The 60948-nt window shown below is 37.4% G+C and overlaps 2 protein-coding genes across 2 annotated transcripts; both read left to right on the top strand.

Moving 5' to 3' along the window:
- The first annotated feature begins 2454 nt into the window (after positions 1–2454).
- On the top strand, positions 2455–3366 carry LOC123564982 (uncharacterized protein F54H12.2-like). Its single transcript, XM_045358950.1, has one exon. It carries the CDS (start codon positions 2455–2457, stop codon positions 3364–3366), a length of 912 nt encoding a protein of 303 aa, XP_045214885.1.
- A 12724-nt stretch (positions 3367–16090) lies between these two features.
- Positions 16091–33449, top strand: LOC128555403 (uncharacterized). Its single transcript, XM_053537682.1, has 2 exons — positions 16091–16547; positions 33391–33449. The coding sequence occupies exons 1-2, from the start codon at positions 16091–16093 to the stop codon at positions 33447–33449; spliced, it is 516 nt and encodes a 171-aa protein (XP_053393657.1).
- Positions 33450–60948: the final 27499 nt, after the last annotated feature.

Raw genomic sequence — 60948 nt, 5'->3', positions numbered from 1 at the left:
CACGTTGCATAAACCTATTCGTCGAAAATTTAAAGACGTCAAACAAAGGTGGGAGGTATTGATCATCAGTGGCAGGCAGATTTAGCAGATTTACAGACGTTAATGAAAGACAAAGATCAGTTTCGTTATTTGTTGTGTGTCATTGACGTGTTTTCAAAATACGCTTGGGTTGTTCCAATTTATAATAAAACAGGTCAAACTTTGATTCAAGCGTTTGAGTCTATTTTGAAAACTTTAGGTCGATCCCCAAAGTCCTGGCAAACTGACAAAGGGTCTGAATTCAAAAATAAGACTTTCAGAAATTTCTGAAGTCAAAACATATTCATTTGTTTCACTACAGAAAATCCTGAAACTAAAGCAAGCATTGCTGAAAGAATTCAAAGAAGTTTGAAAACTCGCACGTGGAAGTATTTCACACATGAAAAAGGGCTACGTTACATTGATATTTTAGACGATATGGTTCATGTCTACAATCATAGTTTCCATCGGAGAATTCAAACAACACCCGCATCGGTCACTGAAAAAACAGAACCTGAAGTATCACAACACTTGTATGGATCAAAAACAAAATCAACACCAATCTCGATCAAAGTGGGTGATTTAGTTCGCATCAACAAAACAGAGCCAACTTTTGACAAAGTGTATCTCCCATACTGACCAAAGAATTATTCAAGGTCATTCACATTCGCCGTTCTTTGCCACCAACTGTTCAGTTAGAAGATTGTTGTGGGAATAAATTGAAGGATCCTTTTATTTGCCTGAAATTCAGACGATAAAAGACAAAGATATTTACAAAATTAAATCAGTCATTGCTCGTCGCACAAGGAAAGTTGGTGGGAAAAAGATCAAAGAAATTAAAGTTTACTGGGAAGGTTATCCAAAGAAATTTGACAGTTGAATTCCAGAAAGTCATTTGGTATAAAAGACTCTACATTTTGACAGGATGTCTCAGTCAGATTCGACTAGCGTGGAGATGGCAGACAATACTACGACGCTTTGTAAAACTCGTGAGCCAAAAAATCGTCTCATTTACATGTCACAGATTTTTGCCATTTATTTTGTGTTGGTGGTTTCTATCATTCAATTCTGTCTGAAATCTGAAGGTTGGATTTGGTTAATTCTTCTCAGTAGCACACTTGGTTACATTTTACCCACCTCAGGTTTAAAATTCATAAAACAGCCTACGTTGCAAAATCTAGCTGTTGGTCACCAGCTATGAATTAGTTTTACATAACGGTGCTCAGTGACAGCTCTATGGGTATGTTTTCTAACAATACCCGGAGTGAATTCAGGACAAAATTACCCAAACCCATTCATGTCAATAAAGATGATTATGAAATGGCTTTGGTCGAACTCATCATTCCTTCTCAAATTGTCAATGTGACAGAGGAGGAATCTCAATTTCAAGTTGTTACAACAAATGCCAAACTAGGCAAGGAATTTAGTAAATTACCTTCCGCTAAGTGTAGGAAAATCATTGATCAGTACACCTTTCATTGCTGCATCAATTCTGGAGTATATTCTTCCCCAGAGCATCTCATTACTGGAATTGACAATGCTATTAAAAAAGAACTTGATGACATTCTCCATAAATTGTCCATGGTGTTATAGGTAATTTCCAACCAAGGAGACGTATCAAATTCTATTCCAATACACAGCATGTGGGCATACATTTTCATCCTAGTGTATTACTTAAGCTAGGGGAAAAAAGTCAACATTCGGGAGATGTTTATCCAGGGGATGCAACTCATTTTCCTTACGGTGTGGATTTGAATGTTGGCACTACTCATTTATTGATTTATCCTGATCTGGCAGATTTTACTTTTCTGGGAGATATTGAGGCACCAATCCTTCGTGTGGTTCCATTTGAACCGAGCAAGAGAGATTTAAATCATGTTCACGAAGAATTTGTCAATTTGCATTATGTCCCCATCTTCAAATCCAGTTTTGATGAAATAGGTATAAATATAAGGGGCGACACTGGACAAACCGTTGAGTTTGTAGGTGGCAAGTCTATGGTGAAGTTGCATTTTCGAAAGAAATCACGACTTAACTTATTGTGGTGTTCCTCGCAAATATTGTCATGGACATGGGTCCATCTTTAAATCAGCTATCAAAACAACACATTCTGTTGTGAAACCCATGTTTAAATCAGCAATTAGGGCCCTCAACATGAAGGCCTGGGTGCAGTCAAGGATATCATGTTAGGAAGAAATCCAAAACAGGTTTTAAAGTCTCGTGGAAAAAGGGCGCTGACGTTTGTTGGAAAAGCAACAGCCTTATCCTTGGGAGAATCTTTGATCAAAACTATAAAAAGGTTCAAAACCAAGGCCTCGTCGTCAGTACTCATTCAGACATCGTGGAAGAAGGGTGGTGGTGATACCACAACGTGGTCGTGGGAAAAAACGTTCACAAAGAAAATCTAGACCTCTTGATATTTTCGACTGAAAAAATATGATGCAACACGGTTCTTGCGAGTGTAGCAAAACAGAACTTGATGTTTCTGCTGTGCCTGCAACCATGTCAGCCATGCAAGATGGACAATGGACGGAACATTACCCGATTTCGGCTTTGAATACTTCAGCGCCCATCGAATTCATTATTCCTCCACAAACGGAAAAATGGACAGATTTGAATCGGTTCTATTTGTACATCAAATTCAAATTGCTGAAGGCTGATGGAACAGACCTGGGGGCTGAAACCTCTGTGGTCAATAACTTTTTCCACAGTATGTTCAGTAGCATTGATCTGTATTTGAACAATAAACTGATTTCGAGCAACACACATACCTATCCGTACAGAGTCTACATTGAAAATCTTCTGTCCTCAAACAAAGAATGTAAAGACACACAACTGCGGGCTTTTGGACTCTGGGATAAAGATACAGGCACTCATATGCAGGATAATATACGAACTGCAGCTAATGATGGATGGAAACGTCACAGAACTCGTATTGCCGAAAGCAAATCCTGTGAACTCAATGGAAGATTACATCTGGATTTATTCCTACAAGAGAAATATCTCCCCAATGGAATTGAAATACGCCTCAAGTTGAACAGAGTCTCCACCAACGTCTGTCTCATTGGCACAGCCGAAGGTAAAGTTGATATCCAGCGAGTGGGATTCAGCGTGAGAACGGTTGACTTGCTTCCTGTGGTGGCCAACGATTTGAATCAGGCCATTAGTCAGCATAACATGAATATCCCGATACGACGCGCTGTTGTGAAAACATTTACGATCCCCGATGGACAGAGATCTAAAATTGATGATCACTTATTTCTTGGACAACTTCCAAAACGACTCATCATTGGTATGGTGACAATTGCAAGTTCTACGCAGATATATTCTGTGATAAACAAAGGTTGACATTCGGATCAGTAAGCGAGCATTATGGCGTGAAGTTGCCACATGACATTCAGTTCTTTTCTGCTTGGATAAATGAGCATACTATTCATCATATTTTAATTGAACATATATACATGAATCAATCGTTGCCTTCTTGTGGTCTGTCTTCTAATTTACCACGGCTCCCCTTTCAGATGCTTAGATGATAAACCACTCGGGCTAAAAAATTTAAGCATCTGAACTCAGAACCGCGTTAAATTAGACTAAAACTTACGAAGGCCTTTGTCGACGTAGCCCAGTCGGCATACATTTATTTGGTAGAGTGGGTTCAATATGTCAATGCCAGATAGACAACTGAAACAAGTATAAATATCCTAAATATTTATTATAGGTGCAAAGTATATAATGTTACCTCAGTAACATGTAACTAAATCACTACAATGACCAGGTATTATGTGTAATGAAACATTATGATCTTAATAAATGTACAATGATAGTAAAATGTAAACATAAATTATGTATCAAACGAGGTCAAAGTTCATATATACATGTATCTATTCAGACTAACAATCTATTACTCGAGATTTCAGTGCAACTGTATACTTTATATAAAGCTAAGTTATGTTTCTATGAATTATTATAAGTGATGTACTTTACTTTATCAAATAGGAAAAATGTACTAACCTGAAACAAGTATAAATATCCTAAATATTTATTATAGATGCAAAGTATATAATGTTACCTCAGTAACATGTAACTAAATCACTACAATGACCAGGTATTATGTGTAATGAAGCGTTACACATAGTATCCGAGCATTGGAGATTTAGTTACGGGTGACAGGTTAGTAATTGTTAATGATGAATAGGAGACCAAAGAGCAAGGTTTTGAGAAAATAATGGACCGACATATAGGGCAAGTATAGGATTTAAACTGTTATTCATGATTTTAGACTATTGGTTTATCATTGGTGATTACACGTTGATATAGAACGCAGATAATAACAAAATATCAGTTAAGTGGGTGTACTGTTAAAATGGCGTCCTATGACATACTCCCCCTTGCACGAGAAAAAGTCTCCTGACTTTTTGCTTTTCGTCATCTGAATAGAAAATGAATAATTTAAAAACAGATGATAACATTAAAACTATACTGAAAAGAAAGTAGTACTACATATATGTACACACTGGCTGGGCTACACAACTCTCTACTGTGCACAATACCATAGGTAAGTATGTTATTACCTGTAAAGATATGCAAATGATCAAAGATCTCAATAAGCAATAAACCGTACGCCTCATTGACGAAAGCCGACGGTACCAATCGTTACACATCCTGAAAGGTAAGTATAATCAACATAAACTCAGGTAAGTATTTATGTTCATACTCCGGATCCATCTGGAAAGTACCGTAAGTATAATTAACATCAACTAAGTTAAGCTTTATGTCCTTACTAAGGATCCATCTGCAAATCAAGGTAAGTTCAGGTAAGTATGCTATACAAAGTTTTACCACTGTAAAGCTCAAAAGTTCAAAGGTTCCTGTCAAAATAAGCAGTTCCGAGACAAATACAAAGTTAATATGTCTAGGAAATAATTTGATATATCCAGTGCGTATAAACAATATGATATATTCAATAATCAAAGTCACTGACATCCACACATCAAATAAAATGATATTAGCTGCTAAAATAATAAAACAATCACATTATTTTCACTGTGTCCAATTCTATCCTAGCTGCCAATCACCAGACGACAACCATTTTGGAGGTTGTCGACTTCTCTTTGGGCCTGATGGACGTCGCAGTCCTGGTTCGCCAGGTTTCCTTCTCATAGGAATGACATATGGCTGACTGTGTTCTGAAGTATCCGTTTCAGTGGCTGACTCTACGTCGTCATCATCTGAGTGGTTGAACTCTTCAATGACACGATTGTCTTCTGAATTGTCGTCTAAGTTGTCCTCAGCATCTGCTGCATCGTCTTTGTCTGTGATGGTCATAAACGGAAGGAGCAGGTTCCGATGTAAAGTCCTTGACTTTTTATATCGTGACCCCTCCCGTTTGACCTCATAGACAGGCGTATCTTCCAAGGGCTGTCTAAGGACAATATATGGATGCGGTTCCCACTTGTCAGCAAGTTTTTGTTTGCCACGGATTGAGACATTCCGAACCAGCACCCGATCACCTGGACGGAGTACAGAACTTCTTGCCTTCTGGTCGTAGTTGATCTTGTTGGTAGAAGACGTCTTAGAGGCAATCTGGCGTGCCTTGGCATATGCGGAACGAAGACGGTCTCGAAGTTTCAACACGTACTCCGACTGTATGCTTGACGATAAATCGCCTTTTTGGTAACCCTAGAAAAGCATCAATTGCCAGTCTAGGATGTCTACCAAACATCAGAAAGTACGGCGAAAAACCAGTACTTTCGTGACGAGTGGCGTTATATGCATGAACTAGACTAGGAACATGAGCTTTCCAATCGGACTTTTGATGCTCCTCTAGAGTACCAAGCATTTTGAGTAATGTTTGGTTGAATCGTTCGACCATTCCGTTCCCCATAGCATGGTAAGGCGTGGTCCTTGTCTTCTCAACACAAGCCAAGCTGCAGAGCTCTTTGATGAGGTTGGATTCAAAATTCTGGCCTTGGTCGCTATGGATCCTGGCTGGGAATCCATAATGGACGACGAAGTTGTCGAACAGAATCCTAGCAGTAGTTTTAGCAGTCTGGTTTCGAGTGGGATACGCCTGTGCGTATCTGCTAAAATGATCCTTCAAAACCAGAATGTTCTCGAATCCTCCCTTTGAGCGTTCTAGCGAAAGATAGTCTACGCATACAACTTCCATGGTTGCAGTAGACTCAATTGGTGTCAGTTCTGCTCTGGTGGCCGCAGTCTTCCGGCGAATGCATCTGTCACACGTACGGACTTTCTCTGCAATAAAACTGTCCATTCCTGGCCAATAAAAACGTTCCTTGAACAAAGCTGTCGTCCGATCACGACCTTGATGACCGAGCTCATTGTGCAGGTCCCTAAAGATCTCGTCTCGTAGTGCCTCGGGGAGAACCAGTTGTAGGTATTCCTCTCCGGAGATAGTCATCATCCACAATAATGTCCAGCTGTGGCATTGGCAGGTCAGGATCATGAACAATATCCTGAAGTGGAGTTGTTTCTGCAGTTCCTGCAAGAGAAACAGCTTCAACTATCTCGCGAGGGACAATTCTACTGAGACCGTCTGCATCTGAATGACTTTTGCCTTTCCTGTACTTGATGGAATAGTTGTAATTAGAAAGTGCGGCAAGCCATCTGTGTCCTGTAGCATCCAGTTTGGCGGTCGTGTTGACGTATGTGAGAGGGTTATTATCCGTCACAACCAAGAATTTCGAGCCGTACAAGTACTCATGGTACTTTTCAGTTACCGCCCACTTGAGAGCAAGAAATTCGAGCTTGTGAGCAGGATAATTCCTCTCACTCGGCTTTAAACTACGACTTGCGTAAGCAATGACACGATCGTTATCGTCCTGCTTCTGATACAGTACCGCGCCAAGTCCAATTGAAGAAGCGTCCACATGAAGCGTAAAGGGCTTTGTGTAGTCAGCAAATCCAAGAATTGGTGGATTGGTGAGCTGTTCCTTTATGCTGTCAAAAGCTATTTGTTGTTTCTCCGTCCATACGAATGGAGTGCGCTTCACTTTATTTGGAGTTTTTCGTTTCTGCTTCTTTGTTGGGTGTCCTATTAACAAATCAGAAAGGGGCCTGGCTATAGATGCGAATCCCTTAATGAATCGTCGATAGTAACCGGCGAATCCTAGGAACTGTCTGACCTCTTTCACGGACTTTGGAGTGGGCCAATTCTTCACTGTCTCTGACTTCTTAGGGTCAGTCTTTATCCCCTCTTCTGAAACGATGTGTCCGAGATATGAAGTCTCTTTCTGTAGAAATTCACACTTGGATGGCTTGATCTTAAGCTGGTATTCTGCCAAACGTTGGAAAACCTTGTCGAGGCGATCAAGGTGGGAGTCGATATCTTTACTGAAAATGATGATATCGTCAAGGTATATGAGACAGTCTCTCAGGTTGAGGTCACCCATGCAGCGCTCCATTAGTCGCTGAAAGGTGGCTGGTGCGTTGCATAGGCCAAAAGGCATCCGGTTACATTGGTAAAATCCGAGTCCTCCAACCTGAAATGCTGTCTTTTCCTTGTCGGACTCCTCTAACTCCACTTGCCAATACCCAGACTTAAGATCCAACTTGGAAAAATATTTAGCACCAGAGAGCATGTGAAGAGTGTCTTCTACCCGTGGGATGCTATACGCGTCTTTCTTCGTCCTAGAATTCAATTTTCTGAAGTCGATACAGAATCTAATCGTGCCGTCTTTCTTCCGAACGATCACGACGTTGGAACACCATGGACTTTTTGATTCGCTGATTGCACCAATATCGATCATTTCCTGTAGATGGTGTTTCACTTCATTGAAGATTGATGGGGGAATTCTCCGATAAGGTTCTTTAAATGGTTCATTGTTGGTGAGTTCAATTTTATGTCTGATTACATTGGTATGGCCAAGATCTAATGATGTTTTTGGAAAAATCGATTCATATTTTTCAAATAGTTTCAGAACTCTATCTTGTTGTTCTTTGGTTAATTCCGAATCCTTTAAATCAACTCCATATTTACTTTTCATTCTTGTTGAAAAATTCCTGCCTTCGTTCATAGTTTCCATTTCTATTTCAGGTTCAGATGTAGCAGACTGTTGGTTGATAACAGGACCTTCAGAGGTAAGTATCTCATCATCTTCATGAAACTCATCGGTAAGTATACTTTCTTTTTCAGGTGATTCATTGGTAAGTGTAGTTTCTCTTTCAGAAGAATCTTCAAACAAGGATGCTTGTCTTAAAACATCAACTTGTTGTAACTGGCAAATAGCAGACTTTGCTTGAACAGTTATTGTCTTTGCTGACAAATTAGCAACTTTTACTGGAATTCTTGCTGTTTTTCCAGGGTTGTCAAGTGTAACAACACGTGGACATACAGATGGTTTACTTGGACCAGCATTCTCAACATCTTCAGTAACTGCTGAAGCTACATTATACTGTTTACGAATCAACCCAATTACAGTCTTGACTTCCATTGGTTTCATCGTAAACGACTTTGTTGCCTTTACTACGCCAGCACATGACCTTGTTATTGCGTCAAACGCAGTCTTCCATTCCAAAGATATCTGATCAGTATCAACCGACGGATTTTCATGCAATCTTGCAAACTCTCTAATAATATTTGTGCCAACTATAACAGGAACGTGTTCACTATAAGCTGTAGTTTTAACAACCAGAAGGGGAAAAACAATTCCATCTGTACTAATGTCTGGTAAGTTAACCTTTGCCTCTATGTACCCCTTGTATGGCAATTCATTTCCATCAGCGCACGTGATATTTAGATCAAAATCTTTCAAGTCCAGTATCTCTGGTCCGTTTTCTAGCTTCGAATAAAATTCCTCAGATACGGTGCTTACCATCGATCCCGTGTCAACCAAAGCTTTAACTTCTTTTCCTTCAATGATTATTTTACTTTCATTTGCTTTTCCTATTAGCCTCTGCTTTAGATCTGTTTTAGGGCCTTTTACTTTCGAGCTTCCATCGGGCCCTCCGATGGAAGCTTGTCCCCATTTAAATTCTGCTTGTCAGATTTGTTCTTTCCTATCTGTAGATTGTTCCTTATCATCGTGTTTGCCTTTGTTTTCTCTATTTCTATCATTGGTTTGATCTCCATTTGAACGGCGATCTCTGTATTCAAATCTTCTACCTCTGTATCCTCCTCTAAATGGCCTCCTTTGATAACCCCTTCCTTGGTTACTTTGATTTCTATATTGGTTCTGGTGTTTAAGCTTTCCTATATCTGACTCCATTGTCTTCATCCGTTCAAGGAGTTCTTGAAGAATACCTAATTTTTCATCGATTTTCTTCTCCCGCAGAGCGTTGATCTTTATCTGTTCTGACCTCTCTCTGTCTAAGTCTTTACTATCTTCCTCTTCCTCTAGTCGAGTTTTCCTACGTAACTTTTCAAATGAATCTGTCGATTCATAAGATACTCTTGTAGCAAATTTCAATTTCTCGGACTTTAGTCCTCTCCAAAACCTTTCCTTTAGCTTTTTATCTCTTTTCCTTTCTTCTATTTCTCCTTTATCTACAGCTTTCTGAAACAATGTCTCAACTCTAACTCCCCAAGCAGATATTGTTTCACCTTGCTTTTGCCTTGCTGAATAAAAATCTTGGACTACTTTGTCCTCCGTTTTGATATCTCCATATATTTCACTGAGCTTATCCATTATTTCTCTGCTTGTTGCTGTGGCTTTCAATGTCAGCAAAACTTGTCGTGTTTCATCCTTCAGAGAATTTCTAATTGCCTGTAAAATGGCATAATCTGGATACATCTTTGTTTGAAGGAGACAGTTTACTTCCTTTTTTCAGTTCTCGAAATGAGTCCCATCGAATGAAGGTATCTTTGGTGAACCCAGTTTAAAAGCTGGATATTCATCTTTTCTTTCTCTGTCTACTTTTATTATCTGTCTTTCGACCTTTTTCATTGCATCCTTATCTTTCACCTGTGTCTCAGCTTTTTGTATTCGAAAACGTACAAAGTAACTCGACGTCTCGAGTTGAACGTTCCTAGGAAAACGTAACGTAAGATGGACCGGTCCGGTAAGGTAAGAATGTAAACACGTGTTTATGTTTATAAACAGTTATGATGGCGGATATAATATCCAATCAACAGGTGTGACCTCCAAGGTCAGGTAAGTCATATGACATGTGACATCCAATCAGTAGTGTACACTATGGCGGGAAGAAAGATTCATTGGTAATATGCAAATGCCGCACTGCGATTAACCAATCAGATTCACTGCAACACTACATGTATGTTGTAAACATCCAAAAAAAATTTCTACGTAATATACGTGTAGAATTCCATGTTTGTAATAATCAAAGATGACTATCTAGTGGCATCTCTGGAAACTGGTGTCTTCAAGACGACTTAGTTCCTCACAGATTAACCATGTTGGGCGCCAATGTCGACGTAGCCCAGTCGGCATACATTTATTTGGTAGAGTGGGTTCAATATGTCAATGCCAGATAGACAACTGAAACAAGTATAAATATCCTAAATATTTATTATAGATGCAAAGTATATAATGTTACCTCAGTAACATGTAACTAAATCACTACAATGACCAGGTATTATGTGTAATGAAACATTATGATCTTAATAAATGTACAATGATAGTAAAATGTAAACATAAATTATGTATCAAACGAGGTCAAAGTTCATATATGCATGTATCTATTCAGACTAACAATCTATTACTCGAGATTTCAGTGCAACTGTATACTTTATATAAAGCTAAGTTATGTTTCTATGAATTATTATAAGTGATGTACTTTACTTTATCAAATAGGAAAAATGTACTAACCTGAAACAAGTATAAATATCCTAAATATTTATTATAGATGCAAAGTATATAATGTTACCTCAGTAACATGTAACTAAATCACTACAATGACCAGGTATTATGTGTAATGAAGCGTTACACATAGTATCCGAGCATTGGAGATTTAGTTACGGGTGACAGGTTAGTAATTGTTAATGATGAATAGGAGACCAAAGAGCAAGGTTTTGAGAAAATAATGGACCGACATATAGGGCAAGTATAGGATTTAAACTGTTATTCATGATTTTAGACTATTGGTTTATCATTGGTGATTACACGTTGATATAGAACGCAGATAATAACAAAATATCAGTTAAGTGGGTGTACTGTTAAAATGGCGTCCTATGACACCTTGATAATTCTTTAAAAAGGAGGTTAGTGTCTCACGGATCTGGATCTTGAAACCAATGAATCTCAAGCTTTTACGCACCTCATGTGTATTTTTCACCAGGTCAAAGACCGTAACTCTGTTGTGATCCAAGTCCAAGAGCACCTGGTGCAAAACTACATAAAGATATATATATATATATATATATATAACAATCCTCAAACGTCTGATGGTTCAAATACTATTTAGATATATGCGAGGCACAATTGCGTGCCTTAAAAACACATTTTTAATTTTGTACGAGATAGTGACACGATCTCAAGAATTTTAAAGAAGTGGCGCGAAAACCCTTGCGCGTCGTTAAATAAACTACTCCGACCAATAGGATTTCATGTCTTAAATAAAACCAATGTATATAGCCGACAGATAAGTACAGGACAGGTAAAGAAATTTACGAATCAAATAAATTGGAAATGCTGTCGTCGTCAATTAAATATTTTAATAAATATCAAAATAGTTATTTTACTTAATCAAGGGATATAACCTTTGACTGACTGACAGAAAATCCCGAACGAAACCTCAGGTGTACAATTTCACGTCCACTTCTTGATTAATGTTTCGTTGCATTTTCTCTTCGGGTTCGGGTTTAACGTCTTTTCAACAATTTTTCCGTCATATAAACGACGGTGTCTACTTGTAGCAGTGAGCACAATGCCCATCTTTATAGTGCGGCCTCACTGGAATATCACGCCGTAGACACGTGACATGATAACCCACCCAGTCACATTATACTGACACCGGGCTGGCCAGTCCTAGCACTACCCGCTTAATGCTGAGCGCCAAGCGAGGAAGCTACTAGTACCATTTTTACGTCTTTGGTATGACGCGGCCGGGGATCGAACCCACGACCTCCCGCACTCGAAGCGGACGCTCTACCACTAGGCTATCACGTTTAAATATTTGTTCCTTTTATAGATATTAGTAGATCAAATTTAGTTGCGTTCTTAATCAGTGAGTGTTTTGTGGTTTACTATTTTCAACTGGTTGTTTTGTCTGTCTTGTATTGTCTGTTGCGTATATTTTCTTGTTCGTTGTAAGCGTTTTTCCTCCGCCCCACTCCCCCTATTACCCTCTCCTTTTCCTTGCATTTACGCTACTTTTTGCATCCCCTGCCCCTTTACTTTTATTTCGTTTTCGTGGCTCCCTTTTTTATTTTTGGCAGCCGAATCCCAAGACGGTACTTGATTGTTTTTTCCTACTTGTGTGGGTGCGTTTGTATGCTTGTGAGCCTATAACTGTGCCCTACTGTTTTCTTATGTGTTGCTTGTTCGTTTTTCTATGTTATTCAGTTGATCGTAAGTGTGTGTTTATCTTTGGTACATGAGTGTTTGCGCTAGTGTGGTTTACGTTGTGGTGCGACTGTTTTTAAAGTACATTGCATTCCCTTGTATATTCGTCCATGTTCAACTTTCACCTTCGAATTCCTCCCCCACCCCTTACCATTTCCTTCCCCCTTATCAATATTTAGCATAAATTAATATGTACTTGTTGGATGTTTGAAGCAACCCGTCTGAAATATTTTTTCCATTACAGCTTCTTTTTGTTATGGGCCTACTATGTAAATGCGTGGCTCTGGGGCTATGTTTTTGATGCTCTGTGCTTCCGAGAAATCTACCCATACCTATTATCTTTTTAATGCCAGACATGTCAATGTAATGTCAAATGGCTGTGTTTCAATGAAAATGTTCATCTATGATATTCTTTTTTAGATTTTAACATTAGATCATTTGCACTTTTGTATATGTTTTATCTCTATAATTCAGTGTCTATATGTGACCTGTTTATGTCACACACTTGCAATGAAATAAAGGTATGTTAAAGAGATCTTGCTTATTCGCAATATTCTTTAAAAAAAAAAGAATGCCCATGTAAATGATTATCTGAACAGTATTAAACTTAAAAAACAGCATGAACGTTTACTTACTGCTTTTGGATGTTACCAATAATTACTGTGGATATCTCATTGATATTCATAAAAATCTATTCCAGGGTCCCTGGGTCAGGGGAAAGTTAGGGGTTTATTTTCAAGGTCAGGAAAAAGTCTAGGAATTTAGTGATTGGTCAGTGGTATTTCGAACCAGAGTAGAAACATCAATTTGTAACAAAAGCAAAAACAAAAATGAAAATAAAAATATAAAGCAGAGACAAACTCCAAAACTAACCAAAAAATCTTTATTTAACATCTGAAGATTACAGATAACCTGTCATTTAGTCTGTTTAACAAAAGTATTTTAAACCTTCAGCAGAATTAAAGATGTAAGAGGGTTTTCGTTTAGGATACCTGCCATTTTGAAAAGAAAATCAAGCATGCCCACGGGCAGAATGTCGAGCCCGCCGGCTGTCAAGTGTGACCTTAACCTTGGACCTAGGGACCTTGTTCTTGCGCATGCCACTCCGTCTCATAAAGGTGAACATTCATGCCAAGTTACATCAAAATCCTACCATGCATGAAGAAGAAATGCTCCGGTCAAACTTCAATTTGACTATTGACCAACTGTGACCTTGACCTTTGGGATAGGAACATGGGGTTTGCGCATGACACGCCTTCTCATTGAGATAAACATTCATGCCAGATATAAAGAATATTGGTCTATGCATGTCAGAGTTATAGTTCGGATAAAATCGGACGGACGCAAGGACGGACGTTCTAACGAAACGGTCTTTATGTGACTCCCCCATTGTTCTCTCTATTGTTCTAACAGTCACATAAACAGAACGGAATGAATGACATAATAGAGAGAAAGTACCGTTATGCAGTCACTTAACTATCATTTCGCGGGCACGGACAGACAGACGCACGCACACACATTCACCGAAAGTGGCGATTTATCGAGCTCACCGCAAGCGGGCTCGATTAAAAGAACTGATTCTTTGAATATTTATTTCTTACACACTTTAATGCTGAAAATAAAATGAAAATATGGATAAAAAGGTTTCAAAGAGTCTGCTTGTGGCCAAAGTTAAAAATCCACCTTTATATTTAGCCGGTAGTTGCCTTTACCTGAAGCATAACGCATAATAGGGTAAGGATTAGGTAATTTCAGATATCTATACCAGGTTTGGTTCTGATATTTAAGGTATTAAACCCATAAAGTAATGTTTAAAAAAATGGCATTAGCTTGGTATATTCTTGACTTTGTTTCACACTGTGTTGCAATTACTGTGCCAGTTTTGTATAATTTATGATATTTTCTCAATCTCAAGTAGAGACAAGTTGCAAAGTGAATGCCGCTGTCCAAAATATTTGCAAAAAATCATTATACCATTAAGTTTGATAAAAGAAACGTCAAACTATTAGTAAACTATTATCAAACACAACATAAAACTGTCAATATATTTTTTTCTAGGTTGCCTCAAGTAAAAACGATTTAATGAGACAGACTTATAACTCCAACATTGAAAAATTAAGGTTGAGTCCTGTTAGACTGTTTTATATTTTACTGACTTCATTCAAAAGAAAAGTTTTGGGCAGAAGTAAAACCTACCTACATTTCCTCCATGTAGTCTAAAGAGTACAAGCCCCTTGCAGGCGGGGGGATAGAAAATGCCGGCTGTATCTCCATGCAGAGGGGTAAGACTCCCCCGAAAATGGAGCCACCAGTTTGCCGTGGGTGGCGGCCCGTAAGCCGGAGAGGAGGGTCCTGGATGTTGAGGTGCCCCATAGCGCCCTGGGGAGGTGATGCATATTTGTTTACATGTGTGTATCACCTTTTCGTTGTGTGGGTGTCAATACACATCTTTGGCCTCTAATTCGGTGTAGACGTTTTGGCGGTCGTATTGGCCCGATACGATCAATCGGCTAGTCATGCCAAGCCCTAGGAAATCTCACATTTACGTTTACATTTTTTTCTATTGTTTATTTCAAACTGCATCCTAATGTTTTCATTTTTATATTTTCACAAACAATTTTGAAACAAAATACCTTACACAAAATCTAATTTTACTCTGCTCTACTGTCACATTTTACTGCGTTTAGCAAACTTCATATTACGTTCACAAATTTAGTTAACAATATATTTTCATATATACTTCAATCTATGTTTCCTAGAAGGCGGTGGCTTAGGGCCAATCGGGTGGGTAGAGTAACAATCCCTTGAGTCCCATGATTGCTTTTCTGCAATACAGCTGGTGATATAAACAAGATTGTAAAATACCTGGCCGAGTATATCACTACAGTATCCCTAACATGCATGAGCTGGATATCCGCTCTGTTTACATGTTCCCTTGTTGCACTCCGCGGCGGGTGGGGGATTCGAGTGACGAATACCAATCATTTAACATGGATAAACAAAACAAAAATAAAAGCCCGCATACCGAAACAGACTCCGATGGCACGGAAGGTGAGAATTATTCTCACCGACCTTTCAATTCAAACATTCCATTTCCGCGATTCCTTCTCATTCAGTCAACAGTCGAAAACTTTAGGATGACAAGCATCTCACCTTTTGTAACAGAGAAAACTCTGGAAAGTATAGCTGGTGTACCAAAATCTGTCAAAAAGCTAAAAGGGATCTTCTCGTTGAAGTTGATAAAGCGGCACATGCTCAAAATCTACTTGGTACAACATCATTTTTCGGCCATCCTTGCAAGTGCATTGCGCACCGTACTCTGAACTCCTCAAGAGGGGTCATTCGTTGCCCTGATCTTGCGGGGGTATCGGAGACGGAAATTGTGCATGGTCTTGCTGATCAACATGTTACTGCAGCTAGACGGGTCAAAAATTAAACGAGACGGAAAGAATTTTTTACAAACACTATAATACTTACTTTTGGCATACTATTTCTCCCGTCTTTGGTAAGAGTAGGCTATCTCCAAACAAAGGTCACCAGTATATACCGAATCCCCTTCAATGCTACAACTGTATTCAAATTTGGTCATAATGAGCCCAAACTGCAAAGGAGATCACATCTGTCATAAATGTAAACAGGATGGTTATTCTCATGAGCCTGACAGGTGTAATAGACCATTGTGCTGTGTGAATTGCGGCGAGGAACATTCAGCTAGGTCTCGCGACTGCAAGACATGGAAGATCACAAAGCAGGTCCTCCATGTCAGGTTCACACAGGGCATTGGGTTCCCTGAAGCCAGACGAATCGCGAATACTAAATTCATGTCTCCATCTTCCACAACATCATATTCTGCAATCACAAAATCAAATACTAACAAATCAATAACTTATTTTGACGCATCTACGCAAACTGACTCTGTACCTGCCAAAGATATACCAAGTGAAAAGCCTAAAGTACCAGCAAAACCTTCGCAGACATCTCAAGTTCAAAAGGCAGCTGCAAACCCAACACTGCCACCAGCTATACAAAATGTCCCTAAGTATTCAAGTACGCCGTCGTCACGACAAAACGTTTCATCAAACTCTAATCAACGTGGGGTGAGTCAAACACCCAGACTTGAAAACTGATGGGCTTGGAAAGGGATCAAATGATCACATACAAACCCATAACCGGTTCCATCTTGATTTGAACCGGTTGACAGGGGAGGATGATGACGATCCGCCATTGTCTGCTCCGTCCAGTTTAGCAAGCACAAAGGAGGTGAAGATCAAAAGGGTCCCACCTCCTGAGTCAATGCAGCACTAATCTATCGTTTAAATTTCCAGTCGTCCAATTTTTGTTTACCATTTTAAACAAATATTAGAATGTAAATGTAAAGTAAAATTATCCAGTGGAATTGCCGTGGACTTAAAGCAAATTATAATGAAATTCTCCTTCTCTTATCGAAATATAATACTTCACTTATGTGTCTTAGTGAAACATTTTTGAAGGAAACGGACAAAATAGCTTTCAAAAATTATTCAGTGTATAACTTCATTAATACTAACACTGACAGAGCTTCTGGTGGTACATCTATTATTATTAATAATGCAGGTCCGCACAGACAAATTGTTCTAAATACAAATATTCAGTCAGTTGCAATAAACGTTACATCGCATCGCCCAATTACTATCTGATCGATTTATATACCTCCCAAGTTTAAACTAAATCTTGAAGATCTTATAAAACAATTACCACACCCAATTTTGCTTATGGGAGACTTTAATGGTCACCATGAATTTTGGGGCTGTTCTGACAGCAACACTAGAGGTCAAATTATTGAAACTTTTATTGAAAGAAATGCCCTCTGTTTATTAAATGATAAATCCAAAACGTATCTTCATCCTGCAACAGGTAACTTTTCTTCGCTTGATTTGACAATTTGTCAACCCAACATCTTTCTTGATTTTGAATGGAAAGTACTTGTTTGACTTGCATGGCAGTGACCATTTTCCAATTATTATTTCAAATACTTCTAATCTGCCTTCAGACCACCCTTCATATTTCAAATTTAATAAAGCTGATTGGAAGCAATTTCAAACGTTATGTAAAAATGATTTTACTTTGGAGAATTTTACCAATTTTTATGATCCTATTGATCGGTTTTTGGTGCTTTTGTCCGATATTGCTGACAAGTCCATTCCTAAATCTTCAAGAAATGGTAAACATAAAAATAAGCCTTGGTATGATGGTGATTGTAAGACCGCTGTTCGAAAACGTAGAGCGGCCATTACAAAATTCAATATACGGCCGACAAAAGACAATCTCCAATCAGTTAAGATTCTGAGAGTGAAAGCTCGCAGAACTATAAAACAAGCAAAGAAAAGATCATGGCATTCATACGTTTCCAAACTTAATTCTAGGTCATCGGTTAAAAAAGTCTGGGAAATGATTCGTAAGATAAGTGGAAAAGGAAAAACTTCAAATGTTACCCATCTTACAAAATCAGACCAGTCTATTGCATCTACCAACGAGGACATTGCCAATACACTTGGTGAAACTTTTTCAAAACAACTCTTCATCAAACAATTATGATAAAAGGTTTCAAAACATTAAATCAACTAAAGAAAGTAAACCTTTAAATTTTGATTCAAATAATGATGAAGATTATAATAAACCTTTTTCGCTCACAGAATTGCTTGACTTTTTAGACAAATGTCACGAGACTGTAGCTGGCCCAGACCAAATTCATTATCAACTTTTAAAACATTTACCACAAGAATCATTAGACCTCCTACTTGAAATTTATAATATTACATGGAAAACTGGCATTTTTCCAGATTCCTTGAGAGAAGCTATACTTTTTCCAATACCCGGGAAAGATAGCACGAACCCCAGTAATTATAGACCGATTGCCCTTACTAGTTGTTTATGTAACTTTAGAACGTATGATCAATTCTATACTAGTTTGGTATCTTGAATCTCAAGGCCTAATTACTAACTTTCAAAGTGGTTTTCGCAAGCAGCGCAGCACAACTGATCATCTTGTTCGATTGGAATATTTTATTCGTGATGCATTTGTTAAAAAGAGCATCTGGTGTCTGTCTTTTTCGATTTGGAAAAAGCTTATGACACTACATGGAAGTATGGTATTATGAATGATCTTAACGACTTAGGTTTTAAAAGGTCTCTTCCAACATTTATATCACAATTTTATCCGATCGCAATTTTTAAAATACGTGTTGGTTCAACCCTGTCTGACTCTTTTGAGCAAACACAGGGAGTTCCACAAGGTTCTATTTTATCTGTTACACTTTTTAGCATCACAATTAACAGTATAGTGAAATGTTTGTTACCAGGGACAGATTGTTCATTATATGTTGATGATTTTCTGATATGTTATCGTTCAAAAAATATGCGTACGATTGAACGCCAATTACAGCAGTGTTTGAATAAAGTTCAAACTTGGGCCATGGCAAATGGTTTTAAATTTTCCCAATCAAAAACTCAGTGTGTCTACTTTTGTCAGTTACGGAAACAACATTGTGACCCTGAGCTTTTTCTAAATGGTACAAAAATACCCGTTGTTGAGGAAGCAAAATTTCTTGGTGTTATTTTTGATAAAAAAAAACTTAACTTTCTTTTATACCACACATAAAATACTTGAAAACCAAATGTTTGAAATCGTTGAACCTTGTAAAGGTAATTTCAAATACTGATTGGGGAGCAGATCGCAAGGTTTTGTTAAGACTTTATAGAGCTTTGATTAGATCCAAGCTAGATTACGGTTGTGTTGTTTATGGATCTGCCAGGAAATCGCATTTACAAATGTTGGATACTATCAATAATCAAGGTCTTCGTATTGCTCTTGGCTCATTTAGAACATCGCCTGTTGAAAGTTTGTATGTTGAAGCAAACGAACCCTCCCTTTACACGAGACGTGAAAAACTGTCATTGCAATATGCTTTGAAGGTAGCTGCCAACAAATCCAATCCTGCTCATAAAATCATATTTAAACCCAAATACCACGATTCGTATGACAGAAAACCAAAACAAATTAAACCTTTTGGATTTCGCATTAATAATTCTATGAAGGACAATGATTTTGAATTTGATGCTATAAAAGAAAACTTAGTTCTGAATACACCACCATGGACTCTTAATTCTCCAACAGTTCTTTTTGATATGAAAACCGCCTTGAAAAAGTCTGAAACAAACTCTGAAATATTCAAGTCCAAATATAACGAAATCAAGTCGACTTACAAAGATCATTTTCCAATTTATACAGATGGATCAAAAGATGATTCAAAGGTTGGATGTGCCGCCGTTAGCCATTTACATCAATCACAATTACGTTTGCCAAATAACGCTACAATTTTTTCAGCCGAGGCAAAAGCTATTGATTTGGCCCTTAATTTTATTTCAGAATATAATGAAGAAAAATTTATCATCTTTTCCGACTCACTTTCTGTTTTACAATCAATATACAACCGTAATACAGAAAATCCTCTCATTCAAAATATTCTTCTCAGGGTTCATGAACTATCTTTTAAAAAGTCCATCATATTCTGTTGGATTCCTAGTCATGTTGGTATTTACGGAAATGAGGATGCGGATACCGCAGCAAAGAAATCACTTTCATTAAATCAATCTAAATTGAAATTACCATATACTAATTTTAGGTCAAATATCAACAAATACATTTTAACTAAATGGCAGTCTTCATGGAACAATGCTTCGTTCAATAAACTACGTGAAATTAAACCTACATTAGGTGAATGACACCAAGGAAATAGATCTGTTCGCAGGGAGGAAGTTGCTCTTTCTCGTTGTCGAATAGGTCATACTCGGTTGACTCATTCGTATCTTCTGAACAATGTAGACCAACCTGAATGTGTACCATGTCAAACACCGCTTACTATTAAACATATTTTAATCGACTGTGTTGACTTCGATCCACAGCGCAATTCATACTATAATGTTGAGTCGCTGAAAGAGTTGTTTGAACAGGTTCATGCCGACAGGATTTTGCAATTTTTGAAACAAATAGGCATATATTATAAGGTCTGAACCTTATTTGATTTTTATTCACAGCTTTTACTTTTAGTGTTTGCAACTGATTTTTTCCACTATATATGTATTTGCTTTTTTACTTTAATAGTTTTATATATGCTTTACAATTAACATAATTCATATGACTTTTTCTCGGCGATATATGACCTTTTTGTGTCGATTCGCCGTAAAACCCAACTCATTCATTCATTCATTCTAAAGAGTACAAGCGAAATAGGAAACTGTACCGCGTGTAACTCTGTATTTTCAAAGATGTCTAATACTGCTACTTTCAGTTGCAGAGGTAAATTCACTTTGTGCGGCCTGTAATCACATCAAATGAAAGAAGGTCCATTGTGTACAATAAATCGATAACAATGTTTGCGAAAAAAATAAATAACTTACAAAAAAAAGGAATATAAGGGGACAAATATTGGTCCCAGTGGCGCTTAAACCTATGCCCACCTGAAAAAGGTATGTTAAAGTAGGTTTATGGTATGAATCGAATACTCTTCAAGAAGAGAACGCCAATGTTTTGGTCAGGAAAAAAGTAGAATTTGGTCAGGGATTTTTATTTTCTCTACTTTGTTGGAACCCTGAATTCACTCCTTAGAAATTTGTTTCACAACATGTTTCAAGGGTTACTAAAAGTGTAGTGACGTAAAATAATTTTCTGTCTCAAAACACGATAGTTGCGTTTAATGAATCAAATCAAATTAAGTAATTTGTCAATATCTGGTAACTGACCATCTACAGCTTTAGTACTTAGTACTGTCTTACTCTAGTTATTTCTGCTTAAACACTGCTGTTATTTACCTGACCCTATAGATATCTAGACTGGTGTATTATTTAAGTGTAGACATCTGGCACAGTTTTGTTTTGTTAAGGTAAATGATTCTAGTAATGGATATGGTTTCCAACCCTTTAACTGCACCAGAGAACTTCTTCATAACAATAAAAACATCATCCTACGCACCATTATTATATCTCCTGGAACAAGTATAAGTTTGCCTTGCGTGTATTCCAGGATGTTCAGTTGACATCAGTTTCCCAAATATTTTGGTACGAGAATAAAACAAGCAGCCATTGAATTCCGTTACTCGAAGCCTGGACACATACACCTAAACATTGAGCTAAAAAAATGATTTCTAATCTAAATAGTTAAGTCTGTGGCGAAAATTGTTCAGTGTTGACAATACAGAAAACGAAGTTTTACATGAAATTCCAAGACATTGCAGACAATATACTGACTTGGTACTATGGAAAAAGGGACCTTTTATAAATAAACAGTTTACCAAAATGTAATTGTTATTTGATTTGGCCAATTTCACTTAGCAGTCTGTATTGTGACTGTAGCACTTGCCATTTGGTTTCAGCATCCGGATACCTTCTGTAGTTAAATAAATCTTCTTAACATTTTAACAAAGTGACCACCGCAGCATATTACAGCTGACTATATCTCTAACCATCCTTGAATGAAGTTATGTTTTGTGTATGACGTCACTTGTGACGTCGAAGACATGTGTCGTCGACAACACTGCACATACGTATATTTACATTCTGGAGGGGAAATAAGAAATGGAAGATAGTTTTGACAAAGTCGTACTCCAAGATACCTCACGGTGACGTATGACTGAGATAGGCTAAACATTTAGTTGAGGAGAAGCGGTCTGCAACTCGCTTAAACAACCTTTGTCCTGAGTTCCAAGCGTATTCCGCTACAAAAGCTGTTCATTTCTGAGATCAATTTTGTCTAATACACAAGGACTAGCTCTATGTAGCATAATGTACGTCATATCAAATTCACGCAGCAAGATTATGCCCACAGTACAAACTTCTGTAAAGAAGCGAATAAACAAAGGTTTACTTACTTTACTTTAAGCCTGTCATTATCCTTTCTTGACTGCATATCAATATATACTGCACTAATGTTATATTTGTAAGACTTCAAGTAGATGTCAACGTTGGTTAATTCCATATCATACGGATCTCGCAAATTTTGAAGGATTATGGGTACTATTTGATTTATGCAATTGAAACAATAGCTACATTTTCAGTACTTTTCAAATGAATAATTCAACAAATACCTGTACAAATTCAAGATTTTATTACCGCCAACGAAACTGTCAGTTTTCCTATCCTAATGACAATTACACACAAATTCTGTCACAAAATTTATTATAACGTCACTAGAAATGCCTTTTAATATAACCGAAAAAGAACGAATGTAAAATTAAAAATGTCTCGGTCGGTATATAGTCAGCCCTAGGAAAACATTGGTAAATTTCAGGACAAATACTAATTTAACACACAATAATAAAATAAAACATGTTTTCAATGATTGCCGTAGACTGTTTAGGCACGTGCCAACACAATTTCTTAAAACTGAATAATGCTGAAAATAATTTAAAAATTGTGGGAAATGGTTTAGAGGTGTATATGGAAAAAAAATGATTAAAAGGTCTGGAAATAGCTAAATTCGGGATAAGCCATACAAGCCTTCCTTTGGTGAATCGAATAAAGTGGAAAGTACTGGAAGAAGAATCTGATTGAAATAATTTTGTTTATATCAATGTTGGAATTTCCTTCAGCCGATCTGATAGGGAGTTATTCGTAGAAATCATTAGCCACGTCATATAATAAATAATTTTTAGCATTGGCCTCTATAATGAACTCATGAGCATTATAAGCTTCTCACAGAGTGATATTTTTCTCAATGCTGTCTAAAATATCATTATTCCATTATTGAAAGTAAATTGTTTCTGTTAGAACGTCTTCTTAAAAAAATAATACTGATCAGTCTTTTTCTGGTAGATTCTGCCGTACATTCTGTTACAATAGAGAAACTGTAAAACTTTTATTGTACCGAAAATAATTTCACTTAAATATGAATTTCCGATCCGCTTACCTTACATTGAACCGACTTTGCGTCATTCTTTTTAATATGTAACATGGGTCCTAGGATTTATCTGAAGGTTTTAACGGCCTTACTATGTACATTTTTCCTTGAGAATTCTTCCGTCAAAGTAGAGACTGCTCTAAAAAAACAATACCACTATTTTAGAGAAAAAATAAATCTCAAAAACTATAAACTTATGCCGAATTCATTTTTAATATGAAATTTCCTAAGACTTTCCGTACAATTTACATTGAATGTAAATAATAACTTTGTAATTTAGAGAAAAAAAGTGTATACTTTTCGGGATAAACTTTATAACGCTTCTTGGCTTGTCAAAAAAGCATCAACCAACAGTTTCAGAGCAAATTTTAAAGCAGTGGAGATTTTTGAGAGAACTGACAAAAGGCACTTTTTATTTTTGTTTTTAAAAATCCTGATTTTTCAAAATATGCTTAATTCATATCTATATCTATTAATGTTGACAGTTTTATATGCTTAAATATTATTGACTATTTTGCACACACTATACAAGGTGTTGTCCGTTTATGCCTAATTTTTGTGTAAAGTAGTCATATTCTTTGATTCTATACTATAATTAAATTTACATACACAAGTAACTGACCATCTCTCCACTTAATACAGTCCCTGAGGGGGTGTCTGTGTGCACGAGAGGTCCAGAGAAAATTTCTGTAGAAATGATTAGAGGAACATCTAAGATGTAAGAAAATTGAGGGTGATGGTGTCGCATCATGGTGCGGTCCGAGAAAATCCAAGATGGCCGCCAAGATGGCCGCCAAAAATAAAAAACTTCCCTTCTTTATTCGATGTGTCTATTCTAAGTGTATTTAATAACTAACTTTTGATTTAAATCTGGAAAATTATTCAAAACGCAAGTCTCAATACAAACATACCCTCTTTTTCATAATAATTTCAGCAATTTCGAATATTTGGGATTTTTAGTAAGACAAAATACCTAAAAATAGCTTATTTTTTCAAAATATTCTTTTCCGTGTGTTATAGATCTTTAGTGTATAGTCAAAACATCCATAAATGTTTGTTATGCTATGGAAACACTCACATAGAAACAAATATAAGCTTATTAACAATTTCTGGATTGATATTTGTAACATGCACAGCTCTGAAAGTGGGTGGGGTAAATCAACCCCGGAAATCAGCAAATTTGGAATTCACATAAATCGAATGATTTTCATTCAAATTTCATTTTTACTGTGCCAAGTATTAAATATTTGTTATCTATGGAATACATATACTTATAATTGGCCCTGTAAACATCATAATTAGTAAACTTTTGAGTTGGTGGGGTAAATTTATGAAAATTTTGGTCACTTTCTTTAGATTATATATTTGACCAGTTTTCTTAATTTCTTTTATCATGGGCGCTTTTAACTGATTCCAGTTATTGATAAGTGGAACATGCAAGGTTAAAGAAGATCGAAAAGGGACGCTGTTGCATCATTGTACAGTATAAAAATTGCAAGATGGCCGTCAAAACTGAGAAAAAGTCTAAAAATTATCTTAATTTGTTATAAAATGATAGAAATTTTGTATGTAATGTTTGGTTTATGTTACGTGATATTTTAATATAAATCTAATAGACCTTTGATATAGATCAATAGACTTTTAATATAGATCTTAACTGGAGCGGTGGTCTAGTGGGTAAGATGTTGGACGCTCAGTCCGTGGGTCATGGATTCGAGTCCCGATGGAGTCATGACCATGACTTCTCATAATTATGACAGCAGTACTGGTCTTTCCAGGAAGCGGACTCGAGAGTGATTCAGACAAGCTTAAAGCTTTCATTAAAATCGAGCGAAAATAAATTAGTATAAACTACACTAATTTATTATAAGCATGATATTTAATGACATCTTAAACATAATTACTGAGAAAATACTAAGAAAAATGATGAAAAATAAAAATAAATCATTAAATACTTGTAATTCAGTTCTAGGTTTTATTGTATTTTCATTAATATCAATGTTATTATTTCATTTCGATGTTCTTAACTTTGATCCAAAATTTATTTAAAACAACCAAAACAAATGCTTGCACTAAAAATTTAAATTTTAACAGCTTCTTAGCGGTTGGCAGCTTGGTATCTTTAAAAATAACGTTTTCTTTCCCATCTGCTTTTGGCTGTGACTAAATACAGAGTTGGCGCGCCTGTGATATATTACAGACTACGGTATATACCAGATTTGAACGAAAATATCTTAAATGTATATATTTTGTAACCATGGTGATACCCTAACCTTTAGTCAGTATATTATGCATACTATACACTAAATGCCTGCGGACATGCAAAAAATAATGAGTAATTTTGGGTGCGTTGCAATGGATAATAATTCCGGGCATGCGCAGAAACGGCTGCACCAACTCTGCAATGAGAAACATTCTGTGCTTTTACTCAGATGTTTCTGTCTTCGATTTAGTACGCAGAATATTGAGCGGAGAAAAAACACACAATAGCTATGTTGAAATTTTATGCAACTCTACTTATCTACTGCTCACTAGGTGATAAAAATGCTGTGCTGGTTGACTTTTTACGTGCTATGTGTATTTTTTAATCACTGGAAATGATTCACATACAAGATCGGCAAAATATAGAGATTTAAAAAAAAACTAGAGATGCTTTGAGAAAAGCGCATGTCTCCCACAACTACCTAATTATCTAAATAGTAAGTCAGTCTTTATATACTGTTTACTTAATCCACATGTGCATGCGCTTTCTTGACACCAAAAGGTTTCTTGCGCAGTTTTACCCCTAAACTAGTAGTATAGTACTTCATAATTCCGAAGTGCCTAGGCCGATTTGGCTAGTTATCGAACTTGGCCGAGCACTTATTGACAGACACATTTCGTTGAAGTTTGGTGAAAATCGGATGAGAAATGTTCGATTTAGAGTGCGGACAAGCTTTGTGACAAACAGACAGACACACACACAGACACACACACACAGACACACAGACTGGAGTAAATCAATATGTCTCCCACACCACTGTGTGGTGGGAGACATAACTATTAATGACAATTCCAATGAGTTCATAATTCCTTTTATGCATTATATGTGGCAACATAGTAACACTGTTGTGATACAGTACCGTCAAATCATCTTTAAAATGCTAATAAGATTTACAAGGTCAACTGAGAAGTTCTTAAACTATGTTAAGCCATGCAGAAACAAAAGTTCTTAAGACTTCTATTTGACTGGTTTGACCTAAGGGTCTTCCATATTCGAGTTAGAGTGAAATTGGATTTAAAAGGTCCTTGATCTGCAGGTGCCTTTTTTGAATTTAACCAAATATTAATTCAAAGAACCAAATAACCAAATATTAAGGATTTCAAAAAGAAAAATTTATATGTGGGTTTCTAAAGTGGACACAAAATGTAAAATACTAACGTAATCGGTGACTTTCTTAAAGGCATTGTGACTCGTGAAATAGTGAAGAGAACTTCTGTGTAAGTTAAGAAAGTGTTCTTTAAAACGCTTATTTATCCATATTTTGACTTTTTGTCAATAATGCAAGTCATAAAATGGCCTAAATCATTACACTCTTTTATCATTACTAGAAAACTCCATCCACATTGATTAATTTGTATGACACAAGTAAAGCATGCTACGCTGGGTTTTGTTTACCTTGAATATTAAAACAGTTAATTCTCTTTATATTACCGTTATTAGAAGAGATGCACCAGAGTACACTTTAAATATACTGAAAATGATAAAAGGTGAGGTTAGTATTTCCGGAAGCATAGAGCACCTCAAAACAAAACCAGAGGCATGCATGGCAAAAACTAATTTTATTTGAAGTGAAATATGAAAGAATGACTTTGTAACTCGAATTGAAAACTTAAGTACAGTTGGCTTTTTAGGTAATTCTGCATACTTTTTAACATTTTAGTTTAAACTTTCTTGTTGCTAGTTTTACAAATACATTGCAGTAACATAGTACAGTTGAGTATTCTTAACAATAGGAGCAAACTGGTAGCCATGAAACGCCTTTCATATTTCACCCAATTTTGGCCCTTTAAACTGAATATCCTTAAATCTAACCGAGAAAAGTATACATAGTGTTACTCATATGGGAAAATTAGACCCATCGATTTTTTCACACAAGTGAAAATATTTTATATAGCGCAAAGAAGGAGCCCTTCGCTTTATTTAAATTCATGGAAAAAGCATTATAGGTATTTTAGCTTTGCAAACGATGTGATAATATTCAATGCATTGTCTTTCTTATGAACATTTTATTTTAAAAATGAATTTAAAAGAAAATGGTCGTTTTTACGTATACTTTATGTCTGTTTATCTACAATTAGAAATATAGTAAACTATGGATAATTTGCTGAAATTTCTTCTGTTTAACAAAGAATAAATAGATTCTTATGTGTGCTTAAAGACCTTTGCAAACGGGTTAGTAATCTATATTCATTTAGCTATTGTTTCATACTAATTTCAGTTTTCTAGGTGAAGAAGAAAATGGTCTTTTTTAAGCATTTTGCTGATGAGTATAGGTTTTTTTATTCCTTATCGGAAAGACTCGAACATTCTCGTATGTTTCCGCCAATTCTTACGGAATTTAAGCTCCTTAACGGTAAAGACTGATATCTTCTCATCCGCTAAACAGCACACACTCCATAAACGCTCCATAATATGATTTGTTTACAGCCAATAGTCAGTTTTAAACAGCTTGAGGATCGAAGTTCAAAATTTAAAAAAAAGAAACGTTGAAATTTTAGGCGGCATATTCTGGGAAAGTTAGAGGTAGAAAATCAAAATTCAAATTTTGAAAGGATGTTGTTGAATTTCGCTTACATTGAATCGAAATTAAAATAAAAAGAATTCTTCGAATTTCGAGGCAGAATTGAAATAAGATCCAGCAGGATGACAGGAATTCAAATATATTGAGGAGAGCGGTCGTCCAGTGAATAATGTGTCGGCCGCTCAACCCAGGAGTCCGTGAAAGTGGTCATGACCATGACTTCTCATATGACACCAGTACTGGGTTTTACCGGAAGCTGGCTGTTTAAAAGATAGTTTCGCATTCAATACCAGTTTTAAATTCGATTGCTTTGAAAATTTAAGCATGTTTGAAATATAATACCGAGAATAATCTATTTAGATCTTTAAAGCCCTGCTCCACGGCTATTCAAATTCGTTTGTGTTTATGCAACCCATGATTACAATAGGTAACAGTTAACGGCCACGTGCCAACCTTTAGCACGCAAAACCACAGAAATTTCATATAGAATTTCATATAAAATAGACTCTATTTTGACAGACGTCAGTGTTCATAATCAGGATTTTCATGCTTTTTCAGTGACAATTCAAGGTTAAAAGGTAGGACGGGAGCAGGGCTTTAACAAGGAGCTGTGTTCAATAAATTATAATAATGTGTTTGTTGAGAATACCGTTATAAATGGTAATCTGATTAAACCACCAACAGCCATTTAGGTTTCTATTTTCTAATCTATCTCTTCAATCACTGTAAATTAGACTTAACAATACCCCTAACTCATCCATTTGATCAAAAGTATTAATGTAACGGTACATTGGCGAAGAAGGGTTAGACATCGGTCTGAAATACGGAGTAGGCCGAAAACTAGCGAACAGTCTCGACAGCCGATTTACTTGGCCAAACGTATTATCGGTTTTTGTGGTGATTTTCACGATGGGTCTAATTTTCCCATATGCTGATTTTGAAAGACAATTATTGTTTTTAAATGCCTTTACCATACAACTGGTAGAAGATGCACAAATGGAGCCGATATTTGAAAATATTGCTTCTATCATTGCCAGTGATACAGATTAGTTGTACATGTATGCAATGCGGCATTAAATTTTGTCTTATGTCAGGATGTGTTGTCCACATAGTCATACAGCTATAATGTCTTCGTATACACCATACCAAATTTATATAGCGCCCTTTTGTTTCATATACAATCAAACGAAAGCCCTTTACAGATAGATGCAGCTACTCAGAGCCTGAAATGCATCCCCTAAAGGGCCAGTTATAAGATGATATAATCAGAGGGACAAAGAGTCAGAAAGAAAGAAATGTTTAGAAAGTTGAGTTCAGCTAACAAAGCCTAGCTCATTTTGATCTGACAGCCACGTTCTTTATCACTTTTTTACAACACCTTCACATGTACGTCCAACATGTAAGTCACCTTGTCTACAGAACGTGTTATTATGTGAAATGTTTGTGTTGTTTTGTCAAAATGTGAGTGAGTAAGTTGGGTTTTACGGCGAATCGACACAAAATGGTCATAAAGATTGGTATGAAATTGTCAATATATTAATATATAACAGCTATGATAAAGCTATGTTATTATGTGGAAAGTATATGACTGTCATCTTGTCTATGAGAACTATGATATTGTCTATGGCTGTATGAGACAAACTAAGACATGAAATACGCATATTATTTTATCAAAGTCTGCTAAAACTTGTCCATAAAGTGTCTTCCGATGTCCGGCTAACACAGCCTAGCTCTTTTTGAATAGACAGTCTGGTTATTTAACATGCCGGGTGTAGAGCAGTCAAATGTAATTCATCCTGTCTACACCTAATGTGAACATGTCTATGGGACGTGTTATTATGCGAAAGGCTTTTGATATGTTGTTCATATAGTTTCTTATCATGTGCAATGTGAACCTTTCAACAAAGTGTCCCATTTTATCATACTTTTTTTTATTATGTCTAAATGTTGTGTCAACTTGTTCAAATTGTGTCTTATTATGTTAAGTGTGATATAAACTTGCCTAAATGGTTTCTTATTATATCACACGGCAATATCTTATGTCAAAGCGTGGTGTGACCTTCTTTAAATAGTACCTTTTTGCGTCAGACAGTTATGTTATTATGGTAAGGTGGGATATGAACATATCCAGATTATTTCTTATTATAATATTTTGTCATATTATCATGTCAAAAAGTTATGTATTTTAGTCAAAGTTTGGCATGAACTTGTCAAACAGTGTCGTATATGCCAAACAGCTGTACTTTTATGTCTAAGTGTGTCGTGAACTTTTCCAAATGGTGTCTTAGAATGTCCATAGAGTTTTATTAATGCACATACCTATTGTATGTGTTAAACTGTGATAGAAACAGTCAGATGAACAAGAACTGTCCGTAAGTCAGCACGCTCGACTTTTCTCAGTGCTTGACTCTGAAATAGAGCTTTGCCAGTAAAACTCTTTATAAAACCTATTTTTTTTAATCTAAGATAGGAAGGGGCATAACTCTGTCAAAATTTAAAGCAGAGTTATCAGCATTACTTCTTCTGGTGAAGATTTTCATAGTTAATAACTATTTTAAGTTTCAAGTCAAAAGCTTTGAAAGTAACAGAGATATTTGACTTTATAAATTTTTTTAACCAAACAAGGTTAAAAGGGGCATAACTCAAATTACAAGTCAGAGTCATGGGGATTGTTTCTCCTGGGGTAGAGTTTGATATTGTGTAGATTACCTATATCAAAGATCTATAGATCTATATCAGAGATCTATATTAAAGACCTATTAGATTTATATTAAAACTTAACGTAACATGAACAAAACATTACATCAAAAAATTTCTATCATTATATAACAAATTAAGATAATTATTAGACCTTTTCTCAGTTTTGATGGCCATCTTGCAATTTTTGTACTGTACAATGGTTGAACAGCGTCCCTTTTTGATCTTCTTTAACCTTGCATGTTCCAGTCTGTTCAATAACTGGAATCAGTTAAAACCGCTCATGATAAAAAATTATGAAAACTGGTCAAATATAGAACTTAAAGAAAATGACACAAAATTTTATAAATTTACCCCACCCACTCAAAATTTTACTATTTATGATGTTTACAGGGCCAATTATAAGTATATATATTCCATAGATGGCAGAAATTTAATACTTGGTACAGTAAAAATGAAATTTAAATGAAAATCATTCGATTTATATGAATTCCAAATTTGCTGATTTCCGGGGTTGATTTACCCCACCCACTTTCAGAGCTGTGCGTGTTACAAATATCAATCCAGAAATTGTTAATAAGCTTATATTTGTTTCTGTGTGAGTGTTTCCATAGCATAACAAACATTTATGGATGTTTTGCCTATACACTAAAAATCTATAACACATGGAAAAGAATGTTTTGAAAAAAAGCTATTTTTAGCTACTTTTTCTTACTAAAAACCCCAAATATTCAAAATTGCAGAAATTATTATAAAAAAGAGGGCATGTTTGTATTGAGACTTGCGTTTTAAATAATTTTCCAGATTTAAATCAAAAGTTAGTTATTAAAAACACTTAGAACAGACACATCGAATAAAGAAGGGAAGTTTTTAATTTTTGGCGGCCATCTTGGCGGCCATCTTGGATTTTCTCGGACCGCACCATGATGTGACACCATCACCATCGATTTTCTTACATCTTAGATGTTCCTCTAATCATTTCTAGAGAAATTTTCTCTGGACCTCTCGTGCACACAGGCACCCCCTCAGGAACTGGACTAACCTAGCTCCAAACGGCTTTAAACTTAATTGTGTTGCTCGCCTCGTATGTCAATGATAACTTAGATGTCGGACTATTAGACATTTGCGAATTTAGTCTAAGTGGACTGTGAACACCTAAGACGATAGCTTTTCAAGGGGACCGTCTCAACATGATTATTATAATTTATGTGTGGTAGGAAAACATTCCTATAATGATGGTAAGGTCTGGCTTATTATGTAACCGCACAGGATAAGATTTGGATTTGTCTGTCTGTTCGTCTGTTCGCCTGAGATATGTTTTGTTATACATATCTCAAAAAGTATTTGATCTAGCGTCATAACACTTTCCTTAAATGTTCTTCAATATTAAAAGTTGCGCATCTGCGACAAAGTTGAAAAGATGAGCTAGTCTGATCGCAAGTTATCTGTATTCCATCGTCGTCGTCGTCCGATTTGAAAAAAAAATCTAAACTGGGTCAGCTGGGATCAAAAAGTAGGTCAGCAGGTAAATCATTGTGAAAACTGTAGAAAACGTAATATCTTGCGTCTCCATTCCTTTCCTATATTGCCCCGCTTGGCGCACTTGAAAATAGGAAAAACCAAAATAAAAAATCTTCCCATTTATACTGTATTATTTGTTTGTTTGTTTGTTTGTTTTGGGTTTAACGCCGTTTTTCAACAGTATTTCAGTCATGTAACGGCGGGCAGTTAACCTAACCAGTGTTCCTGGATTCTGTACCAGTACAAACCTGTTCTCCGCAAGTAACTGCCAACTTCCCCACATGAATCAGTGGTGGAGGACTAATGATTTCAGACACAATGTCGTTTATCAAATAGTCACGGAGAACATACGCCCAGCCCGAGGATCGAACTCACGACCCCGCGATCCGTAGACCAATGCTCTACCTACTGAGCTAAGCGGGCGGGCTTATACTGTATTATGGCAACAAAATAAATGAAATGAAATCCATTTCTTGTTGATAGTTTCAGTTTATACAATCAATCCGATGTGTTTTCTTCTGCACACAAGGGATGCACAGACATGTACGGTTCTTGAAAGTCTTTGACGTGAATGCCTCATCTTTTCAACTTTGTCGCAGATGCGCAACTTATAATATGGAAGAACATTTCAAGAAAAGTGTTATGACGCTAGATCAAATACTTTGTGCGATATGTATAACAAACCATTTCTCAGGCGAACAGACGGACGGACAGACCAATCCAAATCTTATCCTGTGCGGTTACATAATAAGCCAGACCTTACAATCATTATAGGAATGTTTTTCTACCACACAAATAATCATGTTGAGACGGTCCCCTTGAAAAATTGATCGTCTTATGTGTTCACAGTCCACGTAGACTTAATTCGCAAATGTCTATTAACATATAGCAATCTTTATCTAACTCTGTAGAGCTCACTACATTATACAAGTTGCAATTATTTCTGACATTTTTTCAGACAACGAGGATTATGTGATGGCCAACCGTAATGAAGAGACGTATGGTCTAAAAACTTAGAAATTGGGTACGAAAAGTTAAATGTTAATACAAGCCGTGTGGCGGCCGTAAAAGGTCTACCCGTTCATTCAATCAGGGCTGTTATATTTCCATCTTCTCAGATCGTTCAGCACGACTTTTATGTCATGTTATTGGTACAGTTTAGTTTCTGAACATGAGCATTTCGGCCTGAGTGGTTCCAATACTCCTGCTTTTATAGCTTTGGGTATTGTACAATCACCCCTTGGATATGGCGCCTGCTTTTTAACTTTGTCTTTTGGCAGTTCTTGTGATATGCAGGCTCCATAACCTCAGATCCCCTTTCTAAATTCCAGTTTGTTTAGTTCTGCTCATTAGTTTCTCGTTTAGGGCAAACCCATTATTTTAACTGGGGACCATACGCCGCTTTTCATGGAATTACACACTAGTGTAGCATTGAAGGTTCCATGTGCACCGCCGTATGAACACATCTGCGGATGTCTCTAAATTATTTGACATTATCTGCCCATTGTTTTCTCGTTTGGGGCAAACCCTTTATTTTATCTGGGGACCAAACGCCGCTCTTCATGGAATTACACGACTCAACACGTGTATCATTGAAGGTTCCATGTTCACCGCCGTTGGAATACATCTGCGGATGTCTCTTAATTGCTTTTTGTACTTTTAACATGTGTTAATGTTGAGTTCTGCTCAACCCGGGGCTAGAGGGCGTGGACGGTAGCATGCATGTCAACTTCTGTCCAAGAACAGGCTCAATCAAACCGAGCCTGCAACATTTTCGTTTTTGTTGTGTTGAGCGACCTGTGGGGTTTCCACTTCTTCTATTTACCTGTTTGGGTAGATATTAAACGACATACAGTAGAGTAAGTTTTCGTCCATCTGACTGGAACAAATACTTCGCAAAAAACCTTATTATAAATGAATATCTGATTTGCTTGATTATAATATTAACAACTGATTTGCACCGGAAGTCGTTGAAAGGTCCCGCATGCCAACCTAAGTAATGCTTCTATTTTATGTTGGCAAACGTTCTGGGACTCATTCGAATCCACCGTACATCTCATTTATAATCTAACTGATGTGCAAAAGTTCAGCTACTTGCAATCTCAGCTGGAATCTGAAGCAGCTAATACTATAGAAGGATTTACACTGACCAATGCTAATTATGCTAGAGCGATAAATTTACTGAAATAAAGGTATGATCGCCGACAAAATATTACCCACGCCACTATGCAAGCTCTTCTTCAGCTTCCCGCCTCGAAAAATAGTATCAATAGCTTGCGCATTCTCTACGATAAGACGTAATCGTATATCCGTAGTCTAATGTTAAATGGTCAGTATCAGGACATGTACGGAAACATCTTACTAGTTTCCATAATATCAGAAAAGTTACCAGGAGAAGTACAACGTTACCAGGCCTGAGAGCACGGCGATAGTGACTGGCAGTTACAAGATCTACGCAAGGCGATATCAAAGGAAATCAATATTTTAGACGTAGGCGGTCCTACAGGTCACAAGCCGGAAGTTGACATTCATGGGTCTACATCTTCGTTTTATACTGGTACAAAGACGAAACGAACCACGCAAGTTTCTTCCAATCCCGTGATTTGCCCTAAGAGATCACACAGAATCCCAGTCAAGACTTAGTGTGCCTTCTGTAAGGAATCACAAGTTCCACACATTGTCCAAAGCATCTTGACGTCGCATCAAAAATAGCCGTCGTAAAAATGAATCGACTATGTTTCAGCTACATTGGTTCACACATGATCTCCAGATGCAAGTTACTTAGTACATTTAAGAAGTGCAACAAGAAGCATCACACGAGTATTTGCCAGACTGAATATGTCCGCAGTCTAGTAGACCTACACGGACTCAAACCAGTGACCCAAAAGCACTAACTCAAGCGTCCTATCCCCAACCGGAAGTTAAGATTCATATACAATCTATCTAAAAATCCCTTTTCGACAGCAGTCGCCCCGATATGTTCCAGAGAAAACCATTCTGTAGACGCTTCTATCCAATTGGATGGATCAGAACGATCTTACATAATAGAGTCGTTAGCGGAATAATTACAACTGCCAAGGGAGACAACCGAAACGATCCATTTGTCGGCATTTGGAGTGACGGAGTTCAGCACCTTGATACAACTTCCGTCTGCCTGATTACCGATTCTCAGCAAATGATCCCTGTCAAAACTTTTATTGTCCCGACGATATTTTTGAGTGGAATTGCGGCTGTTTATTGCCAAAAGAAACAAATAAAAGATTATGTGATTGCCAAATACTGAATAATCATCGAAAAAAATCCTAAAGAGTTATTGCAACCAAATGTCACACTAATAATGAAGGAACAAATGAAAGTATTTACGAAGCATCTCAAGATACTGGTATTGATTCTGGGTTAAAAAATGTGCTGTGAAGGAAAAAAACCGAGTTAAAAGCGAAAAATCAAAAACTAATGAGAAAAAAATATACTGACGAGATAAAGAAACGCCTCATTGAAATTTGGCGTTATTTTTTTCCTAACGCTTTTAATTGTTGTGAAATGTAGTAAATCTACATGTACTCTGACCGACAAACACAGTGAACAAAAACTCGCGCGATTTCATTCAGCCATTTGTTCACTTCATGTACCTGGTCATGATTTCCTCGTGCAGTCCGTGCATGTAAACCATGTGGTTTGATTGAACGATTTTTGCACATGTACATGTGTAATACGACACACAACCATATTTTCAGCTATTCTCTGAAAAAAACATTAGTTTTCGTAATGCGGAGGCTGAATTCTGAAGAGAGGGCTCAGGTTTTGGCTATGCTTGAATGTGGGCGAACGCAGGAACAAGTTGCTAGACGTTTTAACGTCTCTCGTTCGACAATTGTGCGTCTTATTCGACGTGTTAGAGACACGGGAACGTCTATCGATAGACCACGTTCAGGTAGACCGCGTGTAACGTCAATACGACAGGATAATTATATACGTCAACGTCATTTACGTGACAGATTTGTGACGGCGCAATCTACGTCACGTATAGTTGTAGGTAACCGTGGACGTCCAATTAGTCGACATACAGTGAGAAATCGACTCAGAGAACGCGGAATTACCTGTCGTAGGCCCTACCGCGGTCTAATTCTAACGTTACGCCACCGTCACCAACGTCTTATTTGGGCCCGCAACCATCGCGGCCAGCGTTGGCAGAACGTAGTGTTCAGTGACGAGTCGCGTTTCAACTTGTGGAACGCCGACGGACGTATCCGTGTCTATAGACGACGCCATGAACGCTACGCAAACAATTTCGTTTTGGAGCACAATCGTTACGGTGGAGGTGGAGTAATGGTGTGGGCAGCAATCAACCATAGGTTTAAGTCCCAATTCGTCGTTTGCCAAGGTAATCTCACAGCCAGGCGTTACATCGACCAGATATTACGTCATGTAGTTGTCCCTTTATTCCGTCAACGTCAAGGATTAGTCTATCAGCACGACAACGCGCGACCTCACGTTGCACGCGTCACCAGGGACTTTCTACAGGCTAGAACATTAATGTTTTACCTTGGCCGGCGTGTTCACCGGACTGCAATCCGATTGAACACGCGTGGGATTATCTCGGACGGCGGTTACGCCAACGTCAACCCCAGCCAGCAAACGTCCGGGAACTGGTTGCAGCGCTGCACCAGGAGTGGGCCAGAATCCCACGGTATCTGTTACGCAACTGGTGCGGCTCTATGAGGCGTCGCCTTGCTGCTGTGGTTGTTAGCAGAGGTGGCCACACGCGCTACTGATTTTTCTAATGCAATTTCTCCGACCGGACTATTAAAATTCAAGATTTAAGCTTAATGCGACAATGAAATGATTTCTTATTGACCATAAATTCTTGTAAAGCATCTAATTTGCGAATGGAATTGTTCTTTTCTAATTTTGAATCACGGTTAACGAAAAATTGTATACCGAGTTTGAATGAGGCGTTTCTTTATCTCGTCAGTATATAAATTTAAATATTTAACTTCCTCTTGATCTTGATTGTTTTATTCTTTTTTGTTTTGTTTTGTTCTTTGCTTGAAAAAATTGTTTTCTTAATGTAATATAAAGATGCCTGTTAGAGAAATTGAGAGCTATTTAAATTAATATTAATATTTCAAGAAATTTGAAATTAAAATTACATATAGACAAGATCCAAAAATCGACCATATTTAACTATAACTCAAACTCAAACATATAATTTATTGCTGAAGACCTCTGGCCCATTACAACATAATATAACAAAATATACACCTAAGGCCAAAAGTTCTGCACGGGTTTTAGAAATGTAATAACTTTTTCAAATTTTGACCAATTGTCCTAAAACCGGTTTTATTTTGATTGCTACACAAATCTGCAAATTATTGTTCTAAAAATTCAGGTAAGCGACAATGTCTTGGTTCAGTGGTCATGAACGAATTTCAATTGCAATGTGCAACGTGTAGATTTACAATGTAATTTTGAGTTTTTATGCTTATTTTGCTTTGATAAAACCTGACACGTCATTCGCCAGTGCTAAATTTCAATTTAACTTCACGTGAACGTCACAATGAAACTCTCAAATGTGGAACGTATTCGCGCTATAGGCCAGTTGCAAGATGGGATCACTGTAGTGCAAGTTGCAAGAAACTTCAGAGTTCACGAACATACCATTCGTCGACTAAGACAACGATACGGCGTTACCGGGAGAGTTAACAATCGTCGACGTACAGGACGTCCACGTGAAACTACACGACAGCAGGACAGGTGGATAGTTTTAACTCATCTACGAAGACGTTTTGAAGTTCCTGTTCATACTGCTAGGATCACGCCAGGCAGGACCCGTCGTCATGTGAGCGCACTTACGATTCGACGTCGTTTACGCGAAGTTGGAGTACGTGCAAGATGTCATTACTGCGGCGCCCGTTTGACACAGAGGCACCGCGAAAATCGTAATGAGTTTGCCAGACGTCATCAAAGATGGCCATTACAACGTTGGCGTCACATCCTCTTTACCGACGAGTGCAAATTTCAGATCGATTTCAACGACCGACGTCAGCACGTTTACCGATGTTTTTAATGAATAACAATTGTTCAAATTTGGGATTATTGTGTTAAAATGAATACATTTGCATATCAAATTAAAATACAGGTAAAACGGATACGTTAATTTATTTTATTTTACTTTTTAAACACCGTGCAGAACTTATGGCCTTAAGTATATATAACACATATTGACAATGTGGTGTATGTTACATACGTGTACATACATGCACAAGACGGTTTATAAAAAATTCTCTAATATTGTTTTGCTTAATTATTGACAATAATCTGATTTGAAGAAAACATCAATATATAGAACTTGTGTATAATGACATTTGTAAAGAATTTGTGAGGAATTAACCTATGCCTGAGATCACTATACGCCGGACATTTTAGAACAAAATGGTATTCTGTCTCTATATCGTTTTGACAAAGTCTACAAATACGTTGATACCTAGGTATATTATTATCTCGCCCGCTTTCAATATCCAAATCATGTGTTGAACATCTTACCTTGCTTAAAGCATTTCTTTATGTTCGAATATTTCACGGTCTGAATCATATGGTGCGGACAACTAAACTAACCATCGTTACTGGAAAGAACAAGCACTAGGCTTCCATCCCCCGTAAGCAACTGTCAATTTTTTCACTCAAAGATACATGGTCAGTTGCGCATATGATGGATTTAGAGCAAAATAATTTCAAAATTTTATCATTTTACCTTTCTATGTATAGACATACAAGAAACGTTTAAAGAGCAGTAAACGTGTAATGTTTTCCAAGTTAGGGTGAGGACTGACGCTACTCATTTTCACTGTAGCATTTCTGTATATACTAACCTACCGAAAGAAAAACAGCCTATTCCCATCTGCATCTTTTTTTAACAATATCAAAATGTTTACAGTTCAGTCATTTAAAGACAAAGATGTTCTACATGCATGATAAATAGTCTTTGACGTGTACGTTACCCTCTGGGGAAAAATGACCTGAAAAACCGCAACGTGTACGTTACCGCACGATATCTTCAATATTCCTGAATAGTCATGTTAAATATTTGATACACGACTTTGGATAATGACAAGTTTTATTTTCAACCTACATTCCAGCAAAAAATCTCTGCAGAATCTGTGCTAGGTGCGTAACTTGTGAACAGACGTGTTCGTTACCAAAATATTTTGCATATTTCGAATCGATTGGGCAAGGATTACGTAAAAACGGGAGGGAGTTTCATCAAGTTACATACATCCACTGAAAGAGCTTTTTATTGCGGGGTTTATGCACGTTATCTCGTTTACAACAATTGCGGATCAAAAAAGTTATTGTGAAAAAACATACCTGAAGCGGGCCTATATTTAGCACTTTTGCGTGCACGTTATCCGATTTAGTCACGTGGTTTCCCCACCGTGATATTTACACAGTTCAGATAACATTCATGTTCAAAACGTAATTTAAAACAAGCATAATATTCTGCGTTTTCTACTATCTCCAACCTTGCCAAACCATTCTTGTATACATTGGTCTATCAATCTGTGTACAAAGTTCTTTATAAATACATTTTCATCACGCACATTTTGTTCTAATCATACATATCCGAAACATTATTCAGTAAATTTTTGACTCTTGTAACCCACATATTTTGACAACTTTGGTCTACAATATACATCATATCATACGCTTTACGAACATATCTACTTTAATCTAGCTTTAATACACATAACAAATACTTTATTACCATTTTAACCGTAGATACAAACATAGGATGTCTACAACAAACTCGTACAAACGCTGCATTACATGTCCTGCGGGGAGTACACATATATCGTTTACAGGCGTATATCTGAGTCTGTTCAACAGTTTTATCTTAACTATGCCCCAGATTTCCGATCCGCACAACAACACGGGTGTAATGATCGTATCAAATATTTTAAAATACGCCTCCTTTGTCAGTTGACAATATTTATATTTTGAAAGTAAATGTACAAGAACTAGCTTCCCCTTAAGCGCTTGTTAATTTGACACTTTTGTTAATATAGGTGGTTGGTGAATAGAACACCAACCTGTAAACGATGTTACTACTTCAATTGGTTCATTCCTGTAGGTCTATTGTTCAGCTCTCGGCAAAACGCGACCATTTATATATACCATGATTTGGTGTCTTATTAAGTTGTAATCATCACAGAAGTTGCTTTATATATTACGTCATTAGTGGAGCAGCTAAGTGAGAAATCTAAGGAAATACTTCACTTGATGATACAAGCATGAAATTTACACTAAATGTTCGCCACATGGCCCAGATCTAAAAATTATCGAGAGCCACCTAAAATCATCCATTTTCAAGATGGCCGCCAAATTTCAAAATGGCTACCAGAATTGAGATATTTTTGGCATTTTGTTCATAGAATCAGGATCTTTAAGCTTTTAAAGTGTCATATTTGTATTGATATAGCGTGTGTTTCCTACAAATGTGTCCCCATTTGATGTTAGTTTTATTTTCAATGCTGCTTTTTCCAAATATTTACCTATTTAAGATTGTCGCCATCTTCAAAATGGCCGCCAGACTTTTAAATAGTGTTCTTATCACAACCAATTTTGAGTTTTCCACTTCCAATGCTATCACCATCGACGGTTGATTGGATCCTGGTGCCAGATAAACCTGATAGCATATATTATGATATTGGCCTGAAAGACACTTATATTGTTTATATGGACTTCTCTTCTTTTCAATCTCTTCTCTGTTCTATTCTTCATTTCTTGCTATGTTTCACTGAGAAACCTTCTCAAAATTATTGCAATACTGAACTATTGCTAATCATCTGAAACAAAATCTTTTAATCCTTTCTAATTGAATGATATGTGTAATGAATCTATAGAATGGACTACAAACACTACATGGGCACAATGGGGTAGCTCACTGTCGTGCAACTGAGCATAGCGGTCAGTGACAACTTTAACACTTGTATGAAGCTTTGATCCGCCCCTTTAATAGTTACACGAATAGACGGTGTGCCATCTCAGGAAAGCCGAGCCAAGAATAACAATGCTTTAGGAATAACATCATCAAACCAAGTCGTTACCCATACAGCAAAATGTTAAAATATATATTGAAAGTGGTAAAATGATAGTCCCTCGGCCTCCAAATTATAATAGTACATACTTTGTATTGACATACCAAATTTGTATCAATCATGGTAAGTTTGAGTATTTGTGCCTTTGTTTGTGTTCTATTTCAAACATTTGATAATTTAACAGTAGACCTCCTAAATCATGGAATAGCTTTCTTAGATGGGATGAAAACAAAATTTAGTTTTTTTGCGGATAAAACAAGACCTATCACTAATGGCAAAGAATACCCCAGGCAGCAGCATATTGTCAGAGGAACAGGGGTATTGAAAATATGATACATTTGTATATTGTAAAAGAGAAAATGTACCAAGATGCACAAAAAATGTTGTGCAAAACTGTAGAAGATCTCAAAATTTCATTGCTGTACCTTAAAAAGAAGAAGGTAGGTCAAAATCAAGGTCACGTAAAGTCGGTTTTGAAATGTGTGTTCAAAACTGTGCAAGTGGTCCAAATTTTATAGCAATATCTTAAAAAAGACAAAAGTAAGTCAGTAGGTCAAGGTCATGGTCAAAGGACCATGTAACCTTCTTTTTAATCTTGTTTTTGGCAGTATCTGTGATATGTAGACTCCATAACCACAGACCCCCTCCCTAAATTCGAGTGTATTTAGTTCTGCCCGTTGTTTTCTCATTTAGCGCACAGCCAAATTTTCATCTCGGGACCATACGCCGCTTCTTATGGAATTGCACTCTGTGCATCATTGAAGGTTCCATGTATATCTGCGGATGTCTCTAAATAGCATTCTTTGTAAGTAGTAAAGGCTGGTGATATGGTACCGGTACCATATCACACCCAGTAGGGTACTATATCCCCATGCCACGCCATAGGCCCCATTGTGAGCCAGGAAATTTATGGTACCGGTACCATATCACCCCCAGTAGGGTACCATATCACCATGCCACGCCATAGGCCCCATTGTGAGCCAGGAAATTTATGGTAACCTATGGGAATTTAACATATGGTACCATATCACCATTTAGGGTACCATATCACCATTTAGGGTACTATAAAAGTTTACCAGTAGACAATAAGAGAAAGGGTACTTTCTTTCGTAAAAGAAATGGAGTGGCCCTGAAAAGGGCCGTTTTATTTTTGAGTAGCATCTCTACTCAGTGGTGCTATCAGCAGTGGCCCTTTCGACATTGGGTTGAACCCTATCACCCCTGACGTAGCGCCGACCCACGTATCTCTCCTCCATTCTCTGCCTTTCTGTCCGTCTCCACTGTTCTCTATCTCTTAAGGATCGGATGATTCTTAACGCCTCATTCGTTCTTCGCTGGATGTCCCTCCAACTCTCTTCTTCCCTCCTAAGCGTAATTAGGATACTGTTCTGAAAAACAACAGCTCTGGCTTAAAGTTGTTGCAACTCCTCAATTTGCTCGACAATGGACTCCATTGTGAACGAATGATGGAATGTAGGCCAATGTACTTGCTTATAAAGGGGGTCGCGCGGACCGGATAAATAATCAATATATTAGCCAATTAGATTTGATCTTACATGGAGGACCAACATCAACATGGCTAAGTTGAGAAAAGACCAGAACCTCTGGTCTTTTGAGGGATGGGTTTATAGCACCTTTACTACTACCCCTAGATAGAGAAATAATAACAAAACAAGAAATTTTGTGTACACATTTTTATTGAACATGTAACTGTATTAACAAAGAACATTAAGGGTACAAATAGTCATGGTCTAACACATACAATGTAAACAACGCTAAAGCAAGTTTTTCAGTTTGATCTGCTGTACAACACTGATAATGTTCAGGTTTAGCTAGTGATCTGGCTTTTGCAACCAAGTGTCCATAGAATTGTTTAAACCAAGTTCCTACATCTTTGTCATTGAGATGTCAAAATCTTGGCTCTAAACAAAAGTTGATAGTCAATATAGTCTCTCAATCATATCCTCTGGCTAAAGCGTGCAAAGGAAATATGCAGTAAACACCACACATGGCACTGCTCCCACTTTGAAGTCAGTTCTTCCTAGTCCAGCTTCGGGTATTGTTGTCCAAGAAGGGTCGAATTGCTTCCCCTAAGGGTGGTAATCCATAAGAGTCAAAGTAGATGGCTGTATTTTCTCTGAAGTAAATGGCCACCCAATGTTCTACAGGTTTATCTGAGTCATGTGTGTTCACTATGTAGGCTTTCACATAACAGGGTTTCTCCTTCGGTAGATGATCCTTAGGACACACTTCTCCATTGAGTGTTCTCAATATAAACGATTTATCCAAGATGTAATGAAGTCCATGGTTATTCATGATTCCAGGCGTCTTTCACTCGATCTGCTCATATACTCATCCAGCTTTCCCGTGGATCTGATTGGTGACGGGCTAACTTGTTCCTTATATCTACCCATATATGCAGGGCTTGTACTTTCTCACTGCCATGCACGTCCATGAGCTATAGTTTTGGATACCATTTTTCCATGACATTGTAGAGATTCAGTTGATTGAGAGCTTTTTCAATGTACAACTCCACCCACTTGTCCGTATATGTGAACAAACACAGTTGATGCTGTAACTGACTGGGATTATCCACAATACATCCATAACAGTTCTTATGCACTTCATGTTTAATAATCTGTGACGACTTCTCTCAATCCGTTGATTTCAATTTGATTGTCGAATTCTGCGTTCACTATCACGTTCACGACGCTAGGAAGTTGTTGTGCAAACTGAAGATCTATCCTCAGGTTCCCGTTTTTATAGGGTGAAGTAGACCGTCCTCGCAACCTTGATCTGCCGTGAGATCAAATCCCCAGAGAGTGTAGCCACTTTTATATTCTGTCATAGTCAATCAAATCGACCTTTTGAGTCCAAGAGCTCCTGTTGCCTGGAAGAGTGACATGTAAGATCGCAAAATTCTCTGGTTGGAAGGCTTTCTTGTGAATGGTTTTCCCGTCGATACTGACTTCTAGTTTAGACAATTGGAAATGTCTGAAATCAAACGGATTGGTACGGTGGTTCCCATTCATATCTGCATTTCTCACCATACCAATGCTGACATGTTTTGGAAGTTGTCCAAGAAATAAGTGATCATCAATTTTAGATCTCTGTCCATCGGGGATCGTAAATGTTTTCACAACAGCGCGTCGTATCGGGATATTCATGTTATGCTGACTAATGGCCTGATTCAAATCGTTGGTCACCACAGGAAGCAATTCAACCGTTCTCACGTTGAATCCCACTTGCTGGATACCAACTTTTCCTTCGACTGTGTACATGAGACAGACGTTGGTGGAGACTCTGTTCAACTTGAGGCGTATTTCAATTCCATTGGGGAGATATTTCTCTTGTAGGAATAAATCCAGATGCAATCTTCCAATGAGTTCACAGGATTTGCTTTCGGCAATACGAGTTCTGCGACGTTTCCATCCATCATTAGCTGCATTTCGTGTATTATCCTGCATATGAGTGGCTGTATCTTTATCCCAGAGTTCAAAAGCCCGCTGTTGTTTGTCATTACATTCTTTGTTGTAGGACAGGAGATTTTCAATGTAGGCTCTGTACGGATAGGTATATGTGTTGCTCGAAATCAGTTTATTGTTCAAATACAGATCAATGCTACTGAACATACTGTGGAAAAAGTTATTGACCACAGAATTTCAGTGTCAACCCTCAGGTCTGTTCCATCAGCCTTGAGCACTTTGAATTTGATTTACAAATAGGACTGATTCAAATCTGTCCATTTTTCCGTTTGTGGAGGAATAATAAATTTGATGGGCGCTGAATTATTCAAAGCCAAAATAGGGTAATGTTCCGTTCATTCTTGCATGGCTGACATGGTTGGAGGCACAGCAGAAACATCAAGTTCTGTTTTGTTACACTCGCAAGAACCATGTTGCAACATATTTGTTTTCAGTCGAAAATATCAAGAGGTCTAGATTTTTTTTGTGAAGGTTTTTTTTTCCACGACCACGTTGTGGTATCACCACCACACTTCTTCCACGATGCCTGAATGAGTACTGACGATGAGACCTTGGTTTTGAACCTTTTATAGTTTTGATCAAAGATTCTCCCAAGGATAAGGCTGTTGCTTTTCCAACAGACTTCAGCGCCCTTTTTCCACGAGAGTTTAACACCTGTTTTGGATTTCTTCCTTACATGATATCCTTGACTGCACCCAGGCCTTCATGTTTGAGGGCCCTAATTGCTGATTTTACCATGGGTTTCACAAAATGAGATGTTGTTTTGATAGGTGATTTAAAGATGGACCCAAGTCCATGACCAAATTGACGAGGAACACCACGATATACGGGATACATTGTGATCATAAGTTAAGTCGTGATTTCTTTCGAGAATGCAACTTCACCATAGACTTGCCACCAACAAACTGAACGGTTTGTCCAGTGTCACCCCTTATATTTATACCTATTTCATCAAAAGTGGATTTGGAGATGAATTTGATACGTCTCCTTGGTTGGTTGGGAATTACCTATATGAAACACCATGGACAATTTATGGAGAATGTCATCAAGTTCTTTTTGAATAGCATTGTCAGTTTTAGTAATGAGATGCTCTGGGGAAGAATATACCCCAGATTTGATGCAGTAATGAAAGGTGTACTGATCATTAATTTTCCTACACTTAACGGAAATTAATTTACTGAATTCCTTGCCTAGTTTGGCATATGTTGTAACAAGTTGAAATTGAGATTCCTCCTCAGTCACATTGACAATCTGAGAAGGAATGTTGAGTTCGACCAAAGCCATTTCATAATCATCTTTATTGACATGAATGGGTTCGGGTAATTTTGTCCTGAATTCACTCTGGGTATTGTTAGAAAACATGGCCATAGAGCTGTCACTGAGCACCGTTATGTAAAACGAATTCATCACTGGTGACCAATAGCTAGATTGTGCAACGTAGGCTGTTCTACGAATTTCAAACCTGGGGTGGTTAAAATGTAGCCAAGCGTGCTACTGAGAAGAATTAACCAAATCCTATCTTCAGAGTTCAGACAGAGTTGAATGATGGAAACCACCAACACAAAATAAATGGCAAAAATCTGTTGTGACATGTAAGTGAGACGATTTTTTGGCTCACGAGTTTTACAAAGCGTCGTAGTATTGTCTGCCACCTCCACGCTAGCCGAATCTGACTGAGACATCCTGTCAAAATGTAGAGTCTTTTATACCAAATGACTTTCTGGAATCCAATTGTCAAATTTCTTTGGATAACCTTCCCAGTGAACTTTAATTTCTTTGATTTTTTTTCCACCCACTTTCCTTGTGCGACGAGCAATTACGGATTCAATTTCGTAAATATCTTTATCTTTTATAGTCTGAATTTCAGGCAAATTATAGGATCCTTCAATTTGTTCCCACCCAAATCTTCTAACTGAACAGCTTGTGGCAAAGAACGGCGAATGTGAATGACCTTGTATAATTCTTTGGTCCAGTTTGGGAGATTCCCTTTGTCAAAAGTTCGCTTTGTTTTGTTGATGCGCACTAAATCACCCACTTTGACCGAGATAGGTTTTGACTTTGTTTTTGATCCATACAAGCGTTGTGATACTTCAGGTTCTGTTTTTTCAGTGACCGATGCGGGCTTTGTTTGAATACTCCGATGAAAACTATGATTGTAGGCATGAACCAAATCATCTAAAATATCAATGTAACGTCGCGTTTTTTCATGTGTAAAATATTTCCATATGCGACTTTTCGGACTTCTTTTAATTCTTTCAACAATGCTTGCTTTAGTTTCAGGATTTTCTGTAGTGAAAAAAATGAATATGTTGGGACTTTAAAAACTTCTGAAAGTCTTTATTTTTGAATTCAGACCCTTTGTCAGTTTGCAAGCACTTTGGGGATCGACCTGAAGTTTTCAAAATAGACTCAAACGCTTGAATCAAAGTTTGACCTGTTTTATTACAAATTGGAACAACCCAAGCGTATTTTGAAAACACATCAATGACACACAACAAATAACAAAACTGATCATTGTCTTTCATCAACCTCTGTAAATCTGCTAAACCCGCCTGCCACTAATGATCAATGCCTCCCACCTTTGTTTCACGTCCTTTAAATTTTCAACGAATAGGTTTATGCAACGTGTAGGTTTTCTGCTCCTGCAACTAAGATTTGACTTGATCTAAAGATAAATACTTGATCTGTTTTCGAGCTGACCGATACAGTTTTTGAACGCCCGTAAATCTTGCAGGATGTTTTGGATCGTAGTAAATTTTATGAAGCCCTACCTCTCTTTTACTGTCCATGTTAATAAGCCTCCCACGACTGGGACTTTGAAGTTCTGGATTCACGTTTTATAGACTTAGGTGGTGTAGGTGGTAAGTAGAAACTGGTCTCAAAAAATCATCCCCATCCTCTTTATCCTCGAACCCGTCTCTCTGCATCCATAACCAGCGCTGTCTGTTGCCAACATATTCCTGAGGGACATTAGATTCTCTCAGACCTCGAGAAAATTCTTCCCATCCTCTTGGGTTGGATCCTTTACGTTTTCTTAGAACATCATTGGCTAAATCATTAATATTAGATCCGGGAATAGGTTTTCCATTGACTTCTAAATTTCCCTGAGCATTCCAACTCATGTTCGGATGATCTTCCAACATTTGAAGAAGAGCTTTGGCTTTACGACGCATGGATACCGGCACACTATCAATAATACGATCATGCAAAGTCTCAGGCTTTTTCTCTGTTTGTACAGTTTGCTCTTGCTGTTGCTGAAATTTTGAGAACTGCTGCACTGCCTTTTTATGAGCCAGTAGAAATTTCTGTAACGTTTGACCGTATAATTGAGCTTTTTCACTTTCAGACAAATCGTCTCGATAAAGTGCAGACCCCATGTCTTTCTGATGTCTGTGTGATGTTAGGGTTTGGTGGTAATCTTGGACGTTGCTGTTGCTCTGCTTTCCAGCGATTCATCTCTTCCAGCATTTTAAACGGAACAATTGCCATCTTCTTCATATTTTATCTATCAGTTTTCCAAGACTGTTGTTAAGTACAGGTGCTAGCGCAAAAGATAACAGTGGTAAAAATCCCCCTTTCTGATTTAAAATTTGTTTTTTCTTCTGGATGGGAATCTTTTTGTTTGCCAAGTCCTGAAGTTGTTGACGTCTTGGATGCAACTGGCGCTTTTGAGCTTCTGATAGAGATGCATTCCCTTTCAAACTATTTTGACAGCATTCTGCCAAGCAGTGGATCAGATCTTTAGGCGCTTCCTTGATTAGTATTTTCCTAAACTGAGGCTGTGCCTTGCCTAAAGCTAACATCATTGCTCCATGTTTCTTGATCAACGGTGTTTTACGTTTTGCACTTCTTTTGCATGCCATCTTCGTGACTGTCCCAACAACCAGATGATGTTGTTTCTGTGAATACTTGGGCGTATATAGGCGACAGGGCATCAAAGGCTGTTTTTGCAGCATCACTGATCGAACCTGATCTAAGTGTAGATACTTGTCGATTCAGTGGTGAAAATCGGGCTAACATTTTATTCGGATACCCTGTAAATGAGGAAAAAGGTGAGCTTGACCAAGATGGAGTTCTAGACAAAGTACTGGACAAAAAAACGATCTTTGGGTTGAGTTTCGGGACGCAGACGAGAACGAAGTTTCTCCCGGTGTTAATTTGCTTACAGTCCATTTACCGTTTGGAGTCCATCATCATGTTGATTCACCACCACGTTATTAAATCTTGACTTAGGAGTGTTAAGAACAGAGGATGGGGTGGTACTCTTGGATCTCGATGACAAGAGACTTGGAGTTTGAAATCCAGACATGATACTGATGGGTGACAGAGGTGATCTGACTGGTGTTGTCTGATCAATCACATCAGAGACACGACTGAGTGATCTCAAAGGCGGGTCTTGTCTTGGTGAAGATTTTCGTCTGACAGTCACAAACTGATCATCGAGCTTCCTCATTGGTGGTGGAAGTGTCCTCCCTGTTGTCTTGCCCGATGATATCTTGACTTGTATTTTGACTTTCAACGGTGATGTGTGTTTCTTGGCTGGTGTTTTAACAGATCTCTTTCTGCCTTTCTTGGCTACTGGTGTTTTGACAGTTCTCTTTTTACCTTTATTGGCCGGTGGCGCTTTGACAGATCTTATCTTGACAGCCTTGTCAAATTTTCTCAAAGTCTTTTGTCTGTCCCTACGAAGTAGACTTCGAAACATAACACCTCCAAGAAAGCCACTGCCTCCTGGTTTCAGTATCAATTTACGTTTGGTTTCGGCATCCACATTGGCGTCTGCTAACTGTTGAATCTCTTGTTGATTTCTGTTCATGAAATTCAAAGTCTGTTTAGACAGTTGAATCTTTTTCTGTATGATGATCTTGGCTGCTAACGTAAATCATTTGATCATTTCATGCAGACCCGCTTGTAATAACTGTTGTCTTCTTTAAATATTTTTCTCCTGGCTGGGCAATTCTAAGGCTCTGATGACAGCTTTTGGTGTGTTATCCATGACGAATTGTCTTGAAGTGAATACCTTCTTCCTGTGTATTTTTCGCTTATACTAGTCCCGTGTACACAACAGGTCTTCGATTTCCTCAAGTCACCCAACGATGAAAGATATCTGTTCTCAGTCTGTAGGACTCGGGCGTTCTTGGATGAAAATCAATCACTAAATATCCGTGCGGGACTGAAATGACATCTCGATAGGCTTGGCGTAAATGTGGCAATTGAATTTGACTTGCAAATACTTTGATTTGTCCTTTATCTCTAGTATTTTGAAACAGAATCATGTAATGCGCATTCAGACTCATTGTCCTGCTTGCTTTGGATTGATGAAACATGTTCTGTGTGATATGAATCACACTGGCATTACGACGATGTCCTTTTCTGGTAAACCAAAGTTTGAATTTTTCTTCATCTTTATCGCCGAGCATGTCGTCAAACACCACCAAATGTGGAATACTGGTATCGCTGACAATCTCCTCGTCGTCGTCTGGATACCATTGTCAAACATGATATAAAATCCTTCTCTTTCTTGCAAAATAGCGTAAGTAGTCTGCCATTCTTTGTAACACCACACCACTTGTTGTGGTACAGTTTGAAACACATCCGTTTTAAACTCGATCAATTGTTTGACAAATTGTGTTTTACCAGACCCACTTGGTCCAGAAATAGAAATATTGCAAGGATGTTGAAATAGTAAACTACTTTCTTCCACGATGGTTTAAATAATAATGACAACATATTCTGTTTCTTTATACTGACAAGAACAATGTTGACAAAAACAATGTTCACAACAAAAACAAAAGTTAACAATTATTTAACAAATAAATGTCTTCTATCTTGTTATTTATATACCACTCCAATTTAATGTTTTTAATTTCACAGTTATGAAGTTCACATAACCAGTCAAAATCTTTCATCATACGCACGGTCAGCAATATCATAAGTGCCATTTTTCCCTGTTTGCTTGATGTTTTATCCATTAATATTGTTTATCATGCAACTGCTATGCAAAGTGCCTGATAACACCTGCCTGATATTTTATTCTGTTATCAGGTCATTGACCTGATATCAAAATTAAGCTACTCCTATATTGACGGATTAGTTTTTACATCAGTTTCCTTCCAGATTAAATTTTATTGCAGAGTCCAGTTTCGATGTTGCACAACTTATTTTTCTAAATAGATTTTGTAATCTCAACAAATTTCCTTGAATATGGTTGTCTCTACATTTATCACACAGACAATAGCACTGAATGACGTCATTGTGAAACGTTCATCATGACATCACAATGTTTACATGGATCGATTCTTGGAAAGGTTTACAATACACTTGACAATGTATGATATACTTATTCCGGATGTATGCCTTATTTAAGGCATACACATTTTATTAAGTATTAGCAAAAGTGTTTGTGTTAATTACTATTCTTTAATCAGTTAATTATAATTCTTGGATCAGTGTAAATTTAATGATTTTAAAAACTTTAAAGTCTGAAACTGGAAGTGAAATTTTCAGCGCTTTGGACACGTAGTCGTCTGAGTCAATTGTTGAATAATATGGAAATAAAGCATGTTCTGATTTATTCAAGAGGCTGCTTTTTGGTTTTTACGCAGGTAAGAAATTATTTCATTGTTATTCTTTTTTACAAGAATATCAGAAAGTCAAAATCATTGCCGGAGTTGAATTCAATATGGCCGCCGTATTGTTTCGTTCAGATGTTTCAGGGCGGATGAATTTTCAAATCCGTAAAATATGAATTTAAATTTTTGCTTCAAAAGACATTTTTTACGAAATAAGAGATGAAGACGTATGTTTTTCTAGGCAGTCTGTATGAGTTTCATGATAAATAGAATAACAAGCTACTGTTTTTTGATATCAATGTTATCAGGTCTCGGTAGTCCGTTATTCTCTATCCAGTTGATGATTTGATGATATGAGCGATTGTTTCTCCAGGTGTAAAGATTTTCTTCTCTTTACTATCTGACATGTTGTTGTAATATGAACTGTGATCACACCACTCGAGTTCGATGTCAGAATGATATTTACTCGTGTATTTTCGGAGCATGTACATCCATGTAGAGAAACTCATATCCAACTCTGTCCTTACTTTTGTTATGTCCTTGTACTTGACGTTGAGACACTTCTTTGCTTGCAGAAAATCGCGCAATGCATATTCTATATCTATCAAAGAATTATCTTGCAAATTGATCCCCATGTCCGTATACGAATCATCAGTGTGGACGATGGAAAAGTCTACTTTTAAATCCGTCCTGTTTCTTATATAGGCTGTGAATAATTCTACAAAAGTGTCTCCCGAAAAGCCAAGATGTACTTTACTGAAATGAGCTTCATACGCCGATACTTTGTGACACACTTTCTTGAGTTCAGCAGCGAAGGAATTCATCGTGTTCTCGAATACTCCCGAGGTATTCTCTATCTTGAAGCCAAAAATATAACACAACTTCTTCTGTTTTTGATAATTTTATTCAACACACTTTTATGTATGACTTGACGGTTACAATGCTGAAGTCAGTTCTGATTCATTCAAAAATGTACGTCCGCTCACTTGATGTCATGTTTAAGACTGAAGATATCCGTAAGGGACGGTCTTATATTGATCCACCACGATACGTTTGGTATACACCGAACGGAAAGTCTTGGTCTGGAGTTCACTGGACTTTCCTTCAGGCATGGAAATATGAGTAATTTCAGCATGCAATTGACCATCATGAATCTTGAAATCTTCATTGCCTTGCATGACATTTTCAATTTCTTGAAGCAAAGTTTCCCCTGTCACTGCTGACGCATTGTCAAATGGGACGTGTATTCCAAGTTTCAAACCGGGATGATCAATTGAGACTCGAACTTTATCTCTTGGCTTGGTCTGACACTCCTCTTTCATCTTGTCTATCATAGCATTGAATAGTTCGTAGGTAAAGTCATACGGATGGTCATAGGGTTTGAATGTAACATCATACACTTTACTTTGCGCCTTGAATTTTCCCGATTTTCGCTCCATTCCGGGTGTAATGTTAAAGGAATTGCTTTCCAGGTCATGTCGTTTCTCATCATGTTGATATTGCCTTGCTTGTTTACGTATTCCTTCTAAACCCGCAAGCCGTTCTTTTTCTACTAGCTAATATTTGTTTCGTTTTAGTTAATGATAAACGATGCTTATTTAGTTCTTCTTCTTCATCTTCACTGCCACTCGAAGAATCTGAGTAAGGTACTAATGTACGTGGTGCTGCCATATTTGCCTAGGCAGAAATGATACAAATCCCTTGATGACTGTCCTTTTATACTGACAGAAACCGAGCTGGCATGATTACCTTGAAAAATCCTATAAAAACGGGGACTGCCAGCACATCGACATCAGTAGATCTCTAAAATCTGAAGAGACAAGATGAAAAGCAAAACTTATGCACCTGTAGGGAAAGTAGATGGGGCTGATACCATGTACTATCAATAACTAAGGGAGGAAGAACACTTTGCTAGTCAATGTTCCAACGATCAAAGCTACATGAAGAATCTGAGATGTTACAACTGTAACAAATTAGGACATTTTGCTAACAAATGTCCCACTCGACAAGCAGACGGTAGCAAGGACAAACCGGCGACATCAGCCCGTAGACCATTATTTCTACCTGTCGGAGGATTTTCTGACAGCACACCATCAGTACCACCACGCATGTACAAATGGTCAGATATTGCAGAGGTGATAAACTTGGGCTTTGGCTCTGTACCCTCTGCCGATCCGCGACAATTTTTTTTCTTATAGAAGCCAACTGCTGGTGTACAAGGTATCAAGAAAACAAAAACACCTAGAGCACAGGGTACATTCGATCTGATTATACCAACAGTGTCTCAAAGGAATACGGTAGAGAATCAGGATACCCCACCATAAACCGAGAAACAGGAGGCTAAGAAGGAAGGGAAGAAGCGTTTCGAACCGAAACGAAAAGCTAGTAGTAAAAAGAGTCAGGGAGAACCCAAGCAGAAGCAGCCAAAGTTATAAACAAGTGACATTGACTTTTAACATAATTGTGTGTGTTTCTTCTTTAAAAGTTGTATCTTGAATAAAATAGTTTAGAAAGAAAGGTAAGTGTTTGTTGTTTTTTCAATTGACAATATACAAAGTATTTTCCACTCTAAAATAGTTGGTTGGTCCTTTTTAAAGTCAAACTTAATAAAACTCAGACAAGTCCGGGTATAAATTATTAAGCTTGACTGGCTGAGCTTAAACTCAGTCAAGTCCGGGTACAGGTTGTTAAGTTTAACTCTGTACCGTGGACGTGGCCACTCCACCCCACATTTTGCAAAGAAGACTTTCAGGCCTGCTTGCCTCTGTCTTTTCTCAATCTCTTTCGTACACCCAGTCAGGGGTCCGATCCTTCTTGATCAGCCGGCGTATCAAACCTGTACCTTTAGCAACATTGTATATAAAGTAAAGGCACAAAAAGGATAGAGAAACAACGGACTATTCAGAATCAAGTTTACTTATTTAATTTTTAACCAATCAGAAGAGGCCTTACTAAACTACCCTTGGGGCCTTAGACCACTTTGTTTCTGACAATATAATGTAGTATATTTCTGAAAAGATGTGTGTAGCCATGAAAAGGGCTGTTGGTTTTAGGTTCGAAGGACCTCCAAAACATAATGCATGCCACGGCAGGTCGGGCAGTACTGAAGGTCCTTCCTCTTGGAAGGACCGCCTTGGAACGTGAATGCCGGCTCGTCATCTGCGTCCAAGTCCGACCCTTCATTGGCGGCTTGGCTCTGGCCTGCTTCCTCCATCTTCCCCGGCCCATTAATGACAATGGGGTTGGCCTGGTTAACCCCTGGACCCGCTGGCCTCGGCTGGCTCCTCCTCTACCCTCATCTCTGTATACCCGACGACCTCCTCATCTTCTGTCTGAGTTGGCGTGCTTTTTATTTTCTGAAGGCGCTCAACCCCAGCCTCCTGGATGGCCTGCTGGAGTAATTAGATGTCCATTCCCAACCGTAGCTCCTCTCAATGTATGCAAGTCTGTCCTCAAACTCCATTGTATAGGTTACTGCCAGAAAGTGCAATGAAGCCTATGGAGCCCAGCGCTATATAAATATAAGACGCGCGAACCTTATAGAGAGCACTATAAATGACCTCATCGATACATTTTCTGAACGACTAAATGTAACGTTGAAATGGCTTATTTGTGTTTCTTGACGCTGGGTTTATTCTTGACTGCTCATTGATTAGTCGTCCGATTTTAATGAATAGACCCTTGTTAGATAGGTCTATACCTAGGGTATACAATGCTTATATGTAATGATGAAAATGGTGACTACGAAAAAAAGACTGTAGGAGAAAATGTAAAAATAATCGTGGATCTTAGCACATGTTAACACTTATTCTTGATCAACCAATGAAAACACGTGTTACATCTGCATCATGGCTCTATGCAGGGTATATAAAGGCGGTACATCCTACGTCCAGGTCACTTTTTGAAGGATGGAGGATATCTTACCTTTTACCAAATCTATACTTGAAGAAGTCATGGAGGCAACAAATATCATTGAACCTTTATACTCAAACAGTACCACAGATATACACCGAATCATCAACCTGTGTATACATCGGTACCTCAAAATACCATGCAGAATGGGTAGATTCATATTATACCTCACCACAGGCGAATTTTACACAACAGTATGAACAGTATCAACAGCAGCCACAGCAAAAAGCTCAGACACAGTCACAACACCAGCAGGTACATATGGCGTACCTCAGTAAAGTTGGAACATCCATACTTGAAGAGATCAAGACTGTCAACATTAATCTGGTCAAACTCAACTCTACCATCAAGGAGAGTCGAAGACATCATCGGACGGAATGTGATGTGAAATTCAATGCAGATCAACTTACGGTATCTATTCTCCTCACTTCTCCAACAACAAGTACGACTCAGCAGGAAAACAGTAAGGGTGAAGAGCAGGATGTTAGTACACAGTCAAAGAAATGGTCTCTACCGAATGATCGGGATGATACAGTGCCAAACAAACGAATTGGCTCAACAGGAAGAGGTGCACACATGAAATCTGTCAAGAACCACAAGAAGGCAAGGAAATAAACACAACTCAAAAAAAAAAAAACACAACGGCCCTTTTCAGTGCCACTCCATTTCTTTTACGAAAGAAAATACCTTTTCTCTTATTGTCTACTGGTAATTTTTTATAGTACCCTAAATGGTGATATGGTACCCTAAATGGTGATATGGTACACTATGTTAAATTGCCATAGGGTACCATAAATGTCCTGGCTCACAATGGGGCCTATGTTGTGGCATGGTGATATGGTACCCTACTGGGGGTGATATGGTATTTTACAGTATCTATATCTAAATTATCGTTCTGTCACGAAAGACAGGAAAAAATACGGAAAAAAATTATCCGAAAGCGCAATAAACAAATCAAACTGACGCGCATTAATATTTTCCACGAAAATGACGTCAGCTTGTTGTCGCAACGTGCGCGTGGACTCCATGGACGTCACGCGATTCTTTCCATTACAACGTTAAGAAAACATTCCACGTCCTATATTAGTCCAACTCATGACGTAATTATAACTTCCATTTCATTTCAGTCTGATAAATTACTACGTGCCAGTATCTGATAGGTCAGATTAATCAAAGTGTAAAAGTAAACAAAATGTTGCATAAATTACAAATTGAACAAACACACACTAGCAACAAAAATCTAAAGAGATTCGCAATGGACGGACCGTCAGGGGAGGTAACTAGAGTCACGGATTGGGACTAGTCCGATATGAAAGCGTTCAACGTCATGATATGGAAAAATATTGCACGATCGCGGTCCATTGAAACCCTATGGAAAACAATTTTTGGTATGTAATAATCATTTTTATTTCCTCTCGTGTATGATTTACAATCGTGCATTGTATACTGACTATACTGACATAATTTTATATAAAACCTAAATGTTTGGAGCAACACTAACGAGTTTTTACATTGTTCACATTGTTTTATCGTTTGTTTTTTTGTTTTTTTGTTGTTGTTTTTTTTGTAGGTAATCGCTCTAATATCCATGCGATGATTATATTAATTGAAATGTTTTCATTTTTTTCATTTTTAAAACCTCTTGTAAAATTCCTGCCCTTTCGGACAATTGGTATCAAAATGCACGAAAAAAAAAAAACGATCATAATTACGGATAAATTGAATGGGCGGATTAAAAGAAGTAAGGTTCATTCTAATGTTTGAAATCTCAAGGAATTTTAATCGAACTTCAACTTCGTACGTTAACTTTGCAAGAGACGTTGAAGGAGAAGGCGAAGGTTGAAATCTCAAACTCTCAAATAACAAGGTTTGATAAAAGCCTGGCATACAATAACTGTGTAATAGCGCGAACCAAGCTCTGCACATGCACAACTTGACTTGGTACCAATGATAATTACAAGGTTTGATAAAAGTCTCGCATATGATGACCCCGAAAAGGCGCGGACAAATTTTTCCCATATACATACAAAGAAGGAATTATTAAAGGGCCTTAACTTAATTGAAAAATCATCCAAATTGAATCCGCTTTGCACATGGACAACTAGGCTTGTACTGATCATAATTACAAGGTTTGATTGGAATTTGGCAAATAATTGCTAAGAAATAGCGCAGACAAATTCCGTCTACAGCATCTGTGGGGTGCCGATATTGTCGATATTGTTTGCAATTCAAATATAAACAGAAATGCGCTTGCTCCATGTTATAACGAAAAAGCCAACAGTCGTATGTTTGTATATGCAAAGCATACCTCATTGACATGCCACCAAACAATTACAATTGGTTGTTAGTTCTTGCTAAAATAGTGTACCCTGATTTAAATATTGATGCTTTGTGGCTAGCTTTTGGAAAGGTAAGAATTTTAGATTTTTTCGGATTATAGATCACTTGAGCCTCGTTCAAAGGCATTTCCATTTTTTTTTTCATGCTTTTACTGGTTGCGACACTCTTTCTGCATTTGTCGGCAAGGGCAAGCAATCTACACAGCAGGCATGGAATGTGTTCGAAACAGCTACTGAAGTATTTCATAGTCTCAGCGCTGCCAAAGACACAATTACTGAGTCGGAAATGGATACATTAAAAAAATTGTAGTTATATTGTACGATCGATGAAACATGACATGCAAGGTGGATGAAGCTCAACTTGATTTGTTTGCCTAGAAACAAAGAGTGTATATTGCGGTTCCACCAAACAAAGGTGCTCTGAAGCAACACGTCAAACGAGCAATTTTTCAGGCAGGTCATGTCTGGGGTCAAGCAACAGTTACCATACAGCAACTTCCAATTCCGTCAAACTGGGGGTGGCTGAAGCAGAACAATATGTGGATCCCTTACTGGGCGTAGTTGTCTGCTATAGCTGAATGCTGCCAAGAGCCTCAAAAGTGGGGCTGCAAAAGAACTTCCTGTACTGGTAATTGCAAGGGGGCAATTGCAAGTGCCACTGCTCAGGTCTGTTATGCACAGCAGTTTGTTCTTGCAACTTTGAAGAAAATGACTAAATGCAGCATATGCATATTTTTGCTTCGGTTAAAATATTATTTCCGATGTGTATAGTTTTATGGGTATATACAGTAAATCAACAGTGGTAGTTTCTTAAGGTTTGCATTATAGGAAAATATTGCTTTTGACTGTGCAAGTGCTCGCGCTACACTATTTCTTTGTCCCCTTATGGTTTATAAGACGCATTTTCTTAAAATGTTGATTTATTGCATTGAATTTTATCTGAATAACATGTATATAAAACTTAAATTGGTTGGTGTGCTTCAGATTTAACAATTGTTAAGGAAATGTAAGTTATAAAAACAAAGTGTTGGGATGTCTACACACATGAGCGTAGTCATACAAAGTTGATTACAAATTAAAATAATATGCATACTATAGCTTGGTATTCTGTTCTTAAGTGAAACGAAAGTGTATAAATGAAAAAATGCAATCGTTTTAATGTATTACATGCTTACCTGAAATAAAGTATTGAAAAGAACCAAAAAAATGGCGGCCATTTTGTTTTTGTGGCGGCCATCTTGAAAATGACATAATTTCAAGTGGCCTTTGATCTTATGTTAAAGTGCATGATAGGAAGTTACTATCCTGTAAATTTGATGCTTGTATCATCGACTGAAGTATTTTGCAATATCCCGCTCCACTAATTGTTGCAAGCCAACAAGTGAATCCGCTGTCAAAGCTGAATCATCAACAAAGAATAACGATAATATTTCTTCCGTGTGTGGTAAGAGCTGTATATCTGCAAAACATGATTCTCCCGTTCGCTTAAGAAAATCATTTATAAAAAGGATTAACATAATCGGACTCCCAGAACAACCTTGCTTTAATCCGAGAGGTCACGTAAAACTTTCTGTCATATATCCATTAGATCACTGTACCTTAGTCTTACTAAGGTATACATGGCTTTGACAGTGTTATAGAATATTCCATTTACCTCATTTGCTGACAAGACCTGGAGCAATTTTGGTTTCTTTATCAAATCAAACGCCTTCTTAAAGTCTACATGTGTAAACTTTTGTCCAATTTTTCGCCAACTGTTTTTCAATTAAAGCTTGCAAAACAAATGCGTTATCTTCTTTCTGTACCCATTTCTAAATCCCCCCTGTGGCTCCCCTATCTTCTCATATATATTTATGCAAAACGGCAAAACGTCGACAAATAACATTTGTATTTATTTTGCCTAGTACATTAAGTAGAGATATTCTTTTATAATTATCAGTTACGTTCTTATTTTTCTTTTTCTTTTCATGTCACTACAATTGTTTCACACCATTGTTCTTGATATATTCTATTTCTAAATATTCTGTGAAATAATCCTGTAATATTTTTAATTATGCTTTCTATACTTTCTAAAAAAAATCAGGAATTAGTTCGTCATTTCCTCAACTTTTATATCTTTTCATCGACCTATTTGCTCAAGCAACCTCACCTACAGTTATTTAAACATTAAACAATTAATCAGTTTTATCATTATCGCATTGTATATGTTCTAGCTCTGGAATTATGTAATCGGCATTATAATCACAATTGTTCAAAGCGTGTTTTCTATTGATCAATGGTAATATTTTCTTGTCTTCTAGTCTCTACACTGATCCTTTTCAACTTCGATTTTTCATTGGTACTCTTATCGATAACTTCCTCAGGCTGTTTTTTATTGCATTTATTTTTCAGACCATAGATCAGTTAGAAAGTGCGGCTATGACACAGGTGGGTCTTGACGAGGCATATACATGTACATTTGTTGGAATTATGCACAATGAGATGTCAAACAAACTGTCACATAAGTCAGTAATCATTATTTCTAGTAAAAGAGCAACTTAGAAGCATAAAGTCTACAAACCTTGGTGGTCTGAACATTTAACTGTTTTATGGAAAAATATGTGTTTAGCTGAAAAGAAATGGCTTAAATGTACAAATGGTAATAGGCGTTTGCTTAAACATGTATATGTTACAAAACGTAAAGAATTTGATCGTAGCGTCCAGAGAGCTAAGAGGCAATATGTTTATCAATCTCAGACAGAGCTAGAAGCTGCCATTTCCAGGGATTCTAGAAATTTTTGGAAAAGCATAGGCAAAATTGGGGTTGGTAGTGAAAGATTAAAAAAGGTTCCGTTTGAAGTCACACAACCTGATGGGTCCATTTCTTCTGATCCTAGTTTTGTTCTTCAAAAATGGGGTTCTGATTTTGAAAAACTTCTCAACCCTCAGGATGCTACGAGCAACTCTAGCTGTTTACCACCTTTTGATGAGACTCTCCGTGGTGCGATGGACGGGTTAGATTTCAACATTTTTTTCACTATCGAGGAGGTCCGAAAATGCATATTACAGGCAAAGTCTGGAAAGGCACCTGGTCATGATGAAAAACCGAGTGAATTGTTGAAAAACGACCTGGC

The sequence above is a fragment of the Mercenaria mercenaria genome, chromosome 2 (genome assembly GCF_021730395.1).
Source record: "Mercenaria mercenaria strain notata chromosome 2, MADL_Memer_1, whole genome shotgun sequence".
NCBI classification, from domain to species: domain Eukaryota; kingdom Metazoa; phylum Mollusca; class Bivalvia; order Venerida; family Veneridae; genus Mercenaria; species Mercenaria mercenaria.
Note: the sequence above shows the minus strand (reverse complement) of the source record. Positions and strands in the feature narration are given on the sequence as shown.

Coding starts and splice junctions, on each gene's coding strand:
- LOC123564982 (XM_045358950.1), top strand. CDS start 2,455: ATGATGCAACACGGTTCTTGCGAGTGTAGCAAAACAGAACTTGATGTT.
- LOC128555403 (XM_053537682.1), top strand. CDS start 16,091: ATGAGCCCAAACTGCAAAGGAGATCACATCTGTCATAAATGTAAACAG. Junction 16,548..33,390: donor AAATGTCCCTAAGTATTCAA/GTACGCCGTCGT, acceptor ACATTTTTTCAG/ACAACGAGGATTATGTGATG.